Source organism: Schistocerca nitens, chromosome 2, assembly GCF_023898315.1.
Source record: "Schistocerca nitens isolate TAMUIC-IGC-003100 chromosome 2, iqSchNite1.1, whole genome shotgun sequence".
Lineage (NCBI taxonomy): Eukaryota > Metazoa > Arthropoda > Insecta > Orthoptera > Acrididae > Schistocerca > Schistocerca nitens.
In genome coordinates this window covers 235,565,239-235,637,327 of record NC_064615.1, presented here as the reverse complement: position 1 = coordinate 235,637,327, position 72,089 = coordinate 235,565,239, and positions in this window count along the sequence as shown.

The following is a 72,089-nucleotide window of genomic DNA, read 5'->3' as shown; positions in this document are numbered from 1 at the left end:
TAGAAGCGTGGCAACTGAAGGTTGACACGTGTAGTGTGAAAACTGAAAGTTTGTCAGAAGTAATAAATTTCGCTACACTCTCACTTAATTTAGCAAAAGAATTAATAAAACCGGAAAATCGAAAGTTAATTTAGTGACTGAAGTTAATAGTGAGCTTTCTTTCTGAAGCACATCGAAATTCAGTAAAATACGGTTAGTCTAGGACTGCCTCAACAATCATTTCAAAAGCAACTTGACTCTACGCAATTTAGAAATAAGAGATTTAACTTTGATCTTGAATTAAATGATTCTGAACAATTAACAATAGTAAAATTTTGTACGTACCAAGCTGAGCTGCAGTCACATGTAAGCTAAAATACGGTAACAAAACTCGCACTCTTAATTTGTGCTTGTGTAATCTAAATATTGTAGCCAGCTATGAATAGTTTAACTGAACTTTGAAATTAAAGCAGTGAAATCGAATTATAATGCTGGCGTTTGAATTTCAACGACACTCGGGTTCATTTCGGAAAAGGAAGGGACCCTGCTTGGCAATGCAATTGGGACAATGAGCAACAAAGGTTCATGCTACGTTGCTGTAATTTTGTGATTCGAACAGATTGAAAAGCTGAGGTCTGCCATACAGTTCTGAAACTTTACGTGCCTTTAGTCTTCCTTGTTGGTTGATTGAAGGTTTGAAGTCGCCGATCGAGGAGGTGGCGACAGTCACTCATCTTCGGCCGTCGCTGTTGCAGAAGCTGGATGTTGGCGCGCCTTCTTCTCGACACGGTCACCAGACGAAACGGGCTCTTGATGTGCGCCAGCTAATGCTTCCCGTCCGCGACACCGTGCTAGAAACTACCATAGCCAGTCGATCGCAATTACATTCTGCCAAACCCCGAAAGCCCGGCAACTTGCGGGAGCGTCACACAACGCACCTGCTCAATCGCACTACTCCAACCAGACTCCCCCTCGCTGCCCGCGCTCCACGCGGCAGAGTTAACACTCCCAAAGATCATACACACTTTCGTTCTTCACACGACCTATCGATGTATTCGTTCGATAGCATAGTTTTCCCTAGGCAAGACCCAGCGTAAAATACAAATAACATTTACAAAACAAACCAATTATACATCGACATAAATGCATATATATATATATATATATATATATATATATATATATATATATATATATATATATATATATATATTAAAACAATTACAATATATAAAGAGACAGAAATGTCATATCTTGAGGTAACAAAACAAGGGAAAAAAATTATAGTACAATGGATGGAAATAGGAGGATATGCATTTCCGGCGCTACAACTGTCTCGAGACGTATAGCCTACTCAGCCTCTATATCCACGTTTTCGGCAACTCACTGCCTTCTCAACCGGGTAAATCCCCAGGCCAAAATCAGAAAACGACACCCGATCGACCGATCGCTGACGCCTTGCCAGGAAACTTGTGAGCACGGCGCACATGTAGGCATTAATATTCCCATGAGTTTCAATAAATCGAAAAATGACTAATTCCGTTACATCGGCAGGTAAGAACTTAAATATCATCAACATTTCGCGGCCCTGTCCTCAGCTGTATAAATTTTAATTTTAATTTTAATAATCAACAGCCTCAGTTGCACCGTTTACCTGGAATTTACCTAGGTTTCAGTCGGGAACTCAGTACAGCACTCGTGGCTGCCGCATCGCGGTCGCGAAGTGGGGTCGAGGCAGTTTCAGATACGTTTTTACAATCTGACGGTAATTTATGGATTTGTAGTTTTTAGCTTGACTATGTCCACTATGGACAAACGGTAGTTACTGTTATTATGAAGAAGGTTAGGTAAATTCTAGGTAAACGGTGCAACTGAGGCCGTTGGTTATTAAAATTGAAATTAATTCCGTTATACCATATATTCTTGCTCCAGAGATGTTCAGAAGAAAATCTCCAGGAAGCTACAGAGTAAGCGCCATGTTGGGCCTTCTTCCTCCTTCCCTTAAAACGGTCCTTAGATAGTCAATATTATTTTACAATGATAATGAACAATAGCTTTGATGTTCTGTTTAGACTGCTCAATAAAAATGGGCAATGTTTTGTCTGGTTCGACATACTGAATGATGAAGATACTACTTGCATGCAGAAGGAAAAAAAAATGGCAGATGAAAAACTGAGTGTCCAAAATTCTTTCACTTTATTGTGAAAGATTTTTTTAAGTAAAAAGTCTGCTTTCATAGCTATAGGGTACAATTCTCTGTCTTCAATGAGCGACAACGTACAAGCATCATTCTTAATTTTTCGGTTCTGATACATCTCTCCTTGTTTTGAACTGTTTCTAATAAAATTTTAGTAAACATTCTTGACTGGAGCACAGCCATTTTAAAAAATGTTAAGAATCGATACAAACAATCTTGATCGCATTTTCGGATTTTTTATTTGTCGGGAACCGGTTTCGGCCATTTTCTCAGACCATCTTCAGCCTTACGCAGCCAATATGGCTTCTGGTGGCACGCAGACGGAGCGAATATGTGGAAGTACGATTTTCGCTTGTCACACAATAGCAGCCATAATGGCGGTGTAAGACTGAAGATGGTCTGGGAAAAGGGCCGAAACCGGTTGGCGACAAATAAAAAATCTGAAAACGCGATCGAGACTGTTTTTATTGACTTTTATCATTGTAATAGATTAACGCAACGAAGTTCGCGCGGATACTTAAGCTTCTGGCTCGGATATATATTCCAAAACTCTTTCATCTGCTCAAAATTATTTCATAGCCTCTCAAACTGAACCACGCAGATTTAGTATTATTATAGACCTGGAAATATTGAACAATAACATATACATATTGATACAGATTTAAAATTTTATTGTGGCTCATATTTTCGTTAACATATTTGGAACCTAAGCGTACGGGAAGGTTGGCAAAAATAATAATTATACATACTGTTGGATTAAATGCTTATAAGCTATGGTGGTTTAGCATCAATAACGTAGCTATTCCATTAGCAGACGTTTCAGAAAGTGCAGTGTGGCGAGGGTTGGGAACCATTTCATAGCTTTAGTGCTAGTCGTGGGTTACCTAATGAGGGATTAAGCTATTTCTGAGCACGTTATACACGTGTTTTACGGCATCTGAGGATATATTCATCCCGCAAGTAGGCAGTGAGAAATTATCGAACGTATACTCAGCGTAAAACGTGACCACAAGCCTTGAATAACTGCCGTTACAGTGAACGGCATACGGCAGCAGTTTCGCAGCCTAAAGCGTCGAAGAGAGGCGGCCATGGCGTGAAATACCGAACCGTGATGAGATTCCTTGCAAGAACTTCCGTAACTTTAAAATTATCAGCTAAACTGCCGAGGAGATAAAGCAACAAAAGCTTCATTGTACCTTATTTATCGCTCGCAGGGAGTTTTACTGCCTCTCTGGTAAGTAGACCTAAACAACGACGAGCGCTCTCAACAACCAGCACAGCAACCATATTTTCAGAGAAAGCTGTCGCCTCTAAAGAAAGACTGCCGGCTGGAAGTAATTCTGGGAAGGCGCAACATTTAAAGCAGCTACCTCAAACGTACGAAAGGCGCGGATGATATAATGAAACGGGGTTGACAGAAGACGCTTTCTTCGTAGCTGTATTTGTCTCTTGGGGTTTATTTCGAGATTATTTATTTGGTCAAAAAGTACTTATCAGAAGACACTGGGCTACGTATAAAATGAATATTGCAAGAAACTTGTCAATTCTTATCAATTACATTCTGCTGATAACAAGTACGACAAAGAAAATAAAAACATAAATTTTTGTTTTACAAAGTTTTTCGTAAGTAAATGAAAATAGTCGAAAGTTTATTTTATTTTTACTTTTCTTTTTTCGGTCTTCTGTAGCTAACCGTCATTTTGTCAGCTAAAATGCTCTGTGTGCTCAGCTGTGACTGGATCTTCTGTAACTCAAAACTCCAGTCGGAATTATGTGCGGTCCTTTGGGTTTCACTACCAAAACTTCAACAAAAACAAATAATCTTGACAGAAAATGGGAAATAATCCACTATACTGAGCTCCATTGAGCAAGCCTCTGTAACAGACGTTATCATCGGATTCCATGGGATCAGAAGTGTCATGAAGAGAAGAATCGGAGCTTCTCAAAAATGCTGAAGACTAATAGAATGTTTTACATGGAAACATTCAACACAAACATAATCCTGAAACCAGGTAAATTGAAATAGCTGACGGACACCATGGATAAATTCAGTATAAAAATTCTGGCAATATAGGAAACACGAGTCTCAGATGAGGACGTAAAACTGCAGAATACACAAGGCGAAACCAACCATAAGCATTCCAGCAAGAAATCGCTAACTCTTTGGAACATAATATGTAGTACACAAATCGATACAGGACTCTCTAATAGATTTCTCTTCAGAATCAGAAAAAAATATCAACACTCACGATACTATGTGGAGTTTTAATGGCCAATTAGGCAGGGAAAGAAAATTCAAAGACACAACAGGAAGAAACACGGCTCACAAGCGGACAAACAATGGAGATAACCTGATAAACGTCTACTGGAATTTCGACCTCAGAATCATGTCTACACAATTCCAGAAACCATAAAAGAAACTACGAACTTGGAAATCCACCAAAAACGCCCTAGGAGAATTGAAGATAGACCACATAGCGATATCCACGAAAAACAGGAGAGAAATTGTAAGTGTAAGAACAAGGAAAGGACTTTTCGAGTCCGGTTATCACCTGCTTCAAATTAGGACGAAAGCTATACGCAATAGACGAATCAAGAGAAGCAAAAGATCTTTCTGAAGAAAATCACAGTACCTACCACCAAACAAGAAAGCAATAACAGAAAGAACTAAGAAAACCGACAATAACGACTGGACAGGCCTGTCAGAAGAAATTAAGAAACTGATAAACTGGGGCAATCACCGCGCAAAAGGAAACATCGTTGGAGGAACATGACATGTGTCAGAGCCATAGAAGACAGAATAGAAGCCTGGGAAAAATTTAAGTCAAATAACATGTGAAAAATAGGAAGAATTCAACAGTATTCAGAAGACCGCTTCGAAAAGAAACAAAGAGGTTATCAAAGCAACAGAATGAGGACTTCAAACAGCTCACGAAATTTTTACGGAACATTCAGAGAAAACAGGACACGGTATGAGCCACCACGATTATGGTTCAAAAGACAAATCGGAACCCTTGAGACAAACCCGAAAAAAGAACTGTGAAATGTTAGCACACTACTTCGACACACTACTGAACTGCGATAAACTTATGTAGATTTTACAGTGCGAGAAGCCAGAACCTAACCTCGATTGTAAACCGCCAACACACGATGAGATCGTGAAAATAATAAAATCATTGAAAAATAACACGGCACCTGGAGAAGATGAACTGATTTCGGAAATCTTGAAATTAGACCACGAAAATATCACACTCAAAACACACAGAATCGTCAAAAACATCTGAGAAACAGAAAAGGTTCCACAAGAATGGAAGTCAGCGCTAATACATCCCCCTCCACAAGAAAGGAGACAAAACAGGCCCTAACAGCTACAGAGGAATTTCAGTACTAGTAATTTTTTAAATCATTTTTCTCCTCTTGGAGAACATCGTTCTTTTTTTACTATAAATACACATGCACAGTCACAACCGCAAGAAACTTCCTTTCTTGTAGGAGGCTACCAGTCACAGACTGTTTTAGACCATCTTCAGGTCAACCACAATGATGGTAGACGGTGGCGATAAATGGAGCAATCAGAGCAAGCGCTACGACTCCACGAACGCTAACTGCTCAACATCAGAACAAGAAAGACGAAGTTATAAGGACACGTACGTAGGATGAACGAAAACAGATTGATGAAGAAAATTTTTAGCTTAGTAACAACTAATAAAGTGTAAACCAACTGAGTAAAGGAAACCATGGAAGACCTCAAGAAATTGGAAATCTCGACAGAAGGCATGACTGAAAGCGAAAAATAGAGAGAAAAAGTTGGGGACCTTAAATTTTAGCAAACTTCCAAAGAGTGGAAAAGACGAAAGAAGTGGACAGTAGAGAGGTCTCTGGAAAGAAAAAGGATAGAGACAGAGAAGATGCCATGAAAATTGATTGTCTCTTAGCGCTCTCCTTGAGGAGGAATTAACGATAGTAATAATAGTAATAATAATAATAATTATTATTATTGTTATTGATATTATTATTTTCACCTGCCCCGAGATGCCTGGGTGTTGGTGTGTCGTATTGATCATCATCATTCATCCCCATGACGGTCGGAGGAAGGCAACGACAAACCACCTTCATTAGGACCATGTCTAGTACGGCGGTGCGGGTCTCCCGCATCGTTCCTCTACGTTCTGCCAAGAAGCATGGGACTTTATTTCCATTCCATTGTAATGATGCCATACAGTATGAAAATTAAATTAAAGACAATGTAACAAAGGACTTTAGAACTTTGATGCTGATACACATGCATATAAAATATGTTACAACAGTTTTTGGTCGTTTAAAGGAAAGAAACAAGAACAATATAAAAATGTTAACTATTCACAAAGGTTTTGTGTCACAAATGTGAATAAAAGTACACTTTTAAGAAAAGTGTGTGACGTGCTGTTTAAAATGCTACAAAGTAGTTCAACGAAGTTAATTGTTCTGACACTATATTTTTAAGAAATAACACGAAAATAATAAGAATAATATAAACAGAAATATTCAATGTGTACACTGAAATAGCTGCACATTTTAAGATGATATTAACATGAAACGATGGTTAACAGAGCTTCCAGTGCTGCAGTATTACTACAAAATGGGAAGGAAGCTATAGCTAACTCACGTGTAATTGTTACATGGACAAGAATGAATCCAAGCATTAAAAAGATACTAAACATTAAGGTCATACCAGATCAGTGTCTTAATTCAGTTAATATTGTGGCTGATAGTGAATGTTGTTTTTCCGTATGTTTTGTTCTAAAGTGGTCTTTATATGTAACTCATGAAAAATTTTGTACAGAAAATGCTTCGTGGAGGCGTGACCTATAAGCACTCGTGGGAACAGTTCCCAGGATTGCGGAATGGAAAGTAAAAGAGGATATCTAAGGTTGGCCCGAGGATCCGGGAGCTTTCTAGAGACAAACAATTTGATGAAATGTTACGTAGTGATGACAAAGTCAGCTGGGAACATTTCAAAAACGTTAGTTTTTCTTACAAACTAATGGAACACAACATTTTAAGGAGTCTGAGGCTTAACTGTTGCCATGTTATCAAAAGCTTGGCTGTAATATGTTTCTGAATTACGCTACCTTCATGTTCATCTCGACCTCTTCAATAAAAATCGAAGAATAGTTTCTCTTTAACAGGGCGAGCGATTTCGTGAGGATACAGCAGTCATGTGGAATAGATGTGCAGGTAAGCGGCCTCCTGTTACTTTGGCAGATACTGTTGGACTATAGATAGGGATGTTCCATATGTATCTTAAAAGGACAAGGCAAGAGAAAAGCCGCATTCAATTTACAGTTTAATCAAAAATTATTCGAAATATTAAGTAAGAATTTTAAGTATGGTAATAGAGTGTATGGGAACTGAATATCATGCCCTCTAGTCGCAGCTGTAGTTATTTTATAAATGAATTTTAAACTAACGGAATTCTTGTATTTTTTTTTTGATAATTTCCTGAAGAAACTTTAAAAAACATGAATAGCCTTCAGTTTCTTTTGGTTTAATTTAGATATGTTGTGAGCTGATATTTACTAAATTTCAGAGGCGCAAATATTTCGTATTTTTGGAGCGGTCCTTCACATTAGAGCTTCCCAATTATTAGAGTACTTTCTATACCAAAAAAATTAAATAAATATGTATATTGATGGTGTAAAAGAGGACATGTATTTATGAAGCAAAAGATTCCTTGTAATGGTTATTTTTCATTATATTACGTCTAAATAAATGCATAAATCCAATTCATTAGTAATTTCTAAATTTAAGTGAGAAGTTGTTGCGCAGTGAAATTGATGATATATGTCCCACACATTATTGTCCAGTAGCTCGTCAAACGACCCACAGCAGTGGTGCAAAATAACAGAGCAGAAAATTTTATTTTCGAGTGTAATTCGTTTAGTTTTTGACACACTGGGCGTGAGCTGCCATTTATTGAGAATATTTTGACACAACTGTGTTAAGCGCCGCATGCGTAAGTTTACTTACACAATATTATTAAACACATATTTTTGTTTGTTTTTGTTACAATGGCCCAGCGTTTCGGGTGTTCAGTTTAAATATTTGAGAGTTCCTAGTTCGAAGTGAGAGGTGAGATGCATTTATTGAAATGATTGCGATACAGATACAATGCGTTTATTTTCTAAAAAACAAGCTTAATTTCAGCTCACAATACCAATGTAAAAATGTGCCAACCTAACAATGTTATAGTATTATCTCTACCAGACTGCGAGAAGTGACATATTTCCATTCCAGACGAGACTTCTTGTCTTAAGACGCTCTACTTAAAAGCATAACCATATACGCTGTATCTTACAAGCCAAAGGATTTTAAATAATATTGCTGTTGGTTGAAGGCAGGATTACACATTAATAAATAAACCAAAATCTTAAAGAACCCCCCCCCCGCGCAATGAGAATTGTTTTAGAATAGCTCATTCATCATGGCACCATGGTGATGATACATGATATAAGCGAAGTTAAGCAGTGCAGTGTCCGCATTGTGGCGCACTAGTTCTCGTGGAGTACAATAAAGTAGCCCCACACACAACTTAATACGCCACTGGCAAAAACGCCTAGACCTATCTTTCGCTACATATGTAATTTCGTTGAATGCAAAAATGAGAAGTTAAAATGTTTAGTAAATTCACTCATAGATATCCATTCACGTAAATAAATTCAACACATCACGTACTAAATAAGTATCACTGAAAATATACTATCGTCTACATACCCTCGAAGTTAGTTAATGCCGCTTTCTTACATCCTCTATGTTAGGTGACATCATTTAGTTAAGCAACATGAATCAGTATGCCTAATTGATTATTCCAAATTAATTATCTTGAGGAACTGGATATTAGACGAAGTTTTCACCTCCTTTGTAGCATCCACGATGGTGGTATCTCGTATCCAAGTTTGTATAGGACGTTCTCAGCCTAGGTTTACCTTTTATTGATGGTACCTGAGTGCATAGTGACACAATACATGTACTTCTGCACTCAAGAAGCGTCGTCACGATGTGTGACGTAGGAGACATTGGGTGCCATTGTATATGCCCCAGTTCATGTTCCCTTCACTGATGGCGTGTGGGTTGAATGAATGTCCGTAAAACACCGACCTCTAACTCCTTTGATTCCCTTGTCGCAGTCATTTCATGAGACATATGTGGGGGAAAATAATATGTTGCCTCACTCTTCATGGAAGGAAATCCCTCGAATTTGCAACAGTAAGGCTCTCTGTGATGAATGACGCCTCTCTTGTAGCCTCTGACACTGGGTTTTGGTGAGGGTCTACGAAAGGCTCTCACACAGTGACAAGACATTTCGCTCTTCATTGTATCTTCTCGATTTCTTCTGTGAGTCCTGGTCTGTAAGGGTCCCAGTTTGATGAACTGTATTCAAGAATAGATGAATAGCTGTTCTGTAACGTAGTTCTTTCGCAGTTGACTTACTTTTCTTTAAGATTCTTCCAGTGTATATGTCTAAAATAGTTGACCTCTTCGCTCATGTGCAACACGTTACATTTATTTACTGTCATTCCTTGAGCCAATCGTCGACCCTCTGCAGACTTCCTGCGTTTCGCTACTGTTTTTTGGCGTTACAATCTTCCCACAGAAACCAAGAGCCTCAAGGAGACTCCTATGGCCTCAACTAGATCATTATAGTTCCGACTCTACAATCCTTCAATTTTACGCGGATCTTCCTTCACATTTTTCGGTTTTGTCCCGTTGAGATCGACGTGTCGTATTCTTCCGGAAAGGAAAGCCTGTATGCAATCAGAAATCTGTTCCGATACTCGATAAGCTCGTATATTGTTCACTAAATGACAGTGCGGAACTGTGTCGAATGACTTCTGGAAATTAAGAAAAACGGCAACAACCAGGGTACCTTCTCTATTTATGAGGTCCATGTCGATTTTTACAGAGAAAATTGTCTCTCTCGAAAAACATTATAATTTGTAAGTATGGAACCCGTTCCATAAATCTTTAACGAAAGTGATCAACAACATACATCTATACCTACGCGTGTTTGTCCAACAACCCGCCGTGAAAATGGGAATCTCCTGTACTTTCTCCCAATCACTTACATTGATAGTTGTATCAGAAAGACACACCATAAAATCCTAAATCTAAATCTACTTGTACATAATTATTCTGCAATTCATAGTTAAGTACCTCGCAGAGCGTTCATCGAGCCACCTTTAAGCTACTTCCCTACCACTCCACGCTCGCACAGCGTTCGGGAAAAACGAAGAATTAAATCTTTCCGTGCGAGCTCTGATTTGTCTTATTTTATTATGACGATCATTCCTCCCTATGTAGGTGTGCACCAACATATTACTTTCACACTCTGAGGGGCAAGTTGGTGATTGAAATTTCGTGAGAAGGTCCTGTCACAGCGAAAAGCGCCTTTGTTTTAATGCCTGCCACCCCAATTCGTGTATAATATACGCGGCATACTCTCCTCTGTTGTTACTAGCTTCTCAAAACGCGAAATGAGTCACAATGACTTTGTTTCTGTGCGAGACAGCACCTGTTGGGGGTAGAGGAAATAGTATGCCTGGGACAGGATGGTGGTTGAGACAGCTCTAGTACGTGACACAGTAGCTCTCCCAATACAGCCATTGGCAGCAGCTTTCAGCAGCGTTTTGCATTGTCGACAGTCAGAGGGATTTCCAACTCCTTACAATCAAGATCTAACTCTTCCTTCGCTCGTTAACGGCATTCACAAAGAGGCTACATCGTAGACGGATCAATGTTCAAATGAAATTACACAAATAGCCGTAAACTAAGTTACTCACTTTTCACTTCAGAATGTACTTCAAGAATCACAAATTCTGCTTAAAAATTTAAGCTGAGACGCCGGAGACGGTAGTTAGTGTAGTAACAATCAGAATTTACCGTCCGAGCATTCTAAGAGCGTTATGCCTGGAACCTCAAATATTTGTTTTCTGAAAACAGACGCCAACAGATTTGTGTAACAAACCAAAATAGCGAATATGTGGAACTTACCTTGCTTCCGGAGGGGGGCAACCAACTGGAATACGACATGATACTTAGGCTCGTTTCACACTGGGACACCGGTGACTGTGGCGAACACTCCTGGGTCACTGGTGTCCCACACTGCAGCTGTTGCCAGCTGATTAGTTGGTGAAATGGACTCGAGCGAGGAGGAACTGTTGTTAGTGCTTGTAATGAGGAGGAGGAGGAGGAGGAGGAGAATGAAGACAAAACGTTCATTACACATACATCCACTGCTACGTGATCGGCTGGAGAAAGGATTGTATTACACCCTTTATGACGATCTGAGACAATCTGAGAAGATGTTTTTTCAGTATTTTCGAATGTCAAAAACTTCATTTGATTAACTACTAGAAAATGTGAAAGAAGCAATCACAGGAAAAGACACTATACTAAGGAAGGCTATCCCACCAGAGGAAAAACTTGCTCTTACATTAAGGTAGGTACTGTAGTATTATTTTATTTTATTGAAAGCACATTTTACAGATTTTAACTAGTATTAATATACATTACAAAATATTGTAAAACTTTCACTGATAGTTTTAAGTTCATTGTTTCTCTGCCTGTGCTGTTGAAAATTATATTAAGGACTCGTCACTGTACTCGGAGGCCGCTGGCGAGCACACAGCTGGTAACTGATCGGACAACCTCGACTGTCCTCCAGTGTAGCCTTGAACTGTTCCATGATATGCACGGTCGTGATGCGGATCCCCCGTAGCGTAATTTGGTACCGGCGCAAATCCTATTTGGGACGAAGAGGAAGCAGAAGCGCTGTAATATTGTTGGGCATTAATAATGACATTCATCAAATCTGATTTCACTTTCAATCTTGCATGACTGGGTAATTTTTTTAAGTCAGGTACTAAAGACTGCATAAACAAGCTATCTTCGTCGGCTTGCTGTGATGAATTGTCTATTCTGGCGTACTTTTCCTTCAAAATGTTATATAGGATATCTTCTTCTTCAAGACTCTTCTTTTCACGTGGCCTTTTTTGCCGTCGCTCAGCAGTTTTTTCACGTACCTCCTGTTCTAAATTTTCTCCTTCATCAAACTCATTTCTGTCTACATCATCATCATTGTCAATACTAGAAGTACTGTTCTTACAGTCAGTTGTTAGGAATCGCAGCTGATCGAAGTAGATATACTTCTTCCTACCAGTTGCTGCAGAACCACTCTTTTCTGTTTTTAGCCTTAATAACTCTCTGCTATAACTGGCCTTTAAGCTCTTCCATTTCCTTTGAAGGATTGTCCCTGCAACAAACAAAAACCACCATAGTATTGTAATATCTAATATATAAAAATGAATGTTTGTTTGGTTTTCTTCGTATTTTATGCGCAACCGTACCGTTCATCCGATTGCGATGAAACTTTGTCACTTGCGCGAAAGTTATAGGCATAGTACAATTATTAACATTTATTAAAATTAGAGTTGCCGGGTGTTTCAGCTGGTTATCTATAATGTCTATGTGTGCGTGCGTGTGTATGCTTGTGTGTAACCTGCATAATTTTGTAGTTTTGCTCCATATGCTTTACCTTGTTTCTACAGGTACTTGGGGGCCGGATCATCCATGATGGACTTACATTTTCAGTACAGAAGTGGAGTATCAACTATCTCGTATATTATACGAGACGTTTGCTCTGCCATATGGCGTAAAATGAAGTCAAAATGTTTTCCCGACCTCTCGAAAGATCTATGGCTCGCCTCAGCTGAAGGATTCCATAAGAGGGCCAACTTTCCTCATTGTGTGGGTGCAGTGGACGGGAAGCACATCAGAATTGTAAAACCCACATCCAGTGGTTCACTCTACTATAATTATAAGAAATATTTTTCCATTCTGTTGTTAGCTGTTTGTGATTCGACGTACAAATTCTTATTTATAGACGTTGGAGCATATGGGAAATCGTCCGACTCAACTGTGTTTCGTAATACAGGGTTAAATAATAAACTACAAGATGGTACGCTAGATTTACCTGCACCAAAACAACCGTCATTATCGTTTGAAAGACCTATGCCATTCATGTTAGTAGGAGATGGAGGTTTCGGATTGTCAAAATTCATTTTGCGCCCTTATGGTGGAAAGTATTTAGACATTAAAAAACGTGTGTTCAACTATAGACTGTGCAGAGCTAGAAGGTACATCGAGTGTACTTTTGGAATTCTTGCAAACAAGTGGCGCATTTTCTATCGACCACTGGATGTTAAATTAGATTTGGCAGAGTCTATTGTGAAGACATGTTGCCTCCTCCATAACTTTGTGCGTGATCGTGATGGAATACAGTTTGAGGATACGTTAACTATTCAGGGATTGCAGGACATGTCACCTTGCTTGGTCCGTGGAGGAAATATTGCGAACGGTATCAGAGAAGATTTCGCAAACTACTTCATCAGCCCTGAAGGCGAAGTGCCATGGCAGTTGCAAAAAATCTAAGTGCTAGAAATGTTATGTGAACATTAATGTCGTTAGGCCTAAATGTTCGTTGGAATTGTATTTGAAATGTGCAGTGTTCAATTATTACCATGTTAACTGTAACAAACCATACTATTGCGTTCACTGAACTGATTAAAACTTGCAATTAAAATTATAATTACAATGCACTTTTTTGTATTACAGTTGTGCGTACCTTAATGAACAGAACCCAAGCACTAGCACTGTTTTCATTCGGGTGTCAGAAACTTGTAAGTCAATAGTATTATGGTAAATAAATAAAATTCATTATTATAGTAACAACATATGCGTAAATTATTGTTGTTTTGAATAATATTTTAACTGTATTTTTCGGACCATAAGGCGGAGCGCCTTATTAGACTACGAAAAGACGTACCCTTAATTTTATTAAGAAAATGTTGAAATAAAACTATTTATTTTATTTTACTTTCATTCGCCCTGTAGGGGTGAGTACATGGTTTCTGCGCTCAACCATTTTGTCCATTCTTCTCGCATTGAAACTGCATAACAGTACACTTGCTATTGGTAATGCAAAAGAAAAGGGGTGAGGGATAGCATTCTCCTTGTAGGTTATTAACCTCCTAGCCTCGTACAGGGGTAGAAAATATATTTCGCTATTCTTGTGGTCCGAAAAATACGGTATTAAAGTGAAAAAAGAATATAGAACTTACCTATTTTGTTTCTTTCATCTATGCTCTTTTCATCGAAATCAGGCACAAACTTCGTAATAATTTCTTGCCACGCTTTCATTTTCATGACTTTGTTACTGTAGTCATCGCTTTTCATATCCCAAATAACTGGACGACTTTCCACATCACTTATAAAATCTTGTGTGTTGATGAACTCTAAACTCATGGCTGCACTGTGTGGAGAACCACTGGGCTCAGCAACGGCTGCCTGTCTGTTGGCAACTCTGCACTGCTGTGTCTGTGATCGGTGGCCCAGTGTGAACACTCCAATACAAGCTAATGCATGTCCGGCGGTGACCGCAGCGAACACAGTGTCGGTGTCCGTCACATGTGGCGAGGGTGAGTCACTGCTGGGTCACCGTGACTCGGTGACTCAGTGCAGTGTCCCGGTGTGAATGCTCCAATTCAAACGAATGTATCTCTATCAGTGACCGTCACCGGTGGCCGTCACAAGTGTCCCAGTGTGAAACGAGCCTTAATGTGCTTCGAACATAATACTAAGCTACAACAATCGATTTCGTAGCAGCTGTGTTTATGTCGCAATAGTTAAATTTCAAAAACTTCCCTAGAATAAATTGATCAACGTGTGGAAGAAGATGGGCATATTACACTAATCATGTAAATATGTACACTGAAATTTCTCGAACAAGATAGTGCAGGAAAAATTTGTTGGAGACGGAACTTTAGATCTAACCCGTCGATTTTATGTGAAATAGCTTACATGCGACATTAGTAAGTTAGTACAAATTCTCAAAAATGTACCTTTAATCATATAGATATGCATTAAAATTATCGTGAGCTATCTTGGAAACAACATGTGGGAAGCACAAGTGCCGGCCTTTGTGGCCGAGCGGTTCTAGGCGCTACAGTCTGGAACCGCGCGACCGCTACGGTCGCAGGTTCGAATCCTGCCTCGGGCATGGATGTGTGTGGTGTCCTTAGGTTAGTTAGGTTTAAGTAGTTCTACGTTCTAGGGGACTGATGACCTTAGAAGTTCAGTCCCATAGTGCTCAGAGCCATTTGAACCATTTTGAAGCACAAGTAGAATGCCATTGTAATGCGAACAATGTCATGCGCTGCACTCGTAAACACCTTCAAATTCCAAAAATACACATCAGTGAAAGATAAAGAGGAAATAACACGAACAGTACCTTTAATTCGCACGCGTAATGTTATAAAGTGGAACTGCAGAGAAAATTGCTCTGGTACTGTAGTCTCGCTCGCAAACAAAGGAAAAAGCGACTTCGGGTTTGTATGGTATCAATAAAAGTACGAAACATACTAATTTTGTCTGTTATGAAGCCATCTTACAAGTGTGTCATTAACGGTACTGAGAATGAGAAGCACCAGTTACCAAATGCGTGATATTTCTAGGACAATATGTTTCGGCATTACGTTACACCATTATCCAGTGCTTACAGCTTCTGTGCCTAATGGCACAGACGTTTTACTTAAAGCCTGGCATTGAACGTTTAAGCTTATGATAATGGAATAACGTAGTCCTGAAACGTTGGTGTGCTAAAAATAGCACGCACTGACAACTGGTGGGGTAATATTCTCAGTGCCGATATAAGTTTTGCACTTAACTGATTTAGTGATACGTTCTAAACATACGTGTCAAAGACGAATAACGTAGCACTGGTTTATCCAAACCGATATTGCGACCAGCGGAATAGTATCAAAGCTCGTCGTTTTTCTGTTTCAGTCCACATGTTAGCCTGGTGCACAGTGGGGCCCTATTCCAGAGCACAGTTTCAGTGTTTGTAGCCCCTATTAAGTAAACCTGTCACCACACCCCGAAATAATTCTAATGTTTCTTGTTAACACTGTGACAGGTCCATATAGCCAATACGACTCTTGGTACAGATATTTATCAGGAACATGGGACTCTTTAAAAAGCGTGTACGTTGTTCGTAAGAAATCTTGCTGAGTAAATTAGAGAACTGTTACTCGACGTAATACCTATGTAACAATACCACTGCCTCGAGAGAGTAGTTTTCGTGGGAATGACGAGAATGAAATAAGAGACATTGAAGTATATATTAAAGTGTTGACATTATCATTTATCATTCGAGAATTCAATTGTGTAGCCTGAGGAGCGTAAAAGAAGACATAGATGTGGAATTTCGATGGTTGATTCGGGACGTTGGTAAAAAAGGTAACAGTTCCTAGATAGTTGTTTTGATTGTGCGACCAAACAGGGGTGTAACATTAATAATGTTCTATCCAACTGTGAAGTCCCTCATGTTAGTTTCTTATAGAATAAGTGGTTTTCCCCCACAACTACCGCATATGCATTCTGAAATTTTGCAAGACTAATAAGCGTCTACATTCCACAAAGGAAATACGTACTGTTCATATAATTTAATTTAACAGAGAGTTGTTTGAGTACAATTATTATATTAGTATTTTATAACTCTTAGCAGATGGCTACTAGTCTGAAAGTTATATTCTTAATAACTGAAGAAAAGCTTGTAGAATACATAGAAAAAGGATTAGGATTAAGTTAGTAACTATAATTCGTTTCGGAGCACCTTTAATTGGTCTTATAAATCGTCTAGTAAGGCAATGAAACGCTGCCAGCAGATAGATGGTGTTCTCGGATTGCGATGGTAATTGGCCGTTAACTTCGAATATTACTGAAATCTGTCTTACTAGATACTTCGCGCAAACGAGAATTTCGCCAGACGTTTGGCCTTGCACTTTTCTGTTTTAATATTAAAACTTCTGCTAAATGTGTTTTATTAGATCACCAACCACCTATGGGTTCCTCAGGCTATAGTCAGCTGACATCTGAATGTGTCTATCACAGATAAAATGACGTGCGGCTTAGACACTAATTTTTATTTATTATTCACTTCCTTAAAACATATTTTTTAATTATTGATAGAGGTGCAAAAGGCTTATATAATAAAGATATATATGGTGTTTACAAAGGACAATATTACTTTTTTATGTTCCAAGGAAATAATGTAGGCAATCGTTGCCTTTAAAAGATGGGAAACAAATTGGAATTTACAATTACAATTATTACCATAACTGATATGACACTTAGTAGAAAAGGAAAAGGAAATTGTGTTTGATTAGCTAAAATTAAGCCGCATTCTGCTTCATGGGAATGAGTTTCCTTTTTTGGATTATCGCGATTTGTGAAATATCAAAGGGAAATTCAGATATTATGTTTGAATGTAACCAGGGTGATTTCTTTACGCTTGGTATTTAAGAATTCATCTGCATTTAACTATCAGAACACTGGTACGACAAGAGGTATCACAATTTGTGTCTGAATTTCATTGTACTATTTGGCAAAAAAAAGTATTAATCCCTATAGTATATCCAAAACTTATGTGACTTACTTCAAGTTCTGGGGAATTATTCCCCAGTGGATTGGAGTATGAAATTGCCTCACTCGCACTGGATTTCACAGTAAGAAATATGTCATAGTGATACCTGCCTAATTTAAAAGAATTTTTTTTTTCTAGTTCCAAGTTTGAAACAATAGTTTTATAAAACAAGAAAAGCTTGTCAACAGTATCACAATTGTGTAGCAAATCGTCTTCATATTTGCAAGGCAAGTCATCTAATTCCGTAAGACAGTTGTAGCTTTAATAACCAATATTTTATTCACCTGGAAATCAGTATTTTGTCTGAACAGGAGTCAAAGACAAGTCTCATACGGCGATGTTCACAAGTACATCAAACAGCTTCGTACAAATATCATGTGACATATTCGTTGTCGTATTTTAAGCATGTCGTAAAATTAATCATTAACAAGTTGCAGTAGAATGGGATCATTTAGTGAAGAGTGTATTTTAATAAGTTGTCAAGATTATCAACGCACACTGTTGGGTAGGGAATTCCCTGATTTAAAAAATGCCGAAAACTGTTGCACTCTACCCTGACTTCTCTGTAATTGAAGACTCACGGCCTTGATTTGAAACCAATTCAGCTGACATATTCGGTGCCTCATTTTTGGTAACAGCGCCATTAGAATATTTAGCAGCCACCGTTCTTAATAGAGAATCGCTATTCAGGCTGTAAATGCATTCTCATGTTCAAATTATCGCTTGTTGAGGATACAAGCTTTTACCATTTAACTCAGAATGCGCTGCCACCAATACTTCTGAAGAGTCTGTCACAGTGGGTCTCCAACTAGATTCTTCCATCTGGCGCGATCCCAACAAGGCTTTAACGCCGATTTCACAGAGATTCCCTACGATGCTGCTGTAGTATGGAGACTTATTTTTGACAATTTAGATTTCTGAGTTGCTCCTAAACACATGTTATTGTGTGATAAATGACAGTTCATTGCCTGCACAAGTCAAATATCTGCAGAACACAGAGATTTATCTTCTTACAAATATTAATCCATCTGAATGTTGGTAACCTTCAACAGCCGTTGTCAGCATAAAAAGTTATTCTTTTTGGTTGCAACGTATTGTAAAATGTTGGACCAACATTTCAACCACTATCATAGATGATCAGAGTATTTGATACAATGATATGTGAAATAATTGCAAAAGTGGTTGAAACGACGTTTAACCACATCACAATACGACGACGCCTACACACCACAATAATTTTATGGAAGCGTTGTTTCATTCTTTTTTTATGACACCGTTCGATCTTTTCCAGCTTTGGTCACTTCTGCCCCTATAGTTAACACAGCAAAATGGAAATTCTTTCGAATGTTATGACCATTTGTTGTAACAGAGAGAAAAATGAATGTGGAACCAACAGGTAACAGTGCTTACGTACCCTAAATAGCGGCTTGTAGAACATAAAGGACTTCAGATGCAGGCAGGTCCTGAATCGGACAATATCACAAACTCTACAGCTTTCACACGGTTATGTACGGCATAAATTCTCTTCAGTCGACGATGTTGGAGCCCTATTGAGTATAAGCGTCCTGGTTGGCATTTTTTACTCGCGATCTACCTCCTAAATCCTTACGTGTTAGTGTGGACTTCGTTCTGCAAACAGTGGAGCAATTCCTCAAAGCGAAGTTCATCTGTGAACTTTCCTCCTGTTTCACAGAATATAAATTGAGATTCTATCACAGTCGACTAGTCTCATCCAAACTCCTGTATATCATGAATAATAATGGTCGTTGACACGTATTTGTAATGCGCTCAAGTCATGGGTACAATCACCACTTAGACAATCCGCTTGTAACGGTCGGATTATGCTCTTTTAATAATGTACGTTAAGCCAGGTATGTATAAGTTACCTTTGAATTCTTGCAGAACTATTTACGTAATTGGAGGCACGCCTGCTTCAAAATATCAATTAACTTAACTGTACTTGACCTTAGTTACCAGTAGTTAAATATTTTGCCACAGTTGCATATCAGTTGTGAGCTTCAGTTGAGATTAAGCAGTTCTAAACAACAGATAACTGGAGTCAATCCAGTTTTCAATCGCCGGAAGCAGGAAGAGAACCCAAACAAGCTACGACAGGTAACCACACTCATGTCAGTGCTTTAATATCATACCACCTTCAGCAAGAAACCCTTTGAATACAAATCAAATACTCATAACTACTCGGCACTCCAGTGATTGGTTACAGTTACTTAATGTTACAGTTGCGGCACGAAACAATAGAGCAGTTTTAAATTTAATTGTACTACAGGTAAACGCAATAAGTTTGCAAATAGTCAAAAGTGATGGACGAAAATTACTAATGGCAATTTTCCTTTGATGTTACTGAAAGCCATTAATGATGAGCTAACGGTTTTCATGCAGAATACAGATAATGAAGCGAGATACATTACGTGCAGTACATCAAACGAATTTATGATGGATTGAATTTATTATTTACAAAACTTCATTGTAAATGATGGTGGTGTAAGTAATTACAGTTGTGACTTATTAAACGATTCCTTTCCATAAGCTTTTCTAAAACTCATATTCTTATGTTTCTTGCCAAAACATATTCTTCTGGTAGATTCGTATTTTATTACACATACTAAAATGCAAAATTTTTCGCTAATTTACCAACTAGAAAGTGAAATTTAATTATTTTTGTTTTACTTTTGTCATTATAATTACTAATTTCGATACAGTTTATACACCGTTAACAGAATGGTTCATCACTCTCTTCAACTGCAACAGAATAATGCTTCCATGACGGTAATAGGAAGATTTATGATATTCACTTCAGAACTAAGTTGTAGTGTTAAACTTTTTTTTTTACCTTACCTTACAATTTGTCCGATGTTTTTATTCTCACGTACATGTTCCTCGCTTAAAACGCATGCACAACAACACACTAAAAATGTAAAAATTTTCCAGCTGCACTCCAAGTTTGATAAGCACTGCAGAAGAGCTATGTTTACTATCTCATCATTCCCGTAGCTGCTACTGATAATCGAGTCAGGAGTGACATGAACTTATTTCTCTCGCTTGTTAATTAACATGAATTTGTTTATGTGTGTGTTAATACACTTGTTCATTTCATATTTCTGTGTTCTTTTTGTTTCTTCCTTTATAATTCTTTCAGTGCTGAAGAATACCTTACCATTCCATAGTGCTGTGTTTCATTTAAAATCTGTGCTCCTTTTCACTATTGGTCTTCGTATGTGAAAGTTTTCTTTACGTGATCAGAGTGTATGCAGAGATAATAAAATATGGAAATAAATCGTAAGCACTCAAGAACTAAAAAGATTTAGACCAGAAATTTAAATTGAAAAGAGAGTCGTTTATTTTCCGACTGTCTTCATAAAACATAGCACTATTGCTATTCTTACCAAACGTTCTACGAAACCAAGATACTGAATGACTATGGCAAGAAAACAATCTGCCGGTATAATATCAATGAAGTCTTCAAGTTTTCAGTCCTGGTCGTTACTGTATAATACTTTGTATTTTCATTTAATAAGTTAGTAATGTAGCCACTTTGGAAGCGTAGCGTGGACGCATGAGACAAATAAACAGCTCTTGCAGAGAAGCGTCACGCAATTTAGCAGTTTCGGAGCTAATATTCTTGATGGTGCTGGTGATGGAGAAAAATATGGAAAGATAACATACTGCTACGCCTAACATGTTGTTCGAAAACCCTTGGTATCCAAAACACCTTCCGATCATTTCGGCGTGGAGTAATACAGACACTGTATGGTCTCAAGGGAATACTGTACCACTCTTCCTGGAAAACTGTGGTACGTTTAGGTAACGATGATGGAGGTGGATGGTGATTACACACCTGTCTGTAGGTGTAGACTACAAAGGCTCAATAACACTGAGATCTGATGGCTGTGATGGCCAGAAGTGATGCGAAAATTCATCCTCGTGTTCAGAAAATCAGGCCTAGATGACATTAGCTACGTGAGCAGGAGCGCCGTAGTGTTGGGCCACATCACCACTGGGCAAAACGGTCACATAACCTTTGGGAGTAATATGACCATGCTGAGTAAACATGGGACCCATGGAATACCTCGACGTGGTTGTACAAATCATACAAAATCGCTACCACGTTTCACTCTTGGAACGGGAAATGTGCCAAAACTAGGAAACAAGGTGCAGCAATAATTATCCAAGCAAATGACGTTCTTCCATTGCTCCATAGTCCAGATTTTATGGCTTCAATACCGCGTTCTGGAATTCCATCTCTTCCCGCAATTGTCTACTTCTGGAGCTCTTCGTGTTGATTTGTTGTTGACACGGTTCGCGTGTGGGACATTCAGTTCTGAAGTTACTTTTGCTGCTGTGGTGGTCTCATTTTTCATCACAATCCTCTTCCATGACGGTCTGACACGATCACTGAGCACATACTTTCATCCGCGTTGTGACTTACTGGATGTTGTTTTTGCGCCCTCCATGTATGGCTGCGATATAAATATTCGACATAAGCCTCTTGAAATACCGAACACTTCTGCTCCCTTAGTTACGGAATCACCACCATACGAGCACCAACAGTCCACCCACGTCCAAAGTCACTTAGTTCCAGCATAATGCACACATAATTACACAGAACAGTACTCTGACCACGACTGGCGCTTGGAACGTTTTGAGGACGAGGTATAGGTGCTGCTTGTAATGAAATACAACAGCTTAACTAGCAGGCTAAAGGTATTGTCACATTTTGTTTCAACCCTTGTAGATAGATGTGGGTTTGTAACATTAGCAACATGGACTTCGTGTGCTGGGACTGACACTCGGCTGAAAGCAAGGGGAACTACATTAGACCTTCACCAGTGTTTACCCCACAGTCACAGAAAACCAAGTATAATATCTTTTACAGTTATTGGGCTATGAAATCGTCACTGAAGGATCGGTAGGCCATCTAGTATAATTAAATTTAGCAAGTTGTTTATAATGTATGTTCGGAAAGGGAAATAAGGAATTCGGTTTTACGACTGCCTTGATAGCTTAATAAAGGAGTTCGACCACTGTAATAACTGAGGCCATACAATAATCGTAAGATATCTTCCACTGAATTAGGACGTCTGGCACAGCAACCGTAAGTAGAATAATTTAATTAAAAATAATCTAGGTTGCAAATTATTCTTTCATTAACAACGCGTTTCGCCATTGTGAGGTATCTACAGATTGAAATTTCCTAGCAGATGAAAACTGTGTGCCGGACCGAGACTCGAACTCGGGACCTTTGCCTTTCGCGAGCAGGTGCTCTACCAACATTTTTTTTTTTTTATTTGCGTTGGGTTTGGTCGTTGCGGACGTCACTTGACATCCTTTAACGTTCGTTTGTTGATTCTTCCACTCTGTTTTTTTTTTTTTTTTTTTTTTAATTACAGAGGCCAACCAGTTCACCTGAGCTACTCAAGCACGACTCACGACCCGTCCTCACGGCTTTAATTCCACCAGTACATCGTCTCCTACCTTCCAAACTTCACAGAAGCTCTCCTGCACACCTTGCAGAACTAGCACTCTGCAATATCCTTTCTTCTAGAAGTGCTAGTTCTGCAAGGTGTGCAGGAGAGCTTCTGTGAAGTTTGGAAGGTAGGAAACGATGTACTGGTGGAATTAAAGCCGTGAGGACGGGTCGTGAGTAGTGCACGGGTAGCTCAGTTGGTAGAGCACTTGCCCGCAAATGGCAAAGATCCCGAGTTCGAGTGTCGGCCCGGCACACAGTTTTAATCCGCCAGGAAGTTTCATATCAACGCGCAGTCCGCTGCAGAGTGAAAATCTCATTCTGGAAACATCTTCAAATTACCTTAAACTTCTCCTTTTACGACTAACGTTACTCACAAGCCCCTTAAACCAATTTAAAGAAAGCCAAGGTGAAAGGACTGGATCCGTGGTCCACCTTTATTTGCAACACCTCCACCGTTTTCAGTTTTTCAAAGCACATATAATTTATTCAAATAATCTCAAGATTTTAGAAGAAACTAAATATACAAAAACACCCAGTTCATATAAAACCAAGGAATCAGCGAAACTGTTATAACTTCCTCGTCTTCTTCTATTTTCCCATGATACCTGGTTATTCCCATTGAAGTTTGAATTTTGGTTTCGATTGATCGATGTTTTCCGCCAGTTTGTTCATCGTCATTCCTGTCTGGTGAATCTGGCCAGTTACGGTCATTATTTGTGCTTCTTTCCCGTGACTTGTGGATTTCATTCACATAATCGAGTTTGCACAGCGCACTCTTGAAAGCTTAGATTCAATCGCTGCATCTACCGATGAGCAGTTGCTGTTAATGTAAAAGTAATTTATGTAGCAGTGCCTTACAATTTCCTTGGGACATGTAAAACCTATATCGATTATGTAACTGTGTACCTGCAATTATGAAGTGTGTATTCTGTGTTATTTAAACTCCTTAATCTGTGGCAAGAAAATTCAAGTTTTGTAATGCATATATGAAAAAAGCGAAAGAATATGTTAAAATGATAAATTATTATAATATTTGTATGTTCGTAAAATGAAAATTTTATTGAAAGCGGATTCACGCTTAGGACATTTGTATTTATAACATGTAAAACCTGTAGGGAAGTCCCCCCGCAATGGAAGTGGCATGGCGCTATATAGAAAGTGGCTTTGGCGATTGAGCTGAGCGGCCCATTTGTGTGAACAACACGTAGTGTGTGGCTAGCCATAGCACGGTACACTTCGACAATGCTAAGCGAGGCAATTGGAAGCTGCTCTATAAAGGATTTGCCTCGGATGTGGATCTGGCTATTATTTGGTATTCTCGGCATAAATGGATGGCTCTAATATGTTGACAATCCGACGCCAAGAAGAGATTTTATAGAGAATTCGAACATCAAGAGCCGTGAGTACAGTTAACCGTCATGTCGTTTGCCACCGATCTTCGCCACTGCTTCGCTAACTTCATACTTTCGGTAATGTATATGGGCATGGACCAGTTGATTTTTGTGTTGTTTTAATAATAACCACAAGAACATAAATTCGTGCCTGTAATCACATTTTCTATCCTGATCATCAACCTATCAGGGTTCTCACCTAAGTGCTACTAAAACCGAGTACCCTGATTTAAATGAACAATTCTTGCATTCAAGTGTTTAAAAGTGATTTTTTGTCTAATGTAAAAGGAGTAGTAAAAGTTAAAGTTAAAACCACAAAAGTGAAGTAGGATAGGCTTTTGCTTAAGTATGCTTAGTTTATTACAAAATATAGTTTTTTAGGATTACAGTGCAAGATTCTGTAAATATTATTGTCTAAAATACCTGCTTCAAAGGTAATAAAAAGGCAAATAAGTCAAGCTCATTTTCAAATTTAGTGTGATTTTGATTCCTGTCATGAATGGTTCCTTTTTTAAGTTAATTAAGCACAGTGTTGTATTTTATTGTCTTGCAAAGTAAATTATGAACTACTCCAAGTGAAGTGAATGCTTAGCTTTTAGAGTTAGTGTTTTCCACTGTAATAATCTAACCTATACTAGTTTATGGATCCCCACCATATTTTTCACCTATTAGGAAAAAACTGAAGTATTTCTGCTGGTGAGGAAAACTGATAAACAGTATATTTATGATGTTATTCATCTTTATTTGCTTTTTTTTTATTTCAGTCAAGCTAAAAGCCCCTCATGTCCAGATTTAGTTCTGCATTTCATGCAGTAACACTTCAGTATTTGATTAAGTAATGCTCTTGAATGTAGATGTCATTAGTATGAGCTTGGTGCAAAATTACTTACTATAATTTAATGGTGTGTGCGTTATTGGTAACTGCTCCTACACACGTTTCAGAGTGCGTTGTGTGAGTTTGTACCCTGTTTGCTATTCAAAGGGAAGTCTCAATGAAAGTAGCTTCAATAACCAATATTCAATTTTATTAAAAATGTATTTTCAAATTAAAGTGCTTATTTGGGCTGGCGACCGTTCATTTTTTTACATTCAGTTATGATTTTACCACTTTCATTAATTCCCAATGTTAAAGCCCGTTTGGTTTTTCTGTTAATTTCACCAAATTCAGTATTATAGTCCGATACCTTTGTCCATTAGACACACGCGCGGTCAGTCTTCGAAATGCTGTCAGAGGGTAACATTAGCGTGTTTCACGTTAAAGTGATATACGTGAGTGTTGTATGTGGCTTTTCTTGCGCCAGCACTAAAGCTTCAGTTGTTGCGGAAGCGTGACGTATATTTTAGTGTCATACGTGGGTAACAGGACATTCGTCAGTTTTACACGCTAAAATACAGATTTTGACACAAATATTGGGCGTAAAACAATTGTAAGACGAACATTGAATGTCCAGTGGCGCGAACTTGAAATAGATTGGGCAAAATAATTAACAGAAAATTTGCAGGTGTTTAAAAGGTAAAATACCAAGTGTTAACAAAATTAAAATGGATACAATGACGACAGTAGGTCAGAACAAGAGAAACGAAAAAGTACCTGGTGTATTAGGTGGCAGTAGTTCACTAGACAAGAGCACAGATGAAGTCACGGGACGGTAACAGGCTTACGTCGAGTACCATATGCACATCAACGACCAAAGTCAGATGATGAGGTCGTCGCAAATAAAACAAGGTTGGAAAGACGACGAGAATGAAGACAGTGGTTATGTTAACGGCACGATGGATATGTTCAATTCATCGAAAGTCTAAAATGAGCCGACCGAAACACGGGAAATAAAATCTGAGTATGAGGACGCCTTAGAACAAGATAGCGAAACACCACTGAACATAAACGATTTGTTAAAAAAGTTGCCTGCACAAATTTCAGCACAAGGTAGTAATATTAATAACCAAATTGAAACACAAGGTGTTAAAATCAGTAAACAGATCGCAAAAGTTCACTGAAAAGTAGGTGCTGTGAGTAATGCTATCAGGGACCTAAAAACTGAGATAGATACGATCAATAAGAATGTCCTCACTATGCAGGTACGGATTAATGACATCAACGATAGGTTTGATACCGAAGTAATGAAAATTGCTTGTAACAAAAATTGATGAAAATGTTTTCCTCAAAACCGAATTAGTAAACAAATGTAAGACCGAAATTTCTCAATTAAGACAAACGGTGAATGATTCCAAAACGGAACTGAGTAAACAAATGCCAACATACGAAAAGATGTGTGAACAGAACACTTAGCTAATTCAAGTTAAAGTGAGCGGCCTTGAACGGAAAATAAGAGAAAAACCGAATTATGTGACTTACAGAATAATGTGTAGCAAATTGCTAGAGGCTGAAGAACGATTCGATCCGGCAAAAAGGCATAATAAAGACATAATGTATGCCACCTGTTCGATTTTTTGAAAAACTGTGAAATGAATTTTCCTGATTACATAACAGACCAGGAAGAGATCAGTGTCGTTATTAGGGCATTAGCTGGCGATGGGAAAAAGTGGGGCCTAAATCTGAATACAGAACAAATGTCATTTGGCAAATTTAAACATAAATTCATAGGGGAATACTGGTCGGAGAAAACTCAGGGCTGCCTATATGACGATGGTATCTGTTCTTTCGGACATGTCCAAAAGAACAGATACCATCTTCGTATAGTTAAAGCTAACCGGCCATTGACCTTCGTCTTCTGTGCTGGATTCACACACATTGCCCGAACTCTTACGGGTCTCGGTGAGATTTTCTGCCGTGAATGATGGGTGTAATGGGCAGGGGCACTATGAATGTAGTGTGTGGACATTAAGTCGGGAGTGAGGGTCTCACGGGGAGCGTGCAAGGGATAAGACGCTGCAGTAACACGATCCTCTGTGCCCTCGGTGGCTCAGATGGACAGAACATCTGGCATCTAAGCAGATCCCGGGTTCGAGTCCCGGTAGGGGCACAGAAATGGCTCTGAGCACTATGGGACTTAACATCAATGGTCATCAGTCCCCTGGAACTTAGAACTACTTAAACCTAACTAACCTAAGGACATCACACAACACCCAGTCATCACGAGGCAGAGAAAATCCCTGACCCCGCCGGGAATCGAACCCGGGAACCTTACAATTTCCACCCTATGTAGAACTAGATCTGAGGGAGAAGAAAGAATTACTAAAACAAAGAATGAAGGAATAAGCGGAAGCCAGATCTAAAAGGCACAGCAAGGGCCTTAAAGTGACCGAATTCAAAACCAGGGATTTTGTTGTTATAAAAACTCACACAAAATCTAGCGAAATAAATCAAGAAATTTCTAAGTTCTAATATGTTTATAATGGTCCCTTTGAAGTGCAAGGTACTCTGCACGCTAACGCCTATTATCTTGTTTACCCTAAGTCAAAGAAGCCGTTAGGTGCTAGTAACACTGTAGATTTAAAACTTTACATTCAGAGAAATCAGTAATAAGGGGCGACATGTATATGGAATTAATAAAATAGTATTTTATACTGTATGTTTTTGTTCATAATGTTGTGTTGTTGTGTTGGATTTTTTTTTGTTTTTTTTTTTTTTTGTTTTGAGACTACTGATATACGTCAATAAGTTTCAGATTCGGTATAACATAATTGGATATACACATTACATGTAGACTCCAGGCTATGACATTCGTAAGGACTGCATTGTTTGAATATTGCAGCATGATCAGGAGGACTGCCAAATGTGTCAACAGGCAGACAATTGTTGATAGTGAAAATAGCGAAGGACTGCCAAATGTATCTACAGGCTGACAAAGGATGATAAGTTTCTATGGTGTACTGACGATTATGTTTTTCATGATGAACTGCATGAATATTTAAAGCAGAAAGAACATATTTTCTTAACAACGGTAACAAATAGGTGTTGACTAACCATGTCTAATGTAAGCTGCGTATATAAGCAATATCTAAATTCCTACATATATTTTTTCACAACATGGACACATGTGTAGAATTTTCTGATTTCAACGAAAATTGATGTTTTTGTTTTAGTACTTGATGAAATTGTGTTTTATATAATCAGTCAGATAAAGTGATAGCTGTGTAATAAATCTGCGAAATTTTTTTTATCACCCAACACTGTTTTGAAGTGTTATTGATGTATCCTTGTTGGGAAACCTCAGTGAATCAGGTGGCATGTGTAACACTTATGTTGATTAAAGGTAGGTTTATAATATGTAACTGTGTAGCTGCAATTATTAAGTGTGTATTCTGATTTTCTTTTTTAAACACCTTGATCCATGACAAGAAAATTAGAGTTTTCTAATATATGTATGAAAACAGCAAAAGGAATGTTAAAATGATAAATTATTATAATATGTATATGTTCATAAAAAGAAAATGTGTATTGAAAGTTGTTCATGCTTAGGGCACTTGTGTTTGTAACATGGAAATCCTGTAGCTAATTCCGCCCCCCCCCCCCAAAATGGAAGTGCATGGCGCTATATAAAAAGTGGTTTTGGCGGTCGAACGGTGCGGCCCGTTTGTGTGAACGACACATAGTATGTGGCTAGCCATAGCATGTCACACTTCGACAATGCTAAGCGAGGCAACTGAAAACTGCTCTATAAAGGATTTGTCTCGGATGTGGATCTGGCTATTATTTGGTATTCTCAGCATAAATGGATGGCTCTAATATGTTGAAAATCTAATCTTCGCAACTGCTTCGCTAACTTCATACATTCAGTAATGTATATGGGCATGGACCAGTAAATTTGTGTGTTGTTTTAATAATAATCACAAAAAACATAAACTCGTGTCTGGAAGCACATTTTCTATCCTGATCACGAACCTATGTAGGGTCCTCACCTAAGTGCTACTAAACCAGAGTATCCTGATTTAAATGAACAATTCTTGCATTCAAGCGTTTAAAGGTGATTTTTTGTCTGATATAAAAGAAGTGGTAAAAGTTCAAGTAAAACCACAAAAGTGAAGTAGGATAGGCTTTTGCTAAAGTATGCTTAGTTTATTACAAAGTATAGTTTTGAAGGATTACAGTGAAAGATTGTGTAAATATTATTGTACAAAATACCTGCTTCACAGATGATAAAAAGGCAAATAAGTTAAGCTCATTTTCAAATTTAGTGTGGTTTTGATTCATATCATGAATGATTCCTTTCTTGAACTTAATTAAGCCCAGTGTTGTATTTTATTGTCTTGCAAAGTAAATGATTAGCTCTTTGAATTAGTGTTTTCCACTGTAATAATCAAAGAGCATTGACTAGTGAAACTATACTAGTTTATGGGTCCCCATCATATTATCCACCTATTAGGAAAAAATTTAACTATTCCTGTTGGTAATGAAAACTGATACATGTAGAGGAACTTAAACAGTGTGTTTATGATATTACTCTTCTTTATTTGTCTTTTTTTTTCATGTCAGTCAGGAAAAGACTTATCATGTCCAGATTTAGTTTTGCATTTCATGCAGTAACACTTCAGTATTTGATTAAGTAATGCTCTTGAATGTAGTTGTCATTAGTATGAGCTTGGTGCAAAATTGCTTCCTAGAATTTAGTGGTGTGTGCATTATTGGTAACTGTTGCTACACACAGTTCGGAGTGCACTGTGGCAGTTTGTATCCTGTTTGCTATTCAAAGGGAAAACTCAATGAAAGTAGCTTCAATAACCATGCTTAATTGGGCTGGCGACCATTCATTTTTTACATTCAGTTATGATTTTACCACTTTCATTAATTCCCAATGTTAAAGCCCGTTTGGTTTTTGTGTTAATTTCACCAAATTCAAAATTATAGTCCGATATCCTTGTCCATTAGACACACGGGGTCATCTCAAGAAAAAAATTCCGTTTTTCCGCAAAATGCACGAACAACACCGCCTTCACCCCATCGTGAGTCAATCACAAGGCCCTAGAGGTGCTAAATCTCCCCTTCCATATGACAGCACAAACTCATGTCAGACACGGTCAAGAGTTAGGAACCTGTTCTCTAAAAAAAAAAAAAAAAAAGAAACCGGCAATTACTGGCTTTTTTAAGTTTTCACATAGGAGGAAGAGATGATTTTCTCTGAAGTCGTATCACCTCCCACAGCAACAAGTGAACAGATACAATTCAAAGATCTTTATCTAAACCCCCTGTGCTTTGGAGCTTGTTAGTTCTAGCTATGAGGTGTAATAAAGATTCTACCTCTATACGTTTATCAGATGCCAGAGTTTTCTTATACAACAGAGTCGGCCGAGGGAAGTGGTACACTGGCCTCCTTGCACTATTTGCGAAAACTAAAACATGTGAACTTTTATTACAGGTGGCTCTGCACACAGTGCCCAGTTTACGAATCCACTGTGTATATGCGTTCCTTTAGACCGTTACCCTAGCCTAGGCTTCAGCTGGTGCCTCATCAGGTATCGCTCTATTATTCTACGGGAGCCCTGTCTCAGCAAGGGGCTGCATTGTCTGTCTTGCACGGCTGTGGGCCTGTCTGACTAGCTTTACTAAGGCATGGGCTCGCCACCAATTGCTTTCAACTCCCAACAAGCCGTTGCTACGAGCTAAGAATCATAAAAATACCTCATGGTTTTAGCGCCCTACCATGCTCCATCAACTTCTGCTCAGGCCGTTAGCTTTCTGGAGCCTGACTCAAGGTGCGCCAGGTTGTAACAAAATCTTTAATAATTCTCCGCATGCGAAAAATAGTTGATAGAGTAACTTGTCCTCTCTCAGGCTTACAAACCATAGCTCTGGACCGACTCTCGTATTGGAAACAACTTACACACTCCGCTAAATTCAAGGTACCGGTTATAGTCTAACAAAGAACTAGCACTTTCTGAATTAAGAAGGGCACACACAGGTTCCTGATTAATTTGGACACAAGCGTAATGCAGGATCTGATTTTACGCGGGCCTGATCCGAGCGCACTGCTCCGGTGGCATGATGGCACACTCCACCGCTTATCTAAGTACCCGTGGTCTAGGGGTAGCGTCTTTGATTCATAATCAAAAAACGTCTACGGTCCCGGGTTCGATCCCCGCCACTGCCTAAATTTTGATAAATAATCAGTATTGGCAGCCGAAGACTTCCGGCATAAGAAGTCAGCCTCATTCTGCCAACGGCCTTGTCAAAGAGGGCGGAGGAGCGGATAGAGGTTCAGGGCACTCTCTTGTCCTAGGGGTGGGAAATTGCCCCTAAAGGCGGACGAATCAGCAATGATCAACGACATGAGGATGCAGAAGGCAATGGAAACCACTGCATTAAAGACACGTAACGTGTATCCACAGGACATGTGGCCTGTAATTGAAGAAGTGTCATGATGATCTCTCCATTGGCAAAAGATTCCGGAATAGTCCCCCATTCGGATCTCCGGGAGGGGACTGCCAAGGGGGAGGTTACCATGAGAAAAAGATTTAATAATCAACGAAAGGATAACGTTCTACGAGTCAGGGCGTGGAATGTCAGAAGCATGAACGTGGTAGGCAAACTAGAAAATCTGAAAAGGGAAATGCAAAGGCTCAATCAAGATATAGTAGGGGTCAGTGAAGTGAAATGGAGGGAAGACAAGGATTTCTGGTCAGATGAGTATCGGGTAATATCAACAGCAGCAGAAAATGGTATAACAGGTGTAGGATTCGTTATGAATAGGAAGGTAGGGCAGAGGGTGTGTTACTGAGAACAGTTCAATGACCGGGTTTTCTAATCAGAATCGACAGCAGACCAACACCGACAACGATAGTTCAGGTATACATGCCGACGTCGCAAGCTGCAGATGAACAGATAGAGAAAGTGTATGAGGATATTGAAAGGGTAATGCAGTATGTAACGGGGGACGAAAATCTAATAGTCATGGGCGACTGGAATGCAGTTGTAGGGGAAGGAGTAGAAGAAAAGGTTACAGGAGAATATGGGCTTGGTACAAGGAATGAAAGAGGAGAAAGACTAATTGAGTTCTATAACAAGTTTCAGCTAGTAATAGCGAATACCCTGTTCAAGAATCACAAGAGGAGGAGGTATACTAGGAAAAGGCCGGGAGATACGGGAAGATTTCAATTAGATTACATCATGGTCAGACAGAGATTCCGAAATCAGATACTGGATTGTAAGGCGTACCCAGGAGCAGATATAGACTCACATCACTAAATAGTAGTGATGAAGAGTAGGCTGAAGTTCAAGACATTAGTCGGGAAGTATCAGTACGCAAAGAAGTGGGATACAGGAGTACTAAGGAATGACGAGATACGTTTGAAGTTCTATAACGCTATAGATACAGCAATATGGAATAGCACAGTAGGCAGTACAGTTGAAGAGGAATGGACATCTCTAAAAAGGGCCATCACAGAAGTTGGGAAGGAAACCATAGGTACAAAGAAGGTAGCTGCGAAGAAACCATGGGTAACAGAAGAAATACTTCAGTTGATTCATGAAAATAGGAAGTACAAACATGTTCCGGGAAAATGAGGAATACAGAAATACAATTGGCTGAGGAATGAAATAAATATGAAGTGCACGGAAGCTAAGAGGAAATGGCTGCAGGAAAATGTGAAGACATCGAAAAAGATATGATTGTCGGAAGGACAGACTCAGCATACCGGAAAGTCAAAACAACCTTTGGTGACATTAAAAGCGACGTTGGTAACATTAAGAGTGCAACGGGAATTCCACTGTTAAATGTAGAGGAGAGAGCAGATAGGTGGAAAGAATACATTGAAAGCCTCTATGAGGGTGCAGATATATGTGATGTAATAGAAGAAGAAACAGGAGTCGATTTAGAAGAGATAGGGGATCCAGTATTAGAATCGAAATTTAAAAGAGCTTTGGAGGACTTACGGTCAAATGAGGCAGAAGGGATAGATAACATTCCATCACAATTTCTAAAATCATTGGGGGAAGTGGCAACAAAAGTACTACTCACGTTGGTGTGTAGAATATATGAGTCTGGCGATATATCATCTGACTTTCGGAAAAGCATCATCCACACAATTCCGAAGACGGCAAGTGCGAGAATTATCGCACAATCAGCTTAACAGCTCACGCATCGAAGCTGCTTACAAGAATAATATACAGAAGAATGGAGAAGGAAATTGAGAATGCGCTAGGTGACGATCAGTTTGGCTTTAGGAAAAGTAAAGGGACGAGAGAAGCAGTTCTGACGTTACGGCTAATAATGGAAGCAAGGCTAAAGAAAAATCAAGACACTTTCATAGGATTTGTCGACATGGAAAAAGCGTTCGACAATATAAAATGGTGCAAGCTGTTCGAGATTCTGAAAAAAGTAGGGGTAGGCTATAGGGAGAGACGGGTCATATACAATATTTACAACAACCAAGAGGGAACAATAAGAGTGGATGATCAAGAACGAAGTGCTCGTATTAAGAAGGGTGTAAGACAAGGCTGTAGCCTTTCGCCCCTACTCTTCAATCTGTACATCGAGGAAGCAATGATGGAAATCAAAGAAAGGTTCAGGAGTGAAATTAAAATACAAGGTGAAAGGATATCAATGATACGATTCGCTCATGACATTGCTATCCTGAGTGAAAGTGAAGAAGAATTAAATGATCTGCTGAACGGAATGAACACTCTAATGAGTACACAGTATGGTTTGAGAGTAAATCGGAGAAAGACGGAGGTAATGAGAAGTAGTACAAATGAGAACAGCGAGAAACCTAACATCAGGATTGATGGTCACGAAGTCAATGAAGTTAAGGAATTCTGCTACCTAGGCAGTAAAATAACCAAAGGCGGACGGAGTAAGGAGGACATCAAAAGCCGACCCGCTATGGCAAGAAAGGCATTTCTGGCGAAGGAAGTCTACTAATATCAAATACCGGCCTTAATTTGGGGAAGAAATTTCTGAGGATGTACGTCTGGAGTACAGCATTGTATGGTAGTGAAACATGGACTGTGGCAAAATCGGAACAGAAGAGAATCGAAGCATTTGAGATGTGGTGCTATAGGCGAATGTTGAAAATTAGGTGGACTGATAAGGTAAGGAATGAGGAGGTTCTACGCAGAATCGGAGAGGAAAGGAATATGTGGCAAACACTGAAAAGGAGAAGGGACAGGATGATAGGACATCTGCTAAGACATGAGGGAATGACTTCCATGGTACTAGAGGAAGCTGTAGAGTGCAAAAACTGTAGAGGAAGACAGAGATTGGAATACGTCAAGCAAATAATTGAGGACGTAGGTTGCAAGTGCTACTCTGAGATGAAGAGATTAGCACAGGAAAGGAATTCGTGGCGGGCCGCATCAAACCAGACTGATGACAAAAAAAAAAAAAAACACCTATTTCTGATGGCATCAGCTGTTTAGGCGTGCCCGCGTTTAATAGGGCACTCCCGTATCAAATTCGCGGTGTCCCCTGACTGAAAGCGCTCTTTAGGTCTGGACTGTCTCAGGTGGTCGCTCGCAGGAACGTCCTCCCCAACCTGAAAAGAACGGTAAATATATTTTGCCCCTACGTTGTTCATCAGCGAAACTAAGTGCTTCGGTATTGGAAATCAAAGCATCCAAACAGATAAAAGTCTGAAAAAGTACCCTAAAATGATCCTAAGGCTTCGTGCCCTCTAATATACTCTCAACCACTTTAGTTTCAGTAATTTTAAGGCGGAAACAGCAATATAATTTACCAAAATTTCAAACGAGACTTGCACGCAACATAAATGTCTGCGCTCAAGATCTTGTCTAATTCGGGGCGACAATTTCTGCTGAATAACACTCCTCCACAGATCACCTAATGGTTCTTGGACCTCCAAAATCTCAGAAAATATTCTGCTCAACAATCCATGGGCTGAAGGATGCAACAGCTGAAGCCTAAAACTATGCGCTATATCCAAGGCATCAGCGTAAAACTGAAAACGAACGGTCAACCGAAGCATAACTCCCCTGCTCTACCTGCTCCACAGAAGTTTCAATGACTCCTCGCAGTAAATGAACAATAGGATTTGACAACAGCAAATGCTTTACAACAGTTCTGCCTAGTGTCGCTTCTTCTACATAGTCACAAAATTGAATAAGCTTATTGGCCAACTCACCCACTCCCTCCCCAACATCGAAACCCAAGACACTTACGTTCACTTACAACTGTTTTGCTTGTCAAGCAAGTGATTAATGGAACGATCTTGATTTGCAATCAGTCCTACGCCGCTATGCGCATGCTACAGTAAGACACTATCCTTGCGGATGCCACATGTCCACCGGTCGTGGAAAGTAACAAACATGGACCGGATCGAGCCACTGCGCTCAACAACATTTTAAAAACCATGTAATGGCTCTGTGCTTCAATCTAGCACAGAGTCGTCTTATGGTTTTTAAAATGTTCTGAAAGGAACATATTAAGATAATAAGGAGATGTCCCACGAAATCTAAATGCTTTATTAATAAAAGAATAAATGTCACCCAAAAATGTTTTTGATTCAACTACCTCACAATACTAATATTAATGGAGGTTAAGTAGCATCTACATACATAACGAACCAAAATATCGTGATCACATGAACAACAGTATGTTGGTCCATATCTGGAGAGCAATGTAGCAGCTATTCTGCATGGCATGGATTCGACAAGCTCTTGGTAGGTGTACAGAGTTGTATTGTACCAGTCTTCTACACTCGTGTCACGTAGCATCATTAAATTTCGAACCAGTCATTTGTGGGTGTGGTCCTAGCGCCCTATATCTTCGTAGATGTGTGCCATCAGGTTAGTAGCTGGCCAAGCTGTCGACGTGAGTTCCCTAGAAACTGCCATCGGTGTCGGAGAAGACGTCTTAGAGATGCAGGTGGGTCCGTGATAATGTTCACGTAGCCCAAAGCTATCATGGAGCATGTGATTACCACCACAGCTGGAAACCCATGTGAATGTGTCCCACAGCACATTACCGCCCAGCCGGCCTGCGTTAATACCGTAGTGCATTTTTGTAGTAGTCGTTCGCCTGGATAATGGCAAATACCGACACGAGCATCGACTTTGTTCAGCATGAAAAGAGAACCATCTGACCAAGTTACACAATACCACTGATATACTGCCATTTCTCGATGATCCTGTGGCCACTGCATTGGGCCGGTCGGGGTGGCCGAGCGGTTCTAGGGGCTACAGTCTGGAACCGCGTTACCGCTACGATCGCAGGTTCGAGTCCTGCCTCGGGCATGGATGTGTGTGATGTCCTTAGGTTAGTTATGTTTAAGTAGTTCTAAGTTCTAGGGTACTGATGACCTCAGCAGTTAAGTCCCATAGTGCTCAGAGCCATTTGAACCATTTTTAGCCATTGCATTGGTGACTTATGATGCCGTTGAGTCGTCTGTTGCGTAGTCCGATGTTCCACAATTTGCGCTGAACAGTGAGCTCAGAAATACTTGTTCCGAAGCCATCGTCATGTCAGGAGCAGATCTCCGGGTATCCCTCTTCTCAGAGCAAGCTAGTCTCTTGACATCCACGTACTGTGTTGCATACACTTCGTTTCACCGTCCTCCAATCACGTTCGGTTGATGCTCACAGTACAGCACACGAACAGCCGACCAGGTTCGCCGTTTTCGACACGCTCGTTCCCAGGCTCTGGGCCATAACAATCTGTCGAGTTACTTATGTCACTCGTATTCTTCGTCAGGAGTCTGCGTCATCGCTAAAATGATTCCCTCTTCGTCCCTGCTGCTCTTATACACTGTGGTAATGTTGGATACCCCCTAATATCGTATCGGACCTCCGTTTTCCAGGCTTAGTGCAGCAACTCGACGTGGCATGGATTCAACAAGTCGTTGGAAGTCCTCTGAAGAAATACCTAATGTTCAAATGTGTCTAAATTGCTAAGGGACAAAACTGCTGAGGTCATCGGTCCCTAGACTTACACGCTACTTAAACTAACTTAATGTAACTTACGCTAAGAACAAAACACACACCCATACCCGAGGGAGTACTCGGACCTCCGGCGGGAGCGGCCGCGCAATCCGTGACATGGCGCCTCTAACCGCACGGCCACACCGCGCAGCAGAAATACCGAGCCATGCTGCCTGTATAAGACGTCCATAATTGCGAAAGTGTTGCCAGTGCAGTATTTTGTGCACGACTGACCCCTAGATTAGGTACCATGAACGTTCGATGGGTTTCATGTCGGGCGATCTTGGTGGCCAGATCATTCGCTCGAGCTGTCCGCAATGTTCTTCAAAATAACTGCCAACAACTGTGGCTCGGTGACATGGCAGATTGTCATCCATCAGCATTCCGTACTTGTTTGGGATCATGAAGTCCATCATTGGCTGAAAATTGTCTCCAACTATCCAAACATAGACAGAGGACGCAGCCCATTCCATGTAAACACAGCCCAGAGCATTACGGAGCCGCCACCAGTTTGCATAGCGCCTTGTTGGTAACTTGGGTCCGTAACTTCGTGCTGTCTGCGCCACTCTCGAACCGGACCATCAGCTCTTACCAGCTGTTACTGGGACACGTGTCAGCAGGTCACAGGTTTCAAGTCGTCTATGATCCAACAGACACGGTCACGAGCCCAGGATATGCGCTGTAGGCGATATTGTGCTTTTAGCAGAGGCACCCCAGTCGGTCATCGACAGCCATTGCTCATTAAAGCCAGATTCTGCCGCGTTGTCGTAACAGATACATTCGTTGTACTTCCCACATTGATTTCTGCTGTTATTTCACAGAGTATGCTGGTCTGTTAGCGCCGACGACTCTACGCAAACGCCGCTGCTCTCGTTCATTAAGTGAAGGCTGTCGGCCACTCAGTTGTCCGTGGTGAGCGGTAATGGCTGAACTTTGGTATTACCGGCACACTCTTGACACTGTAGAGCTCGGAATATTGTGTTCCCTAATGAGTTCCGAAATGGAATTTCCCATGCATGTAGCGCCAACTACTATATCGCATTCAGTGTCTGCTAATTCCCGTCGTGTGGCAATAATCACTTCGGAAACCTTTTCACGTGAATCACCTGTTCACAGATAACGGCTCCGCCCATGCACTGCCCTTTATATCTCTTGTTCGAGTTACTACCGCCAGCTGAGTAAGTACATTTTGATATACCACGACTTGTGTCACCTTTCCTTACCACGTCGGGGTGCTTTAGACACCACGAAGCGGTCGTAGTGTATTGTCTCATCAGTATGCCGGGTATCTGCTTGATGTTCACTGCTGTTCGTTTTATCAGAATCTTTCGTAATTCAGTGACATGGATTTTCTTCAACACTTCTATTGCCGTTTATTTTCACTCGGCTGCATACCTGAAAGTTACCGTCCAGCTTGCCAGAAAAGGGAACATGCCTACGTCTAAGTAAATGATGTTGATGATACGTGGCGGGAACGTAGAGGGATTAAAATAATGCAACACGTTTTTCTTCGTTTTTGCTCAGTTTCACTTTTAAGGGGCAAAACACATTGGATTAAGAGAAATATCTCAGAATTCGTGATAATATACAAAAACAAATATTTTTCATATAGAAGTAATTTTATAATAAATTGAAACATACAAAATAACCCAATAACATTAATTACTTTTCAAAATTAAAATCTTTTGTTACAACATAACTTAACGAAGCTTTCACGCTACATGCTTCCATGTGTTATAAAGCTGGCTTCTGAAGTACCGTTTTCGGAAAATGAGCTGTACACAATGTGGTGATGGAACATTTTCACTATACCTAATCAAAATATTAATAGTTCATTATTATTCTAATTATCTGCTTCGCTTGGTTTTTGTGTTTTAGATTGCTATTTTATCTTTTAGATTCGCCTGTTTTTTGGTTTTTAGTATGAGATTTCACATATTTGTGTTTTGTTAACTGAAAATAATCCGTAAATCATTATTACGATAAAATCATTACAATACTGATAATCTGTTAAGAAATGCTTAAAACATGAAATTCTATGCACCATGCACATAAAATGGAGGAACTTCCTTCACGTAACACAGACGACGGACAAGACAATATAAAATAAAATTAGGTAGCATTCGCAAATTGTGGCGGACGGTACTCTGGAAAATCTTTGCGAACAGAATTGTTACATATAGCGACCCAAACTTAATTTTTTTTTTCAAGTGTACATCAACATTATAATTACTCACCAGAACTATCTCGGAAAATCTTCTCGCAAAGTTCTTCCAACACCTAAAGACATATACGTCCAACGGCTGTACCAGTCACCTCGAGTGTTTTAGAGTCACCAGATGAGCAAGTTCCCTGTTCTCAGGTACGACGCCCGAAACAGTTTTTTCACATCGACTACTGCAAGCATCTAACTATAATACAAATTGTTCTCCAGTACTGGAAAAGAAAACTTCTTGCAAACATTTTTTCACGTGGTAAGACGTTAGTTTATCAGATTTTGATGCTGCCACAAGAGCAGTGCGGCTTCAAAAAGAGGATCTCGAATTCTCGGTCCTATCTTTCCATTCGTTTATTTAAACTACGAAAAGGGTGGTTGTCAGCCTTGGACGTATACGGCTTTCGATGTTTGAAGAACTCTGTGAGAAGATTTTCGTTCTAGTTCTGCTGAATGAATATGATTTCAGTCTCCACTTGAGAAATAATGTAATTAAGTTGCAGTCACTATTACATAATCAGTTCCCTTCGCCGACGTTTTCCAGTGTACTGAAACAAGCCTGGAACATATCAGGATATTGATAGGATCATCCGCCATAGTTTGAAAACCTGGTGAATTTTATTTTATACTGTGTTGTCCGTCGTGTGTATTATGTCAAGAAATTTCATTTATTTTGTGTGCATGGTGTAAAAAACGTTTGTTTTAATTATTTCTTTACAGATTATTATTACTATAATTTTCAATCAACATAATACACGTACGTGAAACATTAACTTAAAAACGAAAAATAGGAATTTAATAACAATTTAAGAGATAAAACAAAAATCAGTAAAATAATTAATATTTTAATTATATATATTAAAAGACACCCGACAGCTCATTGTGTGCAGCTTAGTTTTCAAAAATGGTATTTGGCAAACCAGCATGTCTACACATGGATGGACGTCGCGAATAGCTTTAATGTACAGTGTAAGAAAATTTTTATTTTCAAGATTAATCAATTGCGGTGCGATATTTTGCAAAATTTCCAGTTATTACAAAAGTTGATTATACAGTTTCCAAGAACAGTGCTTATATTTTTATATAGGATGGTTTCTAAGATATTCCCTCCACACTTAATATGTCAAATTTCCTTTAAGGACGGGTTTTACCTCTTAAAAGTGAAAAAGGGGAAAAAGAAAAATACTGCATTATTTTGGCCCTCTACATACGCGCCAAGTCTAATATTTATATAAAGATCGTTTATTTACACTTGAGAATGTTACCTTGTGAGACGATTTCGATTGTCTGAGCAGCCGAAGCACCAATCATCAACAGCATTTCCACGGTTTTGTTGTTATCGTTTTGCGTTTGATACTGTTACAAAATCACAAGAAAATATACTGGTCTGACACTGCCGTAATTAGGCCTACAAACAAAAAACGTATATAATTAATTAATAAAATGCACAAGAACATCGTTGTCCACGTAATTAAACCTCTCGATTGCTTTGGAGACAACCTGAAGCAGTTCTTGTAGGGATACGGTGAAAGTACTTAAGGGATAGCCCTGACCTTTATGGGGCACATAGGTGTCTTCCGTCCCTGCAATTACCATCCCCTCCTGCCGAGAGTTGAATTTTTCCCTCACCTTCAAATGATAGGGCTAAGCTTATGCCAGGTAGCGTGCGAAAGGTTCATATCCGGAATTTTATCATTTGGTTTTTCCTCTCTTTGATGAAGCCTTCGTGTGGTGAAGACGGCAGATGTAGTTTACAGTCAGGCAGAATTGGCAGCGCTCTTCTGCATCATGTGTGCCCTCACCTGGAACTGTGCAAATCAGTATAAAAAACTTCGGAAGCTGAACTACTCACAAAGTGTTTTCAGTGTCACGGTTGCTAGAATCAACGCAGTTTGGTTCAGTGAACACAGCTCACTGGTGTGCTGCTTGGCAAACAGATAGCAGTGATTCTAAGATAGCATTCTTCCAACACGTTTCGCTGTATGTGTCTAAATGTGTTTGCAGTAACAGTAACTACTGAAGGACACTTCCATGTTACGTAAAATGGTATGCTACGATAATGAGATTTGCTCCACCAGCCACAACACCCAGTGGAGATTTGAATCCGTTAAACAGTAGACTACTTTCTCCAACTTTCATCACAAATCGCGAGTGAAAATCCGCCACACACACGGCAAAGCGTCGTGTGGAGTATAGGGCATGTGGATGTTCGGCGATGGGGTCTTTGGCGGCTATCTTATAAGTGGTAAGGGTAACACCATCAGCTGCGTTTACTGGTTTTATTCATACACAGTCGGTTTCGGTGTGACAATACGCCATCTTCAGGCCCTCAATTGTTATAGTTAATCAGAGTGGTACCGGAATACATTATTATACTTTCTGCAGAAGGTCCAAAACATTAGTGTACAATAAACTCGAGCTTTTGTTAACTATGATGTGTACGGTTACACTAAATAAACTCAACAGTTAAGTTGATATTCAGCCACTTTAGCGCATATTCTCGAGAAGTCAGCCAGAGAGAAGTTTTAAAATACACCGGGAGTGGAGTTTTCGGGAGGGTCACGAGCATCAACAAAGATCCGCCCAGCAGCGGACAATTGTAGAGTTTTTCTCCATTAGTGGGTAGCAAGCGGCGGACCTCCAGCCTGATTTACAGTGCATGTATGGTACAATGGCGGGTTATTGCTATAGCATGAAAGATGGCCGTATTGAAATATTTCACAACTCTGTAATAATTTGATATTCCACAGCACAACAAATCCAAACATATCAGCGTGATTGTGGCACTGAGACACATTTATTAAGAAATTCACATTATAAATACAGGGCGACAATTATTGCACTGGATGAAATAAAATCGTCATTACTTCAGAAGAGTTTGCATTAGGATATTCAAATTGCACGGTTGGCTGCTGTGTATGATGGGAACTAGTATGGTCTGGTTTAGCGACGAAGCCAACTTTCATTCGGATGGGTTCGCAAAAAAGCAAAATTGGCGCATTTGGGAGACTAAAAAATCTGCATTTGCCGATCGAGAAGTTACTTCCCCCTCAACGGGTGACTATGTGGCATTTAGTATCCAGTCACGGAATAATCGGTGCGATGTTCAATGATAGTAGGGTGACTACCGAACGGTACGTGAAGGGTTTGGAAGATGATTTCATCCCCATAATCTAGAGTGACCCTGATTTCGACAAGATGTGGCTCATGCAACACGGACCTCGACCCAATCGAAGCAGGAGAGTGCTTGATGTCCTGGAGCACTACATTGGGCACCGCATTCTGGCTCTGGGGCACTCAGAGTCCACTGAAATGGGCCTCGATTGGCCGCCATATTCTCCGTATCTGACCACATGGGACTCCTTTTTGTGGAACTGTATTAGAAACGGCTGACCCGTGGTCTAGGGGTAGCCGGCACGGTAGTTCAGCGTGTTCGGTCAGAGGGTTAGCTGCCTCTGTAATAAAAAAACTGAGTTAATGGATGAACAACGACCTGAAACGGGTGTCTTGTGACGTCCGCCCCGAGCAGATGCAACGAACTACAAACGGGAGGGGTAGCGTCTTTGATTCATAATCAAAATGACTTCGGTCCCGGGTTCGATCCCCGCCACTGCCTAAATTTTGATAAATAATCAGCATTGGCAGCCGAAGACTTCCGGCATAAGAAGTCAGCCTCATTCTGCCAACGGCCTTGTCAAAGAGGGCGGAGGAGCGGATAGAGGTTCAGGGCACTCTCTTGTCCTAGGGGTGGGAAATTGCCCCTAAAGGCGGACGAATCAGCAATGATCAACGACATGAGGATGCAGAAGGCAATGGAAACCACTGCATTAAAGACACGTAACGTGTATCCACAGGACATGTGGACTGTAATTGAAGATGTGTCATGATGATCTCTCCATTGGCAAAAGATTCCGGAATAGTCCCCCATTCGGATCTCCGGGAGGGGACTGCCAAGGGGGAGGTTACCATGAGAAAAAGATTTAATAATCAACGAAAGGATAACGTTCTACGAGTCGGGGCGTGGAATGTCAGAAGCATGAACGTGGTAGGGAAACTAGAAAATCTGAAAAGGGAAATGCAAAGGCTCAATCAAGATATAGTAGGGGTCAGTGAAGTGAAGTGGAGGGAAGACAAGGATTTCTGGTCAGATGAGTATCGGGTAATATCAACAGCAGCAGAAAATGGTATAACAGGTGTAGGATTCGTTATGAATAGGAAGGTAGGGCAGAGGGTGTGTTACTGTGAACAGTTCAATGACCGGGTTTTCTAATCAGAATCGACAGCAGACCAACACCGACAACGATAGTTCAGGTATACATGCCGACGTCGCAAGCTGAAGATGAACAGATAGAGAAAGTGTATGAGGATATTGAAAGGGTAATGCAGTATGTAACGGGGGACGAAAATCTAATAGTCATGGGCGACTGGAATGCAGTTGTAGGGGAAGGAGTAGAAGAAAAGGTTACAGGAGAATATGGGCTTGGTACAAGGAATGAAAGAGGAGAAAGACTAATTGAGTTCTGTAACAAGTTTCAGCTAGTAATAGCGAATACCCTGTTCAAGAATCACAAGAGGAGGAGGTATACTTGGAAAAGGCCGGGAGATACGGGAAGATTTCAATTAGATTACATCATGGTCAGACAGAGATTCCGAAATCAGATACTGGATTGTAATGCGTACCCAGGAGCAGATATAGACTCAGATCACAATATACTCGTAGTAGTGATGAAGAGTAGGCTGAAGTTCAAGACATTAGTCAGGAAGAATCAATACGCAAAGAAGTGGGATACGGAAGTACTAAGGAATGACGAAATACGTTTGAAGTTCTCTAACGCTATAGATACAGCAATAAGGAATAGCGCAGTAGGCAGTACAGTTGAAGAGGAATGGACATCTCTAAAAGGGGCCATCACAGAAGTTGGGAAGGAAACCATAGGTACAAAGAAGGTAGCTGCAAAGAAACCATGGGTAACAGAAGAAATACTTCAGTTAATTGATGAAAGGAGGAAGTACAAACATGATCCGGGAAAATCAGGAATACAGAAATACAAGTCGCTGAGGAATGAAATAAATAGGAAGTGCAGGAAAGCTTTGAAGAAATGGCTGCAGGAAAAATGTGAAGTCATCGAAAAAGATATGATTGTCGGAAGGACAGACTCAGCATACAGGAAAATTAAAACAGCCTTTGGTGACATTAAAAGCAACGGTGGTAACATTAAGAGTGCAACGGGAATTCCACTGTTAAATGCAGAGGAGAGAGCAGATAGGTGGAAAGAATACATTGAAAGCCTCTATGAGGGTGCAGATTTGTCTGATGTGATACAAGAAGAAACAGGAGTCGATTTAGAAGAGATAGGGGATCCAGTATTAGAATCGGAATTTAAAAGAGCTTTGGAGGACTTACGGTCAAATAAGGCACAAAGGATAGATAACATTCCATCAGAATTTCTAAAATCATTGGGGGAAGTGGCAACAAAACTACTACTCACGTTGGTGTGTAGAATATATGAGTCTGGCGATATACCATCTGACTTCCGATAAAGCATCATCCACACAATTCCGAAGACGGCAAGAGCTGAAAAGTGCGATAATTATCGCACAATCAGCTTAACAGCTCATGCATCGAAGCTGCTTACAAGAATCATATACTGAAGAATGGAAAAGAAAATTGAGAATGCGCTAGGTGACGATCAGTTTGGCTTTAGGAAAAGTAAAGGGACGAGAGAGGCAATTCTGACGTTACGGCTAATAATGGAAGCAAGGCTAAAGAAAAATCAAGACACTTTCATAGGATTTGTCGACCTGGAAAAAGCGTTCGACAATATAAAATGGTGCAAGCTGTTTGAGATTCTGAAAAAAGTAGGGGTAAGCTATAGGGAGAGACAGGTCATACACAATATGTACAAAGACCAAGAGGGCAATAAGGAATAGCGCAGTAGGCAGTACAGTTGAAGAGGAATGGACATCTCTAAAAAGGGCAAGTTGTTCAAAGAGTGGACGATCAAGAACGAAGTGCTCGTATTAAGAAGGGTGTAAGACAAGGCTGTAGCCTTTCGCCCCTACTCTTCAATCTGTACATCGAGGAAGCAATGATGGAAATAAAAGAAAGGATCAGGAGTGGAATTAAAATACAAGGTGAAAGGATATCAATGATACGATTCGCTGATGAATTAAATGAACTGCTGAACGGAATGAACAGTCTAATTAGCACACAGTATGGTTTGAGAGTAAATCGGAGAAAGATAAAGGTAATGAGAAGTATTAGAAATGAGAACAGCGAGAAAATTAACATCAGGAGTGATGGTCACGAAGTCAATGAAGTTAAGGAATTCTGCTACCTAGCCAGTAAAATAACCAATGACGGACGGAGCAAGGACGACATCAAAAGCAGACTCGCTATGGCAAAAAAGGCATTTCTGGCCAAGAGAAGTCTACTCATATCAAATACTGGTCTTAATTTGAGGAAGAAATTTCTGAGGATGTACGTCTGGAGTACAGCATTGTATGGTAGTGAAACATGGACTGTGGGAAAACCGGAACAGAAGAGAATCGAAGCATTTGAGATGTGGTGCTTTAGACGAATGTTGAAAATTAGGTGGACTGATAAGGTAAGGAAGGAGGAGGTTCTACGCAGAATCGGAGAGAAAAGGAATATGTGGAAAAAACTGAGAAGGAGAAGGGACAGGATGATAGGACATCTGCTAAGACATGAGGGAATGACTTCCATGGTACTAGAGGGAGCTGTAGAGGGCAAAAACTGTAGAGGAAGACAGAGATTGGAATACGTCAAGCAAATAATTGAGGACGTAGGTTGCAAGTGCTACCCTGAGATGAAGAGGTTAGCACAGGAAAGGAATTCATGGCGGGCCGCATCAAACCAGTCAGTAGACTGATGACAAAAAAAAAAAAAAAAAAAAATTAGAGACAACGTGTACAGCAATAACCGCAAAACCATTGCTGAGCTGAAAAGAGCCATTCAAGAGGTCATCGACAGCATCGATGTTCCAACGCTTTAGCAGGTCATGTAGAATTTCTCTATTCGTCTGCCCACAACATCGCCATTGATTTCAAGCGTATCGAAATGTCATAATATAAATCTAAATATCTGTACTGACGTTTACATGTTGAATAAAGTGTATACTCGCCGTAGTTTGTAACTAATTATGTTTTTTTTCATATAATTCAATAATTGTCACATTGTATCATGAAACATATAGAATACATCACTGCACGTTCACATAAAAATTGGCCTATGTGGTATACCAAATGTAGATACGAAAAGCTGGTTAAAACCTGAAACTGATAGCAGTGAGATTTTTGAGGAAAATTAAAGTGTATATCTAAAGGAAAGATAAATGCGACGAAATCCATAAGTTACTCATTTCATTTTTGTTATGTTACACTTGGGCTGTTTCTTTCGGTACAAGGACGTCTGCTAACAATACTATTTCCGGCCAGGCGTGCTTACTGCTGGCGTTTCTGCAGCGAACTTTGTCAACAAATATACTTACAATAGTCATTGCTCATGAATAACTAGTAAACCCTCATGAGATCTTCATTAAGGAAGTATTAGATGGTAGCTCAGGACTCTAGTTTTCATCCCACAAAGTTGCTTACTAATACGTAATTTATTTAATGAAATATTACGGATTATGTCTTTTTATTATGTAAATGTGTCTAATAAAAGCATCATCTAGAGATACACAGTAAATGAAACCAGTATGACAATTCTCAGGTCTTCACCTACATCTGCATCTACATGGATACTCTGCAAATCACATTTAAGTGCCTGGCAGAGGGTTCATCGAACCACCTTCACATTCTCTATTATTCCAATCTCGTATAGCGCACGGAAAGAATGAACACCTATATCTTTCCGTAGGAGCTTCGATTTCCCTTATTTTATCGTGGTGATCGTTCCGCCCTATGTAGATCGGTGTCAACAAAATATTTTCGCAATCGGAGGAGAAAGTTGGTGATTGGAATTTCATGAGAAGATTCCGTCGCAACGAAAAACGCTTTTCTTTTAATGATTTCTAGCCCAAATCCTGTATCATTTCTGTGACACTCTCTCCCACATTTCGCGATAATACAAAACGTGCTGCCTTTCTTTGAACTTTTTCAATGTACTCCGTCAGTCCTACCTGGTGACTATTCCACACCGCGCAGCAGTATTCTAAAAGAGGACGGACAAGCGTAGTGTAGGCAGTCTCCTTAGTAGGTCTATTACATTTTCTAAGTGTCCTGCCAATAAAACGCAGCCTTTGGTTAGCCTTCCCCACAACATTTTCTATGTGTTCTTTCCAATTTAAGTTGTTCGTAATTGTAATACCTAGGTATTTAGTTGAATTTACGGCTTTTAGATTAGACTGATTTATCGTGTAACCGAAGTTTAACGAGTTCATTTTAACACTCATGTGGATGACCTCACACTTTTCGTTATTTAGGGTCAACTGCCACTTTTCGCACCATTCAGATAATTTTCCAAATCGTTTTGCAGTTCCTTTTGACCTTCTGATGACTTTATTAGTCGATAAACGACAGCGTCATCTACAAACAACCGAAGACGGTTGCTCAGATTGTCTCCCAAATCGTTTATATAGATAAGGAATAGCAAAGGGCCTATAACACTACCTTGGAGAACACCTGAAATCACATCCGTTTTACACGATGACTTTCCGTCAATTATTACGATCTGTGACCTCTCTGAATCCAGTCACATAACTCAGACGATATTCCATTAGCACGCATTTTTACTACGAGCCGCTTATGTGGTATCGTGTCAAAAGCCTTCCGGAAATCCAGGAATACGGAATAGATCTGAAATCCCTTGTCAATAGCACTCAGCACTTCATGTGAATAAAGACCTAGTTGTGTTTCACAGGAACGATGTTTTCTAAACCCATGTTGACTGTGTGTCAATAGACCGTTCCCTTCGAGGTAATTCATAATGTTCGAACATAATATATGTTCTAAAATCCTGCTGAATATCGACGTTAACGATATGGGCCTGTAATTTAGTGGATTACTCCTACTACCTTTCTTGAATATGGGGTTGACCTGTGCAACTTTCCAATCCTTGGGTACGGATCTTTCGTCGAGCGAACGGTTGTATATGATTGTTAAGTATGGAGCTAATGTATCAGCATATTCCGAAAGGAAGCTAATTGGTGTACAGTCTGGACCAGAAGACTTGCTTTTATTAAGTGATTTGAGCTGCTTCACTACTCCGAGGATATTTACTTCTACGTTACTCATGTTGGCAGCTGTTCTCGATTCGAATTCTGGAATATTTACTTCGTCTTCTTTTGCGAAGGCACTTCGAAAGGCTGTGTTTAGTAAATTTTGCTTTGGCAGCACTGTCTTTGATAGTACCTTAATTGTTATGGTGCAGACAAGGCATTGATTGTTTCTTGCCGCTAACATACTTCACATACGACCAGAATCTCTTTGGATTTTCTGACAGGTTTGGAGACAAAGTTTCGTTGTGGAAACTGTTATAGGCGTCTCGCATTGAACTCCGCGCTAAGTATCGAGCTTCCGTAAAGTATCGCCAATCTTGGCGATTTTGCGTCTGTTTCAATTTTGTATATTTGTTTCGTTGTTTCTGCAACAGTGTTCTAACCCGTTTTTTGTTCCAAGGAGGATCAGCTCCGTCGTTTGTTAGTTTATTTGGTATAAACCTCTCAATTGCTGCCGATACTATTTCTTTGAATTTAAGCCACATCTGGTCTACACTTATATTATTAATTTGGAATGAGTGGAGATTGTCTCTCAGGAAGGCGTCAAGAGAATTTTTATCTGCTTTTTTGAATAGGCATACTTTTCGCTTATTTTTCAACGATTTGGGGATTACAATAATCAATCTCGCAACGACAACCCTGTGTTCACTAATCCTTATATCGGTTTTGATGCTGGTTATTAACTGTGGATTATTTATTTCTAAGAGGTCAAGTGTGTTTTCACAAATGTGACCATGTTACATTTATCTCGATTATTAATTGTTTCTTAATACGAACTATAAGTTATTTGTCCAGTATTACAACCTTTGTGACATAAAAGGAGTAAATGATCCGTAAGAATTTATACCATGTTCTGATTGAGCATGGAAATACGAATCAGTTGAGTGGATCAAACTTACATTCACGAGCCAAAACATTATGACCACCTGCTTAATAGCTTATCTTTCCTTCTTTGGAAAGAAATGCATCACTGATTCTGTGTATCAGGGATCCGAGAGTTTGTTGGTAGATTTGTGGAGGTATGTGGCATTAGATGTCTACACACAGGTCACGTAATTCGCGCAAATAACGGGCCGCTGATTTGCGCACGCGGTGATCGCGCCCGATAGCGACCCACATGGGTTCCATAGGATTTACATCGGGTGAATTTGGTCACTAAGACATCAACGTGAGTTCACCATAATGCCCTTAAACCACTGTGGCACGTTTCCGACTCCAAGACACGGCCAATGATACTGCTGAAAGGTGACAATGCCGCCGGGGAAGACATCAAGCATAAAGGGATGAAGGTGGTTCGCGACTATGAGCGTGCCTTCGATTACTAATACAGGTCCGATGCAAGAGCAGGAGAATGTCTCCCGTAGCATAATACTGCTGCCACCATCCTGCGTCCGTGGCGCGCTGCACGTTTCGAGCCGCCGACGCGTCGATGAAGGCGTTTCTGGAGACGACCGTCGACCTAGTGTAGCAAAAATGTGATTCACCCAAATAGCCGAAATGTTTCCATCGATCGACGGTCGAAACCCGATGGTCCCATGCTTACTGCAATCGTAATTGACCAGTCGTTGGGTCAACATGTGAAAACTTAGGTGTGGTCTGCTGTGGGGCTCCATGTGTGCGATGAATGATGTGCTTCGAAACACTTGTGCTTGCACCAGCATTGTGCTCTTTCGGCAGAGATGCCACGGCTCACTGTCTTTCCCATTTTAGAGAGCAGACAAGCCTCCGAACCCCACGTTTTATGAAGAGTAGTGCCTGTCTAAACGTTTAGAGAGTAGTGGTAGTTTCACTGACCTTCAACTTCTTTCTGTAGATGCTCACGACAGCAGCACATGAACACTTGACCAGCTGCACCGTTTTGGAGATACTCGTTCACAGGTTCTGAGTAATAACAATCTGCCCTTTGTCAAAGTCGCTTATCTCAATGGATTTCATCTACAGCCCGTACCTTCGCTAGGGTGATTCCCGTCAGCGTCTGCTCCGCTTACATACTTTTGTTACAGCCTCATGTGTACACAACACCACCAGGAGGCATCCACCGTCGCGGTGGGTAGTGATCGTTATGTTTGGCTTATCAGTGTATATTTCATATGTTTTGATGTGTAGTCTTTATTAATTGTTTTAAGCATGTATGAACTGGATCAGTCAATTATGTCTATTCTTTTATACTTACAATATCGTGTTTGATCTTTACAGAAGTGGAAGAAAATTTTTTCAATTTAAGCCATATATTAAATGTATTAATGTATTATCATGCAAATGGTGATCTATTTTACATATCTTAGTAAATCATGCTATTTGGTAGAGGAGCGAGTGTTTCTCAATGCCCTAGCGGTAAGGTTCTAGGACATTCGGATTCGTCGAGCGGCTCTTGGGAGCAGGGTGGGACTTCTGAGAGAGTAAAATTTTGAAATACTTGCTGTAGAGTTGTGATAGGAAACAGTTCGTGTCGAGACGGGACAGAGGGATGAAGGGAAGGACCTTTATTATTTTGGTGTACATACCGGGTGGATATAATTAAACATTCCCTATTTAACACGTTATAACACGGAAATTAATTACCGTACGAGGACCAGACTTCGTAGCATTGATATCAAGGATTTGGGGAAACGAAATAAGGCAGAATCAAATCAATTGAAACACTTAACGTGCTGCTACGGTACACCATACCTTTACATACCGGTACCACTGCTGCTACAAAATGGGCTCAATATGGTTCCCACTAGCGTACAAAAGAGTCAGAAAGCGCAGGATTGTATTCTGCAAAGCAGAACTAAGCATGTCCGTAGAAATGCTGGCTAACTCTCTATACATGCTGCGCTTCATATCAGCACTTGCGTGAATGTTCCCCTGGTGAAACCTGTCCTTAAGGTAGCCCCACAATTATAAATCACAGAGAGTGAGATCAGGTGATCGCGACTTCCAAGCATTTGGAAACGACAGCGTGATAATTCGATCGTTTCCACGTGTGTTTCGGAGAAGAAGGTGGATTTCATGAGCGCTGTGCGGTAGGGCCCCATCTTGCATGAAAATTATTGAGGTCAATGCGTCTCTCTCCTGTAAGTATGGTATGACATGATGGCGAATCGTATCGCAGTAACACTGGCCAGTCACACTGCACTGCTCAGAGCGCCAACCAGTTCAAAAAAGAATGGGCCAATGATGAACGAAGGCGTGAAGCCACGCCATACAGCGACTTGAGTGAATGTCCCCACACTCGGTAGTTCTGTGTATTCACCTCACCCGTTAGAGAAAAATGAACTTCGTTGTCCATAGGATGGTCCAGGGCCAGCTCTCGTCGGCTTAAATCCGTGCGAGAAAGTGGAGAGCGAAATCAAAACGTCGTTGTGCGTCCTGTGGTGCAGGTTGCTGTACGATATGGATCTTCCAGGGATACCTTTTGAGAACGGTTCGAAGCATCTTTCGTACAGTGGACCACGAGATGATCAACTGTCGTGACACAGCACGCGCACTGCCTGACGATCGAGAATTGAGCGCGGCGTTGTCTGCCTTAGCAAGAGCGATTTCATCAATCACCTGTGGTGCAATCGATCGCAGGCCTCTTCCCTGAGCGACGTCAGGTTTTCCAGTTGATTCGAACTTCTTCATCAGGCTCCGCACAGCATATGGAGAAAGAGGATCCTGCCGAAATCCTTTCAGCCGGCGATATTTCCGAAGTGCAGCTGCAGCATTACTGTTGTTTTGATAATAGAGCTGCACCAATAATGCCCTGCTCCTTTTGTCCAAGCTCATGTTGACGCGTCAACAAGTGCACTGCGACTGGTCAGGCGTGTGAAACTATGAATCACGATGACTGATAATGGCACCTGGTGGTTATAGTTGGAACTGGACGGTGGAACTGTGACGCAGGGAAATTATGCACCCCATACGCTGGACATTAATGCTACCAAGTTTGGTAGTAGTACGGTAAATAGTTTCCGTGTTACAACGTGTTAAATATGAAAAAACTTAATTATAGCCACCCGGTAGATCTGTGGGTCTTCTACATCAGTTTATTATAAGCATAAAGATGAAGCACCATTATTATAGTTACGATGTGGAGACAGTTTTGCCACTTAGTTACACAGTTATTATCATTTTCACGTCCATATTTCAGTTTTACCAAGTTTAGCTGCATATTTCACTATTACGATGTGCATTCGTGAAATACACTATGTTTACACAGAAACATGTGGGCTGTGCTCAAAGAAGTTAGACGTAGCCGATGTAAAGATATTGCTCATACAGAAACATGTAGGTTATGGTCAAAGAACTTAGCGCCAGGAAGTGCAAGGGTGTTGTACATATAGAAACTTAAAACGCTATTATAGACTGCGAAGTTTTTGATACACATTATGAAAGTTTTTGATCCACAATTTTGTCGGAGAACTTAGATCTAGGTAGTGCAATGATGTTATATATATGAAATTACTAAATGCTACTACAAATTAAAAAATGACAGCTAGAACTGTTTTGAGCCACACTGTTGTCAGAGAACTGAGATCTAGGAAGTACAATAATGTTACACATATGAAATTTTGAAAACTATTACAAATTATACAATGACAGTTACAGCTTGTGTTTACAATATGACTATTACAAATTACGATAATGACACTTGGACTGTTGTATGACTGCTACATCGAATTTCCATAGAATATTACTTTGTTATTATATCAGAGGATAGTTAATTACTGTTTTTGAATATTTCATGAAATATGTGAAGATTAGATTTGTTTGCAAGTTCCACTTGTTCGTTGAGAATAAGGTCTGGTGAGTTAAAGCTGTGGATATAAATTTCTGGCTCTTCAAGCATATTCATTTTCTTTGCTTTGTTCACAGTGTGTAGTATTTGTAGGTTTTCTGTAATGGCAGTGGCTGAGTGGCCATGGTCTTTTAGATGCATAGCAAAGGTGGATTTGTCAAAATTATTTAGCCGGAATGCATACATATGCTCGCAGTATCTTATAGTGAAACTCATTCCAGTTTCGCCTATGTAGAACTGTTGGAAATTGTCACGTAAAAGTTTGTAAATACCTGATTTATTGGTTGTTTGTCTTAGTGTTGTGGCTGCTGTGCTGTTGTAGCTTGTTGTTAGCTACAAGCATGTTTTCAGCCGGCTCACCTCTTCCCAAAAAGGCGATCGACACTTTGTTTTATTACAGGAGGTTTCAAGGGCTTTGACGAGAATTTAAAGGGGTGGGGAAGGTTGGGAGGGGGAGGAGTGGAGGAAAGAAAGGAGCCTAGGTCTAGGGCTCAGCGAGCGTACAGCCACTTACCCAATCCGGATATAAAACATGCACGACGCTGTTAGGGGGCGGCATTGTTTCCAGCGCGGCGCACAGTGGCGGCTGTCGGCGTGGCGTGGTCGTATGAAACATTCAGCGCGACCAGAGGAGCAGCGGGCTAGCAGGGCGAGCGCCCATAAGTGGGGACACCGCCCCCTGGGGAAATACGGCCATCCGGGCGCGTGTCCACCGGCCCGCCGCGCCGGTCACAGGCACACCGGTCCACTGGTTGCGGGGGCCGGTGGTCGATGGCCGCTACTTGCGCCCAGATTCCACAGGATGATGGGGGAGCCCCCCTAAATCGTATGAGGAAGGAGAGGCACACAGCAGTCAGTCGAGGTCCCACTAGTTTTTACCGTAGTTGCAAATACAGATTTTGACTGCGAATAGCCATCTTCAGTGCATTTTCGTTACAACTCAACAGACTCGCGGAAGTTCATATCACCATACGCGTTCTTGCAGGTGTACAGGCAGAAGGACACTGCGGTGCTTGTTTTTCAACTACCGCGAGTCTGTTGAGATGTAACGAAAATGCACTGAAGATGGCTCTTCATAGCTGAAACCTAGATTCGCAACTATAATAAAAACTAATGTGATTGCGACTGAAAGCTTTGTGCCTTTTCTTCCTTACAACCTACGGTCACTGTGCACAGCGGTTCCTGATGGTATCAAAGTTGGTTAAATCATTTGAGGCAAATGCTTAGGTGCTTTTTTATTCACAAATGCCTTGGTCGAGTTTGATGGACTTGTGATGTTCGAAATACTGTAAAAAACACCTTCTGTTCAATCTGTACATCGATTTAGCTGCGATAGGAATAAAACAAAAGTTCCAGAGTGGAACTACAATTCAAGGAAAATTATGGTTCAAATGGTTCTGAGCACTATGGGAGTCAACTGCTGTGGTCATTAGTCCCCTAGAACTTAGAACTACTTAAACCTAACTAACCTAAGGACATCACACACATCCATGCCCGAGGCAGGATTCGAACCTGCGACCGTAGCAGTCGCACGGTTCCTGACTGCGCGCCTAGAACCGCGAGACCACTGCGGCCGGCCAAGGAAAATTATATCAGTGATAAGATACGCTGATGTCATTGCTATCCTCAGTGAAAGTAAATAAATACTGGAAGATGTATTGAATGGGATGATCTAATAAGAACGGAATTTGGATTGAAAGTAAACCGAAAAAAAAAGTAATTACTAGTACCAGAAATGAGAACTGTGAGAAACGTAACATCAAAACTGGTAATCACGGGCTGTATTGGATGCAAAATAACCCATGATGGACGAAGCAAGAAACCAAGTCTGCTACAACCAAACACAGACCTTAATATGAGGAAGAAATTTCTGAAAATTTTCGTTTCAAGTGCAGGTCTTTTGGTGTTGAATCATGTACAGTGAAAAGCCGGAACAGAAGAAAATCATATTGTTTGTGATGTGTTGAAGAAGAATTTTGGAAATTTGGTGGAGTGTCAAGATACGGAATGACGAAGATCTCCGCAAAATCGGCGATGAAAGGAACATATAAAAAACTCTAAAAGCTACTGTGGATGGTAAAAACTGAAAAGGAAAAGAGAGCCTGGAATACACGAAACAAATAACAGATGATGCAGCGTGCAAATGTTACTCTGAGGTGAACAGGTTAGCGCAGGAAAGGAGTTCATGGCGGACGGCAAAAGTTAATTAGTGGTGGAGGGGGTATTCTGGTTTTCGAAGGAAGAAAGGTACTAGAGACGGAGCACGTGCTCAGGAATAGGGAAGGAAGTCCGCCGCGTCCTTTCCAAGGTACAATGCCTGCCTTTCCTTGAAGCAATTTATGGAAATCACAAAAAACTTATCTGAATGGCCAGACACTCATCTGATCCGTTGTCTTCCCGAAAACAAGTCAAGTGTGCTAACCACTGTCCTCCGACTCGCTTGGTTCAGGTTTTGTTGCCACTCCAGCTTGGGTGAGACAAAACTGCAACCAGGCATTGCTAACAGACAGCCTGTATTCGACAGCAGGCAAAAAGCAATACCGACATCTAAAAAGTGACATCGGCACAAACTGCAAAGTTGCTAAGCAGAAATGGCTATAAGACATATGTAAGGCTGTAGAAGGATGGGTAATTAAGGGACAGATAGATATATCAAGTAGAAAGACTAAATAGAGTTTCAGAGAACGGAAAAGCAGCAGTAAGAATATCAAGAGCCAAAATTACGAGCCAGTACTAAGCAAAGGGTAGAAGAAATGTGTAGAGGGACTCTTTACAAAGGAAATAATATTACAGAAAGGGAAGAGGAAGCAGCTAAAGATGAGATGGGAGAAATGTCGCTGCAAGAAGAATCTGATAGAGTACTGCAGGATCTAAGTCGAAACAACTCCCCTGCAGTAGACGACATCCCCTCAGAATTATTGAGATCGTTGGGATAGGCAGCCATGGCAGCACCCATTGTGCAATATATATGAGAGGCGAAAAGATATATCAGAGGCGGAATAATCCCAGACTTCAGACAGAATCTCCTAATCAAGGGATGCAGGTATTGACCGGTGTGATGTACCTAACTATCAGCTTAGTAAGTCATTGTTGCAAAATACTGACAAGAAAAATTTACAGAAGAATGGAAAAACAGGTAGGAGCCTACGTCGAGGAGGATCATTTCGGATTCTGGAGAAATATAGGAACAAGTGAGACAGTACTGACCCTACGAGGTAACTTAGAAGAAACAACGTATGCACATTCTGGGCTTCCTTTCGTTACAATTTGTTAACCAAAACGAATGGGAACATAAAGGGCGAAAACGCTGCCATTTTAGGCATATGGCGACCTTTAAACTCTCGTGTGCAAAGGACGAAAGTTCCTATGACACGATGCGCTCTGGGAGGATTACAGTGTGATTGCACCGTGTTCAAAGATTTGGAGGTGAGTATACCCCTTTAACATTGTCTCCCGACACGGTAACACCTGCACCACGAAAACGATGATGTTCGACATAGTTCCTAATGCATCACATTTCCCACCTCTCGCCACACGTAGGTACGTCCAGCACACTTACAAAGGGGAATGACATGCGCATTTTTCAGTAGTTGAGTACTCATCGCGGCTGCAGTGACAAACGATACGCTGCTGCTAGAAGCTATATAAATACACACATAAGCCACAAGCCACCATATGGTGCATGGCGGAGGTTACCTTGCACTGTTGTTGTTGTGGTCTTCAGTCCTGAGACTGGTTTGATGCAGCTCTCCATGCTACTCTATCCTGTGCAAGCTTCTTCATCTCCCAGTACCTACTGCAGCCTACATCCTTCTGAATCTGCTTGGCGTATTCATCTCTTGGTCTCCCTCTACGATTTTTACCCTCCACGCTGCCCTCCAATACTAAATTGGTGATCCCTCGATGTCTCAGAACATGTCCTACCAACCGATCCCTTCTTCTAGTCAAGTTGTGCCACAAGCTCGTCTTCTCCCCAATTCTATTCAATACCTCTTCATTAGTTATGTGATCTACTCATCTAATCTTCAGCATTCTTCTGTAGCACCTTGCACTAGGAAACATTAAAAAGTAAGTCACACATTATTATGGTGTGCCCAATAACTTTTACTGAATGCTACACTGTTCTTCATCTTATTTATTTCCCCAAATGCACGAAGAGGGTTACCGGGACTTCTCGGACGCCTGTACATCTCATTAAAATCTTTCTGTGTTTATTAGCGCGTCATCTTATCCGTCCGGCTTTTTCTCTTTGAAATTTCTTTTAAAACTGTTGTGGCTGTTAGAAACCAGTACTAGAATGCTTTGGTGAAGATGCCACCTTTTGGCAGAAGCATGTGCCATAGGTGGGCAGTAAAATGTCTTCTCTTCCTCCTCTACGGTATGGAACACTCTTCGTCGTCTCCTCTGCTAACGGCTGTCCGACTGCGATGACCCTACCTGTAGCTAAGCTACTACTGGCTTAGCCCTTAGCTTCATTGAGGCGCACAAACCCTCCCGCCATTCACTAAAGGAGTCTACGTTAAGGTGCTGTACCCCGAGAGGGGACTCATAAAATGCGTAAAACGCAGAAACGTGCTAAAATGACTAACGTTCGGCAGTGTTCCCGCCGGCGTCCTAAAGGCATAGACAAATTATCTGTGCAGTGGATACTTCGGTGTACTGCTTTTTTAACGGTGTTACAGCACCAAAGACGTCACATTTCTTAGATTTTATTGGCTCTAAAACACCACTGGTTGGTGTCAGGAGAGAGCGAGGGGGAATGTAGCAGGCTCTTTGTGAGTAGTATGGTTTGCCGGTAACTGGAAGCCCGTTGCGAGACCGCTACAAGCTTGTATGGCCTTGTTTACCTGCTGTTAGTAGAGAGTGCGTTGTTTGTTTAGCAAGTCGCGGCAGTACCCGCTGATGCCGCCGCTCTGCGGCCACACGGGACCCGTTCTGTCGGGATCGCCGGCTGTCGAGCGTGTTGCTTGATATTGTGAGGTCGCTTCGAGATTTCTGTTGCCTCTTTTATTTCACAAATGCGCATCCACGGCTGTCTGGCGAATACTTGTGCGTCTTGAAACCTAATAGAGATCCCACAAACGCGATCGTGATCAGCTAGTGCCAGTTTATTGTGCTGCGCCCATGGAAGGCGGGTGTCAATAGACCCTCAGACAAAGAATGTATATACTGTACCTCAAGAGCATAAACATTACCTCTTATATTCGTGATGAAGTGGGGCTTTCCACCCATCAAATAACGCGAAACTTCATTTTAGATGACCACCAGCTACTAATTTTTATGCTCAATGCTACCGTTTTCAATCAGTAGACCATTATCAAGACGAAGCAAAACGTAGTGGCAGGTTGGTTACGATTTTTTTCGACTTGAAAATGGTCTACTGTTCGAAACCGGTAGCACTGAGCATAAAAATAAACAGCTGAAAGTCATCCACAGTGAAGTTTCACGATATTAGCTCTGATCAGCCTTAGCTCTGACCACAGCCCAGTAATAGGATACATTTATTACAAGGGCAACGTTAAAACCACACCCTTGCAGGAAGACCATTAAGTTAAAAACAGGGATATTTACCCTGTACGGCTTAACAATAATATAAGGCCCACGGTGGGCGTAACCTTACCAGAACAATCGCAACTCTGACAGGAACAATGAAAAAATCCTCTACGATAACGAATTTTAACGGAATTAAAATGTAACTTATTCCCACCTGTGTTGGAAAACCTCAAACACCCAAAAACTCAATCTCAGAAAAAGTGGAAAATACACAAGACGTAGCTGACACATGCGAAATGAAGCCACTGTCAAGGGAATTAGGAATAAAAGTTCATGAAACGTGAAGAGAAAGATCGGACGACAAAATTAGCCAAATCCAAACAAGGTTTCTAAACGAACTGAAACTATTTCGCAACCTAAGAAATCCCAACCTACGAAAAATTTTAGCTCCTACCGAAATATACTCATGTACAACGTAGTAGGAAATTCGGAACTCATTACCAAAATATACGAGGACCAATACGCATTACAAGAAGAAAATCAGGCTAAGAGTAATAAAAAGTACGACGCAAAAATAACGAATGAAGCTCAAAAGACAAGAGCAACCCAACAAGACAACCCAGAGCTGATATCACCACGAAAAGTCCGAAGAATTACAAAATTTCTCAATGTTTACTTAACACGGCGACCAGACTGTAAAACGAATGAACGGATTAAAAATCTAACAAACAGCATCTTATTTCTAATGAGAATTTACGGTAGCTGTCTGCTAAACAATGGCTATCCTGAAGCATTAGAAAACCACAAAGATTGCCCAGTGCCAAAACCGGGCAAAGACTCAAAGCAACCAAGCAGTCACCGACTAATCAGCCTGCTCCCAACCTTATCAAACATTTCGAAAAGAATACAGCTACCAAGAAAACGACCACAACTGGCAGATGTCAACATTATCCTTCTAGAACAGTTAACCTGCCAGGAGAAACTATCTGTATACCTGTAACTTCTGAAGATAATCGATTCACGACGCACAAGGAAATTACAACCATACAACGTGCGGAACCCAAATTCCTGCCCAGCCTCCAAATAGGGTAACACTTTAGCAGCGATACGTTGTGAGCACGTTACCCACTACATTGGAGGAATCCACCCTCTGTCCAAGCACCGACCAACGGTGTTTTAGATCAATAAAAACTAAGAAATGTGACGTCATCGATCTTATGACACGATTACGATTGCCATGTACTGAAGTATCCACACCACGAATAATTAGTCCATAGCCTAAGGAAGGCCATGTTAGTATTTCAGTAATTCTATGATGTTAAAAGTTTTACAAGATGACACGACAGTGCACTCACAAGGATTTTAATGAGACTGACACCGGCCACAGATGTCTACGTATTCTTATCCTTATAATGTTCGAGTTTATCCACTTGTGGCCCATATTAAGAGCTGACAGTCTTTTCAGCAGACTGATATTCTGTTTGAGATCTAATTGGATATTACTGCCTTATTTCTTCCTTAAATCTCCTCCAAGAACAATGACAACAATTCTTATGATATATTGTTTGTCCATGGCATTTCGGAACAGCGATTCTGTGCTCACTCAAAACGACTAGCTTAAATCCCTCAGTCATGATAATCTTGTTCGCCCTAGACTACGTCTACCATCAATCTTACCTTGAAGTTTTGCTTGAAAAACGCTTTATTTGTTGTTGCGCATTATTTAGTTGAAGTATTCGAGTTTCCCTCACTTGATGGTATTGAGAATTTCTAAAATTTTCTCCATTCGCGGCAGTCTGCAACATTTGCCACTTTGTCTGTCCATGGTATCATTGATATTCTTTGACACACCTACATTTCAAATTGGGGAAGGTGTCCAAGACAGCTCCACAGAGTAGGATGCTGAAAATGTAGTATCAAAGTAATCGAGTGCGAACCGAAATACTTATCACACTGTTAGTCAGAGCTTATTTCATTTTCTGAAAACAACCTCTGCCCTCTTCACTTCTGCACCGTATTTCTTGAGAGAGATCCCAGTATTTACCGGATAGAATTTAAAGGTAGATAACTGCGTCCTCTAGCCAGTTGATCCACTGTAAAATTTTGATAATACATTTCGCTGCTTCAGTGTTTCCCAGAGAGAATCGATATACACAGGAAGAATAGTAAATAATTTAGGAGGTGGCAGCGTAGACTAATTAGAATAAAACATATATATATATATATATATATATATATATATATATATATATATATATATATATATATCAGTGCCGTTTCTTGCATTGTAAAATGTTAATTACATCCGGAGATATTGTAACCTAAAGTTGACGTTTGAGTACCACTCCTCCGCTGTTCGATCGTGTGTATCGGAGAGCACCGAATTACGTAGGGATCCAAAGGGAACGGTGATGGACCTTAGGTACAGAAGAGACTGGAACAGCACATTACGTCCACATGCTAAAACCTTTTTATTGGTCTTTTTCACTGACGCACATGTACATTACCATGAGCGGTGAGGTACACGTACACACGTGGTTTCCGTTTTCAATTACGGAGTGGTATAGAGTGTGTCCCGACATGTCAGGACATGTTCAATGTGGTGGAGTGTATATACACTCCTGGAAATTGAAATAAGAACACCGTGAATTCATTGTCCCAGGAAGGGGAAACTTTATTGACACATTCCTGGGGTCAGATACATCACATGATCACACTGACAGAACCACAGGCACATAGACACAGGCAACAGAGCATGCACAATGTCGGTACTAGTACAGTGTATATCCACCTTTCGCAGCAATGCAGGCTGCTATTCTCCCATAGAGACGATCGTAGAGATGCTGGATGTAGTCCTGTGGAACGGCTTGCCATGCCATTTCCACCTGGCGCCTCAGTTGGACCAGCGTTCGTGCTGGACGTGCAGACCGCGTGAGACGACGCTTCATCCAGTCCCAAACATGCTCAATGGGGGACAGATCCGGAGATCTTGCTGGCCAGGGTAGTTGACTTACACCTTCTAGAGCACGTTGGGTGGCACGGGATACATGCGGACGTGCATTGTCCTGTTGGAACAGCAAGTTCCCTTGCCGGTCTAGGAATGGTAGAACGATGGGTTCGATGACGGTTTGGATGTACCGTGCACTATTCAGTGTCCCCTCGACGATCACCAGTGGTGTACGGCCAGTGTAGGAGATCGCTCCCCACACCATGATGCCGGGTGTTGGCCCTGTGTGCCTCGGTCGTATGCAGTCCTGATTGTGGCGCTCACCTGCACGGCGCCAAACACGCATACGACCATCATTGGCACCAAGGCAGAAGCGACTCTCATCGCTGAAGACGACACGTCTCCATTCTTCCCTCAATTCACGCCTGTCGCGACACCACTGGAGGCGGGCTGCACGATGTTGGGGCGTGAGCGGAAGACGGCCTAACGGTGTGCGGGACCGTAGCCCAGCTTCATGGAGACGGTTGCGAATGGTCCTCGCCGATACCCCAGGAGCAACAGTGTCCCTAATTTGCTGGTCTTGGCGTGCATCCGTGCGTCGCTGCGGTCCGGTGCCAGGTCGACGGGCACGTGCACCTTCCTCCGACCACTGGCGACAACATCGATGCACTGTGGAGACCTCACGCCCCACGTGTTGAGCAATTCGGCGGTACGTCCACCCGGCCTCCCGCATGCCCACTATACGCCCTCGCTCAAAGTCCGTCAACTGCACATACGGTTCACGTCCACGCTGTCGCGGCATGCTACCAGTGTTAAAGACTGCGATGGAGCTCCGTATGCCACGGAAAACTGGCTGACACTGACGGCGGCGGTGCACAAATGCTGCGCAGCTAGCGCCATTCGACGGCCAACACCGCGGTTCCTGGTGTGTCCGCTGTGCCGTGCGTGTGATCATTGCTTGTACAGCCCTCTCGCAGTGTCCGGAGCAAGTATGGTGGGTCTGACACACCGGTGTCAATGTGTTCTTTTTTCCATTTCCAGGAGTATATATATATATATATATATATATATATATATATATATATATATATATGGTCGAAAATGCATACCTGAACAGCTACGAGCAATTTTTCCATCTTCGATATTGTGAAGCAAATCTCTTCTACTGCAAGCTCTTTGCTTTCCACATTTTGGGAAGTAGTAGTAGGGATCAAAAAGATAAAAATGTTCAGTAAACATGTGCTCTAAAATGCATACCTTAAGAGCTATGAGCGCGTGCTCATCTTCGTTACTTGGAAACAAGAATCTTCTAATGAACGATTGCTCATAACTTTCCAAAATGTTGAAAGCAAAGAGCTTGCAGTAGAAGAGATTTGCTTCACAGTATCCAATAAGAAAAATTGCTCGTAGCTGTGAAGGTATACATTTTCGACCCTATGTTTATTGAGACTTTTTTGCTTCTAGTATTGTGTACTTTCAACTATATGCGTTTACACCATTAATTATGACACACTCTATATATGCAGAGTGAGTCACTAACTATTGCCACCGAGAATAACTTCGAAAGTATGATAGGAGCTGAAAAGTTTGTAGGACCAAAGTTGCATGGGACAGCGGGGGCCATAATAAGACATTGGTTTTTTGTTGCTAGGTGGGGTCACTTGAAAGATATGAAGGTCAACTTTGTTTTTTTAAATGAGATGCTGCAGTTTGATACTTATTTTCTGATAGCGGATATCGAGACGAATCTAGTGATATGTAACAGTAAGGTCTTTGAAGATCAACGAAAGTCAAAAAGGTGCCATGAACGTCCAGTTACAGAAGATGTTCGAAGTGATGACCATTGGTAACAACGCAGTGCTTCAATCTTCTTATCATGGATTGAGTGGTATTCCTTATCACTTCGGCACTTATCGAATGATGTGCTCTGACAATTCTGTCTCCCATGTCTTCAGGTGTAGTTGGAACGTCTTTATAAACAATGTCTTTCACGAATCCCCGCAAGAAAAAATCCAGAGTTGTCAAGTCTGGCGAACGAGCCGGCCACAACACCTCTCCTCCGCGTCCAATCCAATGATTTGGGAACTGTCTCTGTAACTCATTTCTAGGCATCAGCAAAAAAAAAGCCGGACACCCTTCGTGATGATACCACATTCGGTTCCTTGATCCTAAAGGTATTTCTTCCAGTAACAGACCTAATGTTTCTTGCAGGAACGTGGTGTACTTTCTACCATTAAGATTTCCTTCGATGAAACAGGGGCCTATGACTGTCCTCTAGAATCCCACACCATACATTCACCGACCACGGTTTTTGGTGTGCAACTTGCCGCAGCCAACATGGATTTTCAGTTGCCCATGTTATGCAAATGAACATTTCCATGGTTCGTGAATATAGCCTCGTCAGCAAATAAAATCAAGTTAATAAATATGTCATCCGTCTTAATCTGAAGTTGAGCCCATCGGCAGAACTGATTTCGACATGTACAGTCCGTACCAGTTAATTCTTGATGGAGGCTGATATGGTAAGGATGATATTTATGGCGATGAAAAGCACGAGAAACACCACTCTGGCTCATGCCAGATTCCCTTGCGATTTGACGTGAACTAACAAAAGTATCTCGAACCACAGTGGCAAGAGTACCAATTTCCGTTTCCTCGTCAGTAGCTTTCCTTTGCCGGATATGTTGCCGAAGCGGTAAAGATCCAGTTGTTCTCAATTTATCATGCACATATTTAAATGTACGACGTGTAGGGTGAGTACGTTGAGGATATCAAAATGGTTCAAATGGCTCTGAGCCCTACGGGACTTAACATCTGAGGTCATCAGTCCCCTAGAACTTAGAACTACTTAAACATAACTAACCTAAGGACATCACACAGATCCATGCTCGAGTCAGGATTCGAACCTGCAACCGTAGCGGTCGCGCGGTTCCAGACTGTAGGGCCTAGAACCGCTCGGCCAACCGGCCGGCGCTGAGGATACCTTTCAGCTTGTAAGTCTCTAGCTATCACTGAATTTCGTTGGCATTCTCCATAAATGAGAAGCATATCGACTTGTTCTTCGAAGGCATACATCATTCACATTCGCTTGATTCGACGATAAAAGTCTTAGCGTTCCTATTAGTGTTGTATTGCGAAACCATAAAATGGTGTTTACATGTCAATGGCACGTTAGATGGATACGCCGTATCCGGCGAATATTTACTATTTGCACAATATACGAGAGAGAATTGTCAGAGCATGTGCTTCGATAAGTGCCGAAGTGATAAGGAATACCACTCAACCCATGATAAGAAGATTGCAGGACTGCATTGATACCAATTGTCATCACTTCTAACACCTTCTGTAAATGGACGTTCATGCCACCTTTTTGACCTTCGTTCACCTTCAAAGACCTTACTGTTACACATCATTGGATTCGTCTTGATAGCCGCTATCAGAAAATAAGTACCAAACTATAGCATCCCATTTAAAAAAAAAAAAAGTTGACCTTCATAACTCTGACGCGACCCCACCTAGCAATAAAAAACCAACGTCATATTAGGGCCCCCAGTGTCACATGCAACATTTGTCCCATAAACTTATCAGCTACTATCATACTTTCGAAGTTATACCAGGTGGCAATACTTAGTGACTCACCATGCATATCTCTTATTAATTTTTTGTGCAAATACAACTGTTATAATGTAACTCGAACCAACACTCACTGAGAAGCTCAAAATCGATTTTCGAAGTGCCACCTGCGACTTCAGTGCACTTTAGAATTATCTCGGCAATACCACACGTAGCTGCAGCGGACTTCCAGCGACTAGTCACGTCCATGCCGCGTCGAGTTGCTGCACTACGTCGTCCAAAAGGAGATCCGATACGATATTAAGAGGTATTCCACGATCTTTTTCACCTAAGTCTATCGTATTCTCTACAAGCAGCAGCAGCATTTGCATTATCTTGAGACATACTCAGAATCTGTAAATGGGAGCCGCATGTATGCTCTCCCTTAACAGTTCTAATTAATAATGTCATGTGTTCTAACGTTATGGATATCAGACTTTAATCGAAATGGTTTACGACAAACCACGAGCAATACAGAAAATAAACCGTGGCCAGCAGTCCGTGGCATATCTGTAGTTATCTGCCACACAATATTACTCATAAATGATGGAGAGGGTCTTCTTAAATAAAAGATAAGTCCATCTCCTTAATTTATTGAACTGCGCCAACAGAACATGTCCAGATGCATCTCACTCAATCCTCTTCATGAAATTCGCAAATTCACATCCACCCACACCGACAGGCCACAGCCTGTTCAAGTTATCTCCTCACAAATTAGACAATACGCTACTATCCTCAGTACAATTATTAAACACTTTCTGTGTTTATTTCGTGTACTTATCGATCACGGCTCTTTCATCAGATTCTCAGTTGCCCGACCTCAACCCACTAACTTACCGGCTCACAATGGCCTATCATTGTTGGGGCGAACGATACTGCCCATTGTTGTTGTTGTGGTCTTCAGTCCTGAGACTGGTTTGATGCAGCTCTATCCTGTGCAAGCTTCTTCATCTCCCAGTACCTACTGCAACCTACATCCTTCTGAATCTGCTTAGTGTATTCATCTCTTGGTCTCCCTCTACGATTTTTACCCTCCACACTGCCCATAAAGACAGTATATTAAGTGACATTTATGCGAGAAATATCTCAGACCTTTGAAACAAATACAGGTCTACGGCAAGTTTATGTTCTATCACCAATTCTTTTTAATCGTGTTCCAGGAAAAATACGAAGAATTTGAAATGAAAAACTGCAGAATATCAGATTTTACCAATATCTTTGGAAAGAGGAAACAAAAATACTGCATTTGCAGATGATTTTACGGCACTTTCTAAAATGTGACATATGTCTGACAAATTAATCTTTTAGAGAAAGTAGCCGCTGCGATCGGCTTACGAATTTCTGCATAGTGAAGAAGATATTTCCAAACATTGAACATCATCCGAAATTTCTGAAAACAGATATTGGCCAATATGAAGAGGTTAAACATTTTAAATGTTTTGGGGAGATAATCTAATAAAGTTAATTGTAAAAAGCTGCTATAGGAGAAAGGATGCATATAATGGGAAGGGCACATTATGTAACCTAAGTCCTTGGCAACAGAATGTGTCTTTCCTAAACTGCTAAAATAAGCCATTACAGCAGTCGTGAAGAGATGATATCTATATGGAAGCTAATCTCTAGCTTTACGTTATAATTCAGATAAATTACAAACACTAGAAAGGCAACCATTATCAAAATTTTAGGCTCACGGAAAATTGCGGAAGATCACACAGTAATGATGAACTGAATCGAAACATAGAAAACACATCTGAAGTAATGAAAAAAGAAGACGTATTTTTTGGACATTTCTGTCGGATGCAAGATAGTAGTAACCGAAAGGTCCTCAAATATTTGTGGGATAAGAAGTCAATATTAAGCTGGATGCATGAAATACAAAAAATTGCAAAAGCTGAAGCAACAACTGACAGAGAAATGTTAAGAGAAAAGTAACGAATACGGAAGAATTCTAAGGTAAAAGAGAGAAACAAGTATGACGCGGCCAGGAGACAGGAAGGAAAAACTTGCAAAAATGCTAGACTACTGAAGAAAAGAAGAGAACGAAGAGAACAATGAAGAAGCTGTGGCGTTCGCTGTGTTATTCATTGGTTTGGCATTTAACTAATTTGTAAATGAAAATGATAATGTTATTTCATTACAGTGAATAATTACAAAATTATTTTTTCTCCCGGCTAAAGATTTGGTCAAGTTGCTAAAGAAATCCAGGTTACGTTGTGTTAAAGTGTTGTCTATAAGTTGTGTAAGTGTCACTAAACCCCAGTTCATACGACAGATTCTATACAACTATTGATTATGATGGAAACAGTTATCTTCAGCAAAATGATCATTAAAACCACCGAATATCAGCCGCGCACAACACTGACGTATGTTACCTGAAATAATATTCTTCGCAACTCGTGCGTATTTAATTTCGTGTCGATACATCAGCAAGAAAAAGTTCGTTATATGGATCGTGCTATGAGGGATGTTTTTAAAGAACCAATCTGATTCGAATTATTTTCATTAAAATGAGTTCGGGACCACCGGTGGACATTCATTTTTACACATTTTTATTACCTTCGGCATTTATGTCTGCAGAGTTGCGTAATTTGAATTTGCCGCTGAGATGATTGTTAAGATGTCGGCAGACAATTGACAGGGACTCCTTATTGTTAGAGCTAATTTCCTTTTAACAGGATAAGTATTTGAGTTAATGCCGATTAAACTTTACTTTTATATTGTGCACTATTTAGACTAATTCTCATCAAGCAAAACTTTGATACTTTCGTAAGAGACACAGATAAAAATGTGATACAAATCGCTATCATCAGTGGCTGCACTCCTTGCAGTGGAAAGAAATAATTAACACAGATAATGCTTATTGAGAGAGGAATTAAATTTACAAATAATTATTCACTTATATTTATAATAATAATGAACTCTATTCTCAAGTAATAACTAACAAATAATTACAATTTCTTGCAGACCTGAGTTTAATATGCGTCTTGCGTCAGCAACCTACAAAAGCCAACCAAAAAAAGATAAAAACAAAGGAAGAAAAAATGGTTCAAATGGCTCTGAGCACTCAACTTCATATGTCATCAGTCCGCTAGAACTTAGAACTACTTTAACCTTACTAACCTAAGGACATCACACACACCCATTCCCGAGGCAGGATTCGAACTTGCAACCTTAGCGGTCGCGCGGTTCAAGACTGTAGCGCCTAGAACCGCTCGGCCACCCCGGCAGGCAAAGGAAGAGAAACGCAGATCATAAAAGGAATTAACAATTATCATTGGCTTGGTATGATACACATCGATATGTCCAATTACATCATAAAATATTATATAAATAATTAATATTTATCATCGTTTGGTTTTATTTCACTGCTTTTTATATGTCGGGTAGATAATGTTTATAACTGTTAGAGGGATAACTTCCTCTCCTCGCACTGTAGCTAAAATTTATCTCATGGATGTTTGAAAGCAATTGGAACTGGCATTTCGTCCTTAATTGGCCAATCACACGATGGGGGGGGGGGGGGGGGAAGACTTTGCGCAGACAAAATGGAAACATTTGCATAACTATTTCCCAAGAGAACTACTTTTTATGTTCACAGAACGTAGGTGTTTACATTGGGGTGCTTGAAAATGAATTCGCTAAGACACTTACAAACAAAAGACCGAACATAATGTTGTGTACTAATGTCTTCAATTTGTGTATGTCTTGAATTTGTGTCACTGCCGACTGTAGAAATGCTTGTTCGGACGTCCGTACCTGCCACGGCACAGTTTCCATCCTCTACCCGCAGCTGGCGGGCGAAATCGCTGCTGCCACACAACGCCACGCCACGGTCGTGTCCAATCGAGAGAGCGGCGCTCTGTTTCGGAGATGTGCACCGGTGGATAAACAAGCCCGCCAGTGCCTGTGCCGGCTTATTGAATTTCAGAGGGTGTGGGTGGGGGAGATGTGGGGTACGGTTCGCCATTCGTCAGAGCGACAGCGGATCGCATGTCCGGCGGGGCGATGCAGCCGCCTCCGCCTCCGTGAGCGCTGCCGCTGCCAGCTGATCGATCGGCGCGGCGGCCTTCATTACAACTTCCCACTGTGCGGCAGCCAGGGAATCCCCGCAAAGTTCTCGCTCGCCTGCCATCTCCGGACAATTACGACAGCCGGCACGGCGAGGCGCTCCCCGTGTCCAATAAAAGTCCGGCTCCCGAACCGTCAGCTAATCACACCCTCCTCCTCTGATTGGTTCCGCGTCTCAGGTGTGGATCTCCTGCGTACAGCCGAGTCAACTCGCGCGATTTTGTCACCGGTCACACCGCCGTGATCACAAAGGAAGGTTCGTTAAGAGTTTATCGTCCTGTCGACATCAACGAGATTAGAGATGAGATTCGAAAAAAAGTTTTATGGCGATCGTCCTCAAAGGGCCAGCTCTCTATATCTGCTTTCACTTGTGATGTACCAAATTCCCACCAGTTTTCCAATCTCCTTTTTGGAATTCTCTCGCGATCATCGTATCATGAACATCTCCAAATCAGTTTGTTGGAGGTTATCTGAGATCAATTGTGCTTCCTTGTCTCGGAGGAACTATCTGATCGAGTGGACGTTAATAACATGGTGCGTGACCATGCTTTGCCTTGATGAAAACTTCAACTCTGCAAGGACAAGTTTCAGTGAGATATCTGAATGTCTATAAAGGACTGAAACCCCAATCTTCCTCAAGAGCTGAAATCTGGGAAGATCTGGAGCGAAGTGGAGATTCTAACTGATCTAAAATGTGCTCAGTTAGGTTCAGGTTGGTACTATGAGCAGTCAATGCATTTCATCAGTGTTTATGTCTACAAACCGTTCTGTCACAAAGGCTGCTTTATGTCAAGGATGACAAGATGCTTTGTCATAATGATGCAATCTCCGTCTCAGAACAGTTCCTCTACTGTACGCGGTATAAAATATTCTTCTGCCTTTAGCCGTTTTCTTAACCACAGCGGAGGGACCACACCCCTACCAAGAAAAAATTCCGGTATGTTACACAAGTTTCGAAATTCTGACTTTCTACTAGTGAAAATAAAGCGCTAACCATTTCGCTACGACACTACCGGGTTTGAAATTGTTAAATTTATGAGTCATGCTGAAATAGCAACAATGAACTGGAGCTGTCAAAAATTTACCCTCACGTAATATCATATGATTATAAGCCGATCTCTGTGCTTATAACAAATGTATATGTGAACTGAATCACGTCTTATGCGGAAGGATCTAGTGTGTGTGTGTGTGTGTGTGTGTGTGTGTGTGTGTGTGTGTGTGTGTTTCTTTTGGCAATCATGTGTCATGAGGAGCCCGATCCACGATTGGGGAACCATACACAACAAGAAAGAAAGTTGGACAAGGTGAACTGACAAGCTGTTGTGACAGTTTGGCATGTCGAACGGTGTGAATCGTCAAATATCGAGTAATTTTAATCAGACTTCATATAGTGACAGTGCATGCGGGCGGAGGCTCCTTTGCGTATGCAAACAGTCATTCAGTAATACCTGTTGCCACTTCTATTCTGTGAGCATTTTGTGCAAGGGCCATAAACTAATTAATCTGACATTAAGATACAAAGAAATTATACGTTGGCTCCGAGTGGGCATTGATTTAGTTCAATGGGGAAGGATGAAAATCTGTATTGGACATGAAAGACTGACACCACATACGTATACAACTGAGGCGAGGACGTTCAATGACCTCTTCAGTGCAGATGCACATCAGGCTCGAACTCTTACGGTAGCAGAAATGCCGCGAGTATTGAGGATAATGGGCAAGGGGCACTTCAATCGTATTGAGTGAATAGGTTGAGAATTTGGGTGCAGCCGTGCAGTTGCGATGACAATAGTGTTTTGATGGCCCGTTGGTCAGTGCTTCTGCCTAGAAAGCAGGACACCCAGTGTAACCTCCCCCTTACTAATCAGCCAATCCTACTTGCGATATAAAATAAGACCGTGGATCACGTGTATGCCTAATGGATTTTTTTTCTAATTGCGTAAGGCTACCTTTCCCGAAGAAGTGATACCGGTAAGTAGAAGGAAAGTTTACCACCGACCTTTCTGATGGAAAGTCTACTAAAGATAAAAGTAATTAAACCAAACAGGGCTATAATTTGGAAAATGAAAGTTATTTTGTGCATTCACTCACGAACAACACTCGACAGAAAGGGGTACCACTGATCATGAATCCAAAAGTTACACTAATGAACGAAAAGGAAGTAATTGACAGTCGCCAGCCCACTAGGGCAATTTACACCAAAAATCCTGTGCAAGATGATGGGAAAGGAAAACATGTATTATTAAACACTGACGTGGCAACTAAAGGTTGCCAGTTTTTTTTCTTTTTTTTTACACTAATTTTAAGTGAGTATGTAATGATAAAGAAAACTGAGAAGTC